General features: G+C 34.6%; 1 pseudogene; it reads left to right on the forward strand.

Annotated features, from left to right (window-relative positions):
• The first annotated feature begins 22220 nt into the window (after positions 1-22220).
• LOC100021786 (myelin-associated neurite-outgrowth inhibitor-like) lies at positions 22221-44460 on the forward strand (annotated as a pseudogene).
• Positions 44461-72089: the final 27629 nt, after the last annotated feature.

Below are 72089 nucleotides of genomic sequence, written 5' to 3' on the forward strand. Positions count from 1 at the left end.
AGCACCACTGCCAACAATAGTAACAAGAAAAACATTTAACTAAACCAATGCATAAGGGAGATTATGTTCAATCTCAAAATCTTCGTATGGTTTATAATTTATTTAGAATATATATATTATATATGAATGTTAATATAAACATTCTCTGCTTTTTAGTTTTCTCAATTTGTTTTACTTGGATTTTTTCTCTTGATTTTGTTTCTGTTATTTTGTTAGTGTAATCATAGTATACATTATTCTTATTTTCTTTTATTTTTATCTCTTCATATAGTTCCCTTTTTATATTTCCAATATGTCATTTCTAATAATATAATACAATCCATTTCATTCAAATGTAAGTCTATTCAGCCATTTCTCCCATCCATTGTATTTGTGTTATTTCCAGTTACTTTGTCATAACAAAGCTTCCATGAATATTTTCATAGATACACAGCTTTTTATCTTCACAATAATTCCTTCATGACTGAACCCTAGTAATGTAATCTCCAAGTCAATGAACATGAACAGCTTTAAAGGTCTTAATGCACATTTTTTCTCTTGTTTTCTAAAAAAAAAGGAAAAAGAAAGAAAAGATTCATATCTGTTCTATCTATGTAATATTATGTTTGTTTCTCTGTGTTCCTATTAGCTTTTTATTTGATCACTTTACCTGATTTGGTTCCCAGTTAGTCTACATTATCAGGGCCATATTTTCTAGATTTGTGCTTAGGCATCAGACACAATCTTTTGCCATGACCATACTCTTTCCAAAATAAGTCTTTTCTAGCTTCCACATACAGTGTAAATTTTTTTTTCACTAATACAATCCCTCAAGTGTGCAGAATTACCTTCATAATGTTATGAGAATTAAAGCAAGATTTTTGCAGAATATTTATACTCTCTAAACCATTGTCCCACCAGAAATTATGCTTGGATTATGTGCATGCTCAGCCTTAGATCAGATTACTTATTCCTAGTTCAGATAAAATTCTAATATGCCTACATATTTGAATTCCCATATTGCAGCATATTAGAAGCAACACAGTTAAAAGCTAGGGGTGGGTAGATAGGTAATGGTAGAGAGATTGAATGTTACAAGAAATATGAGCTGACAGCAAGAGAAAAAAGAAAATATATCTTGAGAAATAGAAAAATGAATGTAAAAAGCAAGGCATTGTATGAAGCAAAGAGCCTCATTTGTTTCATTGAGTCCAAGAAAAATATAACATTGAATATATTTTGAAAATCAATGTTCAATGTGTTAATGAGAGAGAGGAGTGCATACTGGACTTGTGACTGAAATAATACATGGAACTTTCCAGTGAGGAAACTCCCTCTATCAGTGTTGGTTGTCACCTTCTCTGAGAGAGGATTTATTTTATTACTTTGAATTATTTCTTTTCCTGAGTCCTGAATTGGAGTTCACATTAGTCCCTCATTCCTTTGTTCCTAGGAAAAGTAAAGAATAACTCAACTTACAAAAAACTGGAAAATGAGGGGATGTCCATCAACTGGGGAATAGCTAAATAAATTTTGGTATCTGATGTTGATAGAATATTATTGTGTTGAAAGGAATAATGAACTGGAGGAATTCCATGTGAACTAGAATGACCTACAGGAAATGGATGCAGAGCAAAAGGAGCAGAACCAGGTGTAAAAGTTAAAATTAAATCTCAATAATAAAATATTATACTTTAGAGGTTTATTAAATGATCATTATAAATTAAGGAATAAAGAGGGTACAAAATAAGACAACGTGCCCATGGCTGATAGTCAGTTCAAACACCTGCCTTACCACCAAGCTTGGGACAGGAAGTAAAGATGTGGGACCCTTTACGTCCTTGCCTAATATCCCCTGACTACAGGAAGTACGTAAGGACAGGAAGTCAGTGGGCTCCTGGGAAATGTAGTTCTTTTTTTAGGGTAACAGATTTTCAATTATACATGAGAACACTGTACACAGAGACTGATACCTTATGGCATAATCAAATGTAATAGAGTTTTCTACTAGCAGAAATGCAATCAACCAGGATAATCCAGAGGATCTTGTGAGTAAGAACACCATCCAAATCCAGAGAAATGACTATAGGAACAGAAATGCAAAAGAAAAACATATGATCGATCACATAGTTTGATGGGGATACGACTAGGGTTTTGATGTTAATAGATCACCCTAATGCAAATATAAATAACATGAAACTAGGTTCTGAACAATAATACATGTATAACCCAGTGGAACTGCTTGTCAGCTTTGAGAGTGGGGAGTAAAGTGTGTGTTTGTGTGTGTGTTGGGGGGATCATGAATCATGTAACCATGGAAAAAATTCTAAATAAATACATTAAAAAAAGAATAACCTACCTTGGAAAATTTCCTATTGTAGGCATATAAGCAAGAAATCTCAATCTCTGAAGCATTGAAAGCCCAAGTCCACTCTGTCCTTGCTAAGTGTAACATCTAGATTTGGTGAGCAGGTCCCAAAATAAAGGAAAATCACTGAAAATCTGCTTGAGTCAACTTACATATTTTAGGCAAAAGTTGCTAAAGGAAGCTGAGCTTCATAAGCTCCCTGAAATTCAATTTAAAAGTAAGGTGGGTAAACCATGTTTCCCTGATTGGTGAAGGCAGGGTATGCTGTCATTTTCCTTATTTGGGAAAAGATCCACCTCCTCTGTGATGAAGTAATGAGGAAGGAGCTAAAGTCTCTATGTCTACCTTCTCTTTCTAAATATTTACCAATGTGGACTTTCAAGGGAGGTTCAAAGGTTATACAATCAGAAAGAGGACATAGTTTCCTATAAAGGCAAGAGGTGAGACACAACAAATGATCTTTTGAAACAGAGGCTGGTGAAAGATGCCATTCTTTGTTAATGGACTTGCATGCTCCTTTTGATAAACAATATTTTTCTCTGGGAAATGACCTCATAATTCTATTGGGCAAAAGTCCTGTCACTACATCTGTAATTCATAATCTTTGAAAATCCTCTAGTTCACTTGGAGTTTAAAGGACTTGTCCAGGGCCTCAGAATCAGTGCAAGTTAGAGGTGAGAGTTTAACTCATATTTTCTTGTTTCAAGACCAGCACTCAATCCATGATACAACATGGCCTTTCATGGTGATTGTAACTCAGGAAAAAAAAAACAAAAAAGTTGAATTATATTCATTTAGAACATTTAAAGAATAAAGCATGGAAATATATTGCACAAAGATTTATACATACTGTTTTAAAATAAGCTGTACTTAAATAGATGTATAGGAGAGCTCATTTTATGCTGAAGAAATCTGTCCCTATAATGGCATATCAATTAGGTAATCCAATAGAAAAAATCTTACATGAAAGAGCTATAAGTTATGACCTATATTGGAATACAAACACCAACATCAAAATGCAGGAAACAATTTAAGGTACATGACATAATTTTTGAGGTTGATGTCAGAGATGTATACCCTTCCAGAAATTGTCCATGGATGGTTCTGTCTGTGTGAAAATAATAGTGTCATTCTGACAATATTCCTATTAACAAAAAGTAATCACAAATAATATTTAATAAGCTGCTGTGTGGACCTATTTGGCTTTCATAATTGGAATTATTTTTGAGGTTATAGACCCTAAATGATCACTGTAGCACACATATCAATTATATGGAAATAGGTCTTCATCAATGACACATGTAAAACCCAGTGGAATTGTTCATTGACTATGAGAAGGGGGTTCGGAAGAGCAGGGAAAGAACATGGCTTTTGTATCCTTGGAAAAATACTCTTAATTAATTAATTAAAATTAAAAAAAAATAATTGGAATCATTTATAATTTATGGATTGTACCATAGTAAAGATCAGAATCTATAACTGAAGTCACTTTAGATATCATTTATTTTTGTTTTGGCATTTTATAGATAGGGAAACAAAGATGGGGACTTTATAGAACCTCAGAATTACAAAGGGTATCTTAGAATATATAGATCAAATATTATTTGACCATAATTTTCATTGATAGTACTCCTTACCTAGTTATTATATTGAGTACATTGAAAGACTTCTGAAGAGGGAGAACTCACCATATCCTGGGACATCACATTCTGCTTCTAAATAGTTTTATTTAGAGAATCATGCAAGCAGAGCTTTAACGGGCCTCAGAGATTTGATAGTCATTTTGGTACCTAAACATAAATTCATTCCACAATATGCCTAGTTAATGGTAAGCTAAACTTTTACCTGAATACTTCCAGTGAGGGAGAAATTCTCACCTCACAGGGGAGTTATTCCACTTCAGGATAGCTCTAATTTTCCAGAAACTATTCCCTATAACAAGTCTAAAACTATCTCTTCTTAAATTATATCTGATTATTTTATTTCTGTCCTTTAGACATGCAATTCCACTGGGTATGACATATGTCCTTCATCAGAATTTATTTCCATGTTTTTGATGTTTGCACTAGGATGTTCATTTAGAGTCTAGATTACCAATAATATCCCCCTTGAACCATGTAATCATACAGCTATTTTTCTTCATCTCCTGGATATGGATGATGTTCCTTCTCATTGAACCCTCTGGGTTGTTAAGGATCACTGCATTTCCACTAATGGAGAAGTTCATTACATTCAATTGTACCACAGTATATCAGTCTCTGTGTACAATGTTTTCCTGGTTCTGCTCCTTTGACTCTGCATCAATTCCTTGGGGTCATAACAGTTCACATGGAATTCTTCCAGTTCATTATTGCTTTGAGCAAAATAGTATTCCATCACCAATGTATACCACAATTTGTTCAGCCATTCCCCAATTGAAGAGCATCCCCTCATTTTCCAATATTTTTGCCACCAAAAAGAGTGCAGCTATAAATATTCTTGTACGAGTCTTTTTCCTTATTATCTCTTTGGGGTACAAACCCAGTAGTGCTATGGCTGAATCAAAGGGCAGACAGTCTTTTAGTGCCCTTTGGGCATAGTTCCAAATTGCCCTCCAGAAGTGTTGGGTCAATTCACAACTCAAACAGCAATGCATTAATGTCCCATCTTTGCCACATTCCCTCCTGCATTCATTATTTTCTGTTGTTGTCATATTAGCCAATCTGTTAGGTGTGAGGTGATACCTCAGAGTTGTGTTGACTTGAATCTCTCTGATTATAAGAGATTTAGAACCCTTTTTCATGTACTGATATTAATAGTTTTGATTTCTTTAACTGAAAATTGCCTATTAATATCCCTTGCCCATTTACCAACTGGAGAATGGCTTGATTTTTTTGTACAATTGATTTAGCGCTTTATAAATTTGAGTAATTAGACCTTTGCCAGAGGTTTTTGCTATAAAGATTGTTTCCCAATTGGTTGCTTCACCTCTAATTTTGGTTGCATTGTTTTTGTTTATACAAAAAACTTTTTTAATGTGATGTAATAAAAATTATTTTACATTTTGTGATTTTTTTCTAACTCTTACTTGGTTTTAAAATATTTCATTTCATAAAGATCTGACATATATACTATTCTGTGTTCATCTAATTTACTTACAGTTTCCTTCTTTATATACAAGTCATTCACCCATTCTGGGTTTATCTTGGTGTAGGGTGTAAGATGTTGATCCAAATCTAATCTCTCCCCTACTGTCTTCCAATTTTCCCAGCAGTTTTTATCAAATTGTGGATTTTGGTCCCCAAAGCAGGGATCTTTGGGCTTATCAAAGAATGATTTACTGAGGTCACTTACCCCAAGTTTATTCCACTGATCCTCTTTTCTGTCTCTTAACTATTACCATATTGTTTTGATGACCACTGCTTTATAGTATAGTTTGAGATCTGGGACTGCAAGGTCATCTTCCTTCACATTTTTTTTCATGATTTCTTTGGATATCCTTGATCGTTTGTTCTTCCAAATGAACTTTGTAATTGTTTTTTTTTTTTAATTCAGTAAAAAAAAGTTTTTTGGTAGTTCAATGGGTATGGCACTAAATAATTCAATTAATTTTGGTAGGATTGTCATTTTTATTATGTTAGCTCATCCCACCCATGAGCAATCAATGTTTTTCCAATTGTTTAGATCTAGTTTTAATTGTGTGGAGAGTGTTTTGTAGTTGTTTTCATATATTTCCTGTGTTTCTCTTGGCAGATAGATTCCTCATTATTTTATATTGTCTACGGTGATTTTAAATGGAATTTCTCTTTCTAATTCTTACTGATGAAATGTGTTGGAAATACATAGAAATGCTGATGACTTATGTGGGGTTTTTTTTATCCTGCAACTTGCCTTGACTCAGGCACTTACTACTTGTATAAGTGTGGGCAAGTCACTTAACCTCATAGTCCTCTAAGCATGCTCATTCTACAAGAGCAAACACCAATCTACTTGGGTAAAATAAGATCCTCACACAAGTTATCCTTACACTGATGAAATGAGAACTTACCTTCCATTTGGAAGGAGACAATAAATACAATTTGCATACCACTGAGCAACTGGGAGAAAAAACCCCTAACAGCTGATAGACTGAAGAAAGACCTGGTTTGGGAGGTATCATTTGAGCTGTGATTTCAACAAAGGATTTTTTCTATAAGGCTGAGGTGAGGAAGTTTGCACTCCAGAGGAAGGGGATCACGTGCTCTCAAAAATCTCTCTCAAAAGAAGAGATTATTTGTTTAACTCAACCTCCTTTTTAACTCATCATTAACTAAAGACTTTTAAATCTCTCAGTCCTTTTTCCTGCAATGCCTCTTATATGAAATTCTTACTGGAGATAATAAAATAGAAGTTGGATTACCATTGGTCAGGAATGAAACTACAGAATTACAGTGTAATTTAATCAATCTAGGTATTATTTAAGCTATATATTAAGGAATTTTCTAGTAATCTCATCAAAATGAGTGGACAAACTCTTAATTCATATAAAATGGATATTAGGTTTGGGGATACTGACAAAAAAGCAAATGAGGTCACAAAACAAACATCTTGAAACTGGTTGAGGTGATAATACACTGCCTGATATGCTCTTATTATGCTGTTTCATTGTTGTCCAGTTGTGTCTGCCTTTTTGTGACTCCATTTGGAGTTTTCTGGCAAATATACTTCAGTGACTGACCATTTCTTTCTCCAGCTCATTTTATAGATGAGAAATAGTGCCAAACAAGATTAAGGGACTTGCCCAGGATCCTACAGTTAATAAACAAACAATGTCAGATTAGAACTCAGAAAGAAGAGTCTCTCCATTGAGAGAGAGAGAGAGACAGAGAGAGAGACAGAGAGAGAGAGACAGAGAGAGAGAGAGAGAGAGACAGAGAGAGACAGAGAGAGACAGAGAGAGACAGAGACAAGGACAGAGACAAGGACAGAGAAAGACAGATAGAGACAGACAGAGAGACAGAGAGTGGGAGACAGAGAGAGAGTAAAAGCAAGTTAAATAAGTTTGATGTTCAAGGAAGTAGTCAGTCAAATACTGTGGTAGTTGGAATGAAAGGAACTAAGAATTTGAAACTACTATATTTATCTTTTTTCTACTTTCTTCTCTTCCTCACTGACATGCTATCGTAGGCCAGTTGGAGATAATGCATCCAACTGCAAAGAGACATGAACCTAGGGCCCGCAGGACTAACAGAAACAAAAATGCTCATAATATGATATGCAGACATATAACTATTGAGAGAAGACTCATGATAAGGTGAGTGAGACCCCACTTGGCAGACAGAGTGCAGACTCTAGATTCTAATAGAGTTTTAGACCCTTGCAACACAGCTGGATTTGCCTATTCCACTGGATACGTACCACTAAAAGGAACTTCATGAGGACTCAACTATGAATAAGTATGAGTTTGCCACATATATCTTCTACACATTTGTCTCTCAACACTCTTACTTTATTTTGACCTGCTCTTCTCAGAAAGCTTGTGGTTGTAAGAGAATACGCCACCTGGTTCTTAGCAAATACCTTTTCTGAAAATGAATTGAAACTACTTGTTAATTAAGGAGAAATACATCAGTGGGAGCTCATCAGTGACAGTAGTAGAAATTCAGTCCTTTAGGGTTAACTGTTAGGAACCCAAGAGATTAAGTATTAGCCTTCTCTAGACCCAGCCCTATAAACAAGTGGGATTTTCAGAAGTGGTCCCAGAGCAATGTTACAAAGATGATTATTGTTCAAGAGTACTTTGTATGAGATGTTCTTTGTCCTCCATTGAAGACGCTAGTTTACAAGTTTAGATTTTTCAGTTTACATTATTTATGTTATTTATATATGCCATTGGCATTTGAAACTTTGAAGGTTCTATGTCTGTCTTCCATTCTGATATACTCATTTGCCCTAGTTTCACTGAGGAATAGAGGAAACTGTTTCTTATATCAAAGCCTTGAGATACCGTCACCTCATCATACATTTGTTGAGTTTTCAGATTCTGTGTCCTGATGATGGATGATTCAGAACAGACCTGAAAATGAAGGATTGGAATATTACAATCTAAGGTCTCCGGGTTCATATAAACTACTTTCTTGCTCCTAGGAGGATATTGAATGGATTTAAACTAATGTTAGCATCAGAATCTTTGAAACATCATTCATCCCATAGATCAGGAATCAATATAAGCAACATCTTCTCATTTTACTTCTGTCTCGGAACTGACTGGTATAAACATTGTTTTTATACATTGCTGTAAGCAATAAAACGGTTTTCAACATTATGCCTGTAAGTTTCATATAGTAAAAAGTTTTTTCATTTCTTTGCCATTTTCCACAGTAATAATCACTGGCTTAGGTGCTTGAAATGTGCTCAACAAATAAAATTATACAAACCAACAATCTTGAACCCCTTTTGGCACCCCCAAACCACCTTTTGATTTAAAAACATCATCCTTCTGAACTGTAACTCTCTGAGGGGAAGGGTGAAGTCCTCCTTTCTCTTGCCTACCATGTAGCCAGTAAACAGGTGTGGTTACTCCTGGTATCTAGAAGACCTACCTCTTTTTTGAACTGAAGAATGAGAAAGGCTATCAAAGAGATTTGGGAAAGGAACATCACCCAGAACAGAAATTGTCAGACAGGACAGGAAGTTGCTCTCTTCCCTTGGAACCACAGTCTGCAGAGGTACATAACCTGTCTCTGGACTGGTGCAATCTGCTGAAGGAGGAAGCAACTACTTATAACAGCTGGCTACATGTGGCTAGTGTTTTTTCTTTGTCTGGCCCACTAATTATTATTTAATTAATAATTATAAAATTAAATGCTCTTAACAGAGTTGTATTCATAATATATTCCTTTAGCCTTTAGCAAAATCAATAAAAAATTATTAAATGCCTACTATATGCCAAGAGCTGTGCTAAGTCCTAAAATACAAAATGAGGCAACATACAGTCCCCTGCCCTCAAGGAACTTAATAGAAAAAAAAAGATGCCTAATTCTAATAAGATTGACTTTCACTTCTTACAGATATAATAAATCCTTAGGCCTGAATATTTAGCAACGTTGGGAAAGTAGGTGATCCACTACACCTTCACCTTATTTATTTTCATGGATGGGTTATTATGGCTCACTCTGGAAGTGTTCATGTTGTATCACAGGACTCAATGGATGAGAACTGTTTTCAGCCTACACCAATCACTCTGTTGCTGGTGGTACAGCTTATGTTCCTGACTCAAGGCTCCTACACTGCCCTTTTGTGGTGGCTTTAGGCCTCCTCTAGGTGTGAGGTCAGGCCTGCCAGGCTTGGATTAGGCAAGACCCCAGTGTGTCTTGCCACTGGACCCTGCTTGGATTAAGTATAGCCCCAGATGCACTTGGGAGTGGAGAACACAGAGACCATACTCAAAAAGAGATATTGAGGTCCCCCAGGAGGAGTCAGTGATCCAAATGAGGCATGCAAGCTGGCAGAGCCCTGGGATGGGGGTGGCAGATTGAGTGGAGAAAGAGCCCAGGGCCTGGGTGGCCCCCATGGGTCAGAGGCTGCTGCCCAGAGAGAGGACCAGTTTCTTTAGCTCTGGTCACAGCAGCTTGATGTGCCTGTTGCTGTACTAGTTAGTACATGGGTCAGAGGTGGCTGAATAAAAGGCTGAGAGTGGGTCTGGACTGAGCCTGGCCCTATTGGCCCTGAATTCTAGCTCAGGCCCATGTCCAACAGTGGTGAATAGAATCCGTGACTTAGGCCACTGCCTTGTCCACCTTGCCTTCCACTCTTGCAACTCTGAAACCAATCGCTTGAAATGTCAGTGATAAACAGGCAGGCAAGGCACAATCAGAGAAGTGGCTTGGAAACATGGAGGACACCTTGCCCATCACAAAAGGGCTAGGAGTACTTGCCTCCATCCTTTTATTCTTGCATTAGCTATTTTTCATGTCCAATATTCTCTCCCTTTCTACTTATAATAGGTTGCTTCCTCAAAGACTCATATCAAAATCTGGTTTTTATATTAGACCTTCCAAGTCTCTCAAGTTGTTATTGTGTTCTTCACTCTCAAAATTACTTTCTATGTGTTCTGTATGTATCCTACTTGTATCTATTTATTTACATGTTGCCTCAAAGAATGAAAGCTTTTGAAGAAAGGGATCTTCCTGCTTTTTCTTTGAATCCTCATCTCTTAGCCCAGATCCTGTCACATATTAAGCTCTTTGTAAACATTTATTTGCAGACTCACCCTTGAAAATTAATTTCCCCAAGGCACTTACAGTTTCCTGGAGCTTTCATAGGTATTGTCTGAGAACCATTCCTAGCTGTAGCAAAAGATGGCCAAGCCAGGCACATCATGTTCTTTTTCACATTAATTATATAAAGAGATTTAAATCTCTGTGTGCCCAAGAATTGAATTAGAATTCAACTCATCATGTAAAACATGTTTCTGTTAAATTCTTGAGGCACTATTAAGGTTAATTTTACTGGTTCTTTCCTGCCATATTTCCCCATGTGTTTACTTGAATCACAACACAGATGTCAAAGTGCTATTACTTCACCCTTTAATTGCATTGTCATTAAATATCATGTAAAATCTTTAAAAAACTGGTTTTGTAAGAAAAAGGTTAAAATGAGATCCCAAAGGATTTTCCCCATATTAAATGTTCCCTTTTCAAATCAGCAGCTAATTAATATGCCTCATGGATAAAATGTAAAACCTGCTTCATTACTCATTTAAAGACCAAGGGAATTAAAATGATCCTTTGCTTCTCCAATGTTTAAAACATAAATATAAATTTTAAAATTCATTTTTTTCTCATTATTAATTGGCAGCACATGCATCAGCCAATTATCTTATAAAATATATTCAGGAAAACAAGGTAGTCAATTTTGATGAATAGCAGGTAAAAATAGCCACTTGGTATTCTGGGAATGAACCAGCACCCTAAAGAAGCTATAGATCAATTCATGGATTCTAGTAAACTAATATTTAACCCCAATTTGTTATGCTTCACCAAACCTGTTCTCTTAATTGTATATATTTTATTTTTAAAATTTTTAGCAATTCCATATTAAAGCAATTTTTAAATATTCTTAAATTTTGAGGTCCAAGTTCTTTCCTTCCCTCTATCACCCCCTCCTTGAGAATGTAAATAATTTTATAAAGATTAGATTTGTGTTGTTGTGCAAAACATTTCCATACTAGCCATGTTACAATAGAGGACACAGATGAAACAGGGAAAAAAAAGTAAAATAAAAAGTATGCCTCGATTTACATTCAGATTCTATCAGTACTTTCTCTGAGGGTAGATGGCAATTTTCATTTTTCAGAATTGTCCTACATCATTTTATTTATTAGAATGTCCAAGTCATTCCAAATTGATAAGAGTACAGTATTGTTGTTACCATGTACAATGTACTCCTGGTTCTGCTCTCTTCATTTTGCATCAGTTCATATAGGTCTTCTAAGGCAAAAGTATCTTGCTGAACATTTCTTTGAGCAAAAAGTATTCCATCACAATAATATATCACAATTTTTTCATCCATTAACCAATTGATGGGGACCCCTTCAGTTTCCAATTCTTTGCCACGACAGAAAGAGTCAGTATAACTATATATACAAATGTGTGTGTCTGTCTAATTATATATGTCTTTTTCATTTTTCTTGAATCTCTTTGGGATATAGATTTGGTAGTGGTATTTGGATATTATTACAAATTATTCTCCAAAACTATTAGATCAGTTCACAATTTCATTTACACTTCATTAGTGTACCAATTTTTCTACCCCTGTCCAACATTTGTTTTCTTTTTATTTCACATTAGTCAATCTGATAGATATAAAATGTTACCTTAAAGATATTTTAATTTTTAGTTTTCTACTTTATAGTGACTTAGAGTACTTTTATATTTCTATATAGCATTGTTTTATTTCTCTGAAAACTTCCTATTCATATATTTTGACCATGTAGCAATTGATAATTTCTTTGGTTTCCATACTTAAAAAAAACTAATGTAATCAAAATTGTCTTTTATTTTCACTGATCCTCTATATCTCCTATTATGTATTCATTTTTCATTTATAGTTCTGGTAGGTAAAGTGTTTGATGCTGCTATAATTTGCTTAATAACACTTTTTATATTTAAATCATGCACTCATTCTACTTTTATCTTGGTATATTATATGACCTGTTGTAGGCAAGTCTATCACATTTGATTGTTCCACAATATTTCACTTACTATTTATAATGATGTCATGGTTCTGCTTATTTTACTCTGCATCAGTTTATGTAAGTCTTTCTGAAATCATCTTATTCATCATTATTAAAACACAATAGTATCCCATCATCATTATGTACCATATTTTGTTCAGCTATTTCCCAGTGTAGGGGTATCTCCTTGGTTTCCAATTCTTCAACACCATAAAATTGCAACTATAAATATTTTTGTGCAAACAAGTCCTTTCTCATTTTTATTTTTATCTCTTTGGGATACAGACATAGTAATGGTATTGCTGGATGAAAAGGCATTCTTTTATAGTCTATTGGGCATAATTTGAAATTGCCCTCCAGAATGTTGTAATTAATTCACCACTCCATCAGCAATGAATCAGTGTCCCAATTTTGCCACATCACCTCCAACATTTATTATTTTCATTTACTGTCATATTGGCCAATCTGTTAGGTGTAAGGTGGTACCTCAGAGTTGTTTTAATTTGCAATTCACAAATAAAGAGGGATTTAGAACAATTTTTCATATGATTATTGATAGCTTTGATTTCTTCATCTGAAAGCTGAGTATCCGTATCCTTTGACTATATATAAATTGGGGAATGGCTTTGTTTCCTATATATTTCATTTATTTTTTTATATATTTGAGAAATTAGACCTTTATCAGAGAAATTTGTCATAAATTATTCCCCATTTTGTTGCTTCCCTTCTAATCTTAGTTACATTATTTTTGTTTGCTTACCAATTCTGTCGTCTCTGCTGGCTTGCAGCATTTTGTCCTACAGCTAGGTCTTTACTAATGCCATGGAGACTTGAAAGGATCCAGTGCTATGGACATCCTAACCTCACTGCTGGATTGTGACAGGATTTGGGATTTTAAGGGGTGGGTCTGAAGTGATTTGGCCTATGCATAGGTTCTGAGTATGGTGTAGTAAGTGGAAGACTGATCAGCCAGCACTGCTCTGGGTGCACTTTTGCTTCCAATTTCCCCTTATCCCATGAAAATCAACACTTTCTGCCTAACTCTTAAATTGTGTTCAGTGGAAGAGCCCCCTTACTCATCCTGCTTTGGCTCCTATCTTTTTGAGGCACTTTCTAAAGATTGGTTTGGAAGAATAGTTAGAGTGGTTTCAGGCTTTCACTTGTACTAACCTACCAGCTTGACTCCCAGAACTGTTCTTTTATTTTTATTTATTTATTTATTTATTTATTTATTTATTTATTTATTTATTTATTTATTTATTCATTCATTCATTCATTCATTCATTCATTCATTCATTTATTTATTTATTTATTTATTTATTTTTTAATAAACCCTTAATTTCTGTCTTGGAGTCAATACTGTATATTAGCTCCAAGGCAGAAGAATGGTAAGGGCTAGGCAATGGGGGTTAAATGACTTGCCCAGGGACACATAGCTGAGAAGTGTCTGAGGCCAGATTTGATCCTAGGGCCTCCCATCTCTAGGCCTGGCTCTCAATCCACTGAGCCACCCAGCTGCCCCCAGAAATGTTCTTTTAAAAATGATTGACCTTACCATTCTGATCTGTAAAATAGGGATAATAACACCTACCACATACAGTTTTATGAGGATCAGATTAGAAAATAATTGATTTTAAATTAAAGTCATATATAAAAACTAAATAATAACAATATAAGCAACCATTATCAGTCTTTCATTATCAGTCTTCATCAGTCTTTCAGTGACTCCATGAGGGATATAGGGCACTATACTTTACTGTGCTGATCATGAATTGGGAAGAATGTTTTCTACTCTGACTTCTCAAAATTGATATAAACCTATCTATGCATATATGTAATTATAAGCCTCATACATTTCATTTGTTTTAATTATTATTATCTTACATTCACAGATAAAAGTTCTGAGAGGTAAACATTCATTTGTATCTTGATAAAATATCATTCATAGATACATATATACTATAACAGTTAAATTAGTTTCTCTACTAAAAGTATTATATTTTATGAGGTTTATTAAAGATTATTAGAAGAAATAAAGAAATACAAAATAAGAAAGGCATGTGTAACCTACTCACTACATTTTGCCTGACTGGTAGAGAGACACGTGAGCCTAGAAGCAGAAGCAGAGAGACCTGAGGTAGGTGGAGAGTCAGTTGAAATACAAATTGTGTTCCCGGCCCAGGTGAGGACTCTCATGATATTATAGGGCATTCTGGGAAGTGCCAAGGACTTCTGGGGACTGAAGTCTGGGGTTCAAATCTCATTTTTCAATACATATGTATCTATAACCACCCACCAAAATAGGACACATGAATCCAAAGTACCTATGAGGTGCTTTAAAGTTTTATTCTGTTGAAGGGTAAGGACAAGTCATAACATGACAGGAAACATTTTTACCCAAGTCTAACCCCAAATGCCTGGGAATAGCCTTGATTCATATACCTGTGACAAGACAAAAAGGATATAGTTATAAAAATGGTAAACTTCACTCAATTACAAGAAAGAGTTCATCTAGCGTCCAAGAGTATTTTTAGGGTTCTTCCAGAGTGAAAGAAGGAGACAGTTTTGTTTGATGGTTGAAGGTGTATTCATAATAAGGCCATGTTGACTTTTGTGGTTACTCCAGGTGTTTTCTATTATTCAGAACTGACATTGTTGGTCTTAACTGACCCATAATTCTGGTCTGTGGTTTGAGAGTAATAGACTGACAGCAGGAGAATTCACCATGAATATATGCGTGCAAAAGACTGCTCTTATGTGATGTGAAGCTCTTAACACATCTTGATTGGGTGAGATATACTCAGCAGTCATGTTTGGATGTGGAACTGCTAGGTTTTGGTTTAGGAAACATGATAACTCTGGAAAATGAGAAGCATTAGCAAGGGCTCAATTCTGGGGTCCTGACTACACACACATAAATACACACACACACACACACACACTTGCTCACTCACACATACTTGATCCTGTGGAACACTCCTATGGAATGACAACCATTATAACTGATGTTTCCATTGCATTTTGAGATGTTGCACACATATGTGATTTCTCTGCCATATTCATACTACAGGTTTTATATGGGTAATTCCAAAAGAATTATTCTTCCCATTTTATGGAAGAGGGGTTACAGAAGTTGAATGACACAAGAGAGATAGAATCCTAGTTTTTTTCTTAACCTCAAATACATCACTTTTTCTACTATATTGTTTTTCATGAAACAATTACAAATCACAATTCAAACCCCCATCATAAGCACATCTAACTATTTCAAGGTTACATCATTAAGCAAAAAAAAATATGGTTATGTAATTGCCTTGGAGACTTATTAATTGTTCTCCCTACCTCAGATCTCTTTCCAATTCAATTCAACCTTCACAAAGATGTTTAAGTGATTTTTGTAAATCATGTTTGTCCATGAATATATCCTCCCAGGGCTCCTTATTCAAGGATCAAATGAGATTCTTAGTTTGACTTACAAAATCCTTTGTAGTCTGGTACTTCTTCCCTTTATATGTGTTGATTAAATGTTTCTTCCACCCTTGAACTCCAGAATTCAGAAAACCTAAATTAAAAAAAAAAGTGCAACACATCTGGAAATAATGAAAAGGAAACATTTTTTAAAAAAGAAAGTCTAAATTATTTGCTTTTCTTAAAGCATTTATTTTGTGTTTCCATGTTGATATTAACTCATGCATGGAATATTTTTCCTTTTACACTGAATCTTTGGTTTCATTAAAGACTTATTTCTAAAGGCCTATCTACCTTCTGCAAACATTTCCTGGTCTTTTTGACTTTGGCTCTTGCTGGAAATATATGAACCAAATTAATTCCTTTTGAGTATTTCATTTTCTTCTCTGCCCCTCCCAAATGTTCAAATTGAGTGACGACCTATTCTATGTCTAAGCAATTCTTGAAACTTGCCCTCCAGCTCCCAATTCATAAAGTACCTATTCTTTCTTCCAATTGGATATCACATTAACTAATATTTTACCTGGGTTTATATCCTGTTCATTATTTTAATATAATATATAAAATATTTCCAGAATTTATTCCAGTCCTGTCCCTGCTGAGAAGGCCTGGTCTCAATTTTATTCAGTAAAATACCTGGCATGTAGTAAGAGTTTAATAAATGCTTCTTGACTGATCCATTTTTGACAGGTAGCACTTGAGAGCATGTGTAGAAACATTCATGTATAGGTGATCCTTGGTGATGTATCATTCTCAAAAATGCAAAATCATGACAGTAAACATTACCTTATAATAAAATTATGTGCTATTATACTTATTCAAAAACCTGTGCTGCCAAAAAAGGATAAATTGGTGGACCATTTTGTGCGAGCTCACTGGATTGTAAGAGAATAGTTACTGATTTAAGAGTCAAAGAAACCAAATTAAAATTCCATTCCATTAGTATGACATATAATGTTAGAAAATTCATTTAATTTTCTTTTACTCTGTTTCTGTCTAAAAATGAAGGAGTTGGATTTTTCATTCTCTTCTGAATTTACTCCATCAGTGTAGATGGACACCCATCAATGGATTTTAGGTACATAAATCTTTGCCAGTTACCTGAGATACTTAGAAATTAAGTGAATTTCACAGGGTGAAAGAAATAGGAAATATCAGTATATGTATATTAGAAGAGAAGAAAAATTATAATTACTATAGACTTTTACATCTTCTTACCAGCCATTTTAATATATTCCTCATTATCCTGCCAAAGGAGACTTGGGTATTTTCTTAGAATCCATAGCTCTACTTGGTAAACTTTTGCCTTATCTTGACTAGAATGAAGATAATCATATTATCCTAGCCATAGCCATTTCTAAATAATTCACAATATGTATACCATGCTCACCTCCAGATCTATTTTATGTGTTCCTCAGTCAATTACAATGAAAGTTCTTTGATGACAGGACCTGTAGTTATATATTTTTTTATTTCTAATTTTTATGAAAAATCTTGGCACAAAAAGAAACTTAACAAATGTTTCATTATTCATTCAGGAAAGTGAATGTACATTTTTTGAAATGTTCTATTACATGGGGATGCCCTAATAGATGTATAATTATATAGGAAGCTTGATTAGGAGAAATATTTAACTGGAAAACATTTCATTAAGAAAGTAAGACTTTCTGGAATGATATAAAATGTGGGTTTGAAATCATTGCTGTAATATTTCTGCATCTCAGGCACACAATCTGGCATGGTCAGGATAGGTTCTCACTCAGTGGGTGATGGAAATATGCATACCATCATCTTGTCTGGGCTGCCTCCAAATTTAAAGCTAGATGTTACTCTGAACCCTTGAAAGAAACAGACAACTGAGAAAAAAAAATTTCCAAGTAAATCTATGTGAAGACCATGGAAGGGGCAACCCCTGGCAACATTAAAGTTTCAGGAAAGCTTTGATTTTTCCCATCAGAAGGTTCTGATTTATTCATCTCTTTGTTAGCTGGGCATCTTTTCCTTAGTTTCAGTTACTACCTTTACCAATTGAATCCCAGAAACAAAGATAAAAATTCATCCTAGATTCTGTTAAAAATCCTTCTATTTAGAGAATCTGAGCAAAGAAACTCAGTTTGGGGGAAAGTGAAAGTATAGGAATTGACTCTACTTTGGGCTCTTTTGTGGAGGGTATTTATGAGTAATTGGACTTCTCCTAAGTGCCCTGGACTGTGGGGGATCGACCCCCTCTGATGTTGAACAACTTGGAGCTGGATGGCTGACTGGCAAATGTGAAATGAGGCAATTTTGCTAGAAGCTAAATATATACAGCTAAGTGTGCAGTCCTATTACCCAGCTGCAGTGCAGCCCACATTAAGGTAGATTTGCTTATGGTATTTTAGAAAAAGGAACCCTGTAGAGAGAGGGAATACAGAAACTTTCACCTCCATTGATTTTAATTAAACTGGCCATAGGCTGAGAAATTTGGCAAAAAGATGAATCTTAGAAGACAAAGTATTTCTCGATGAGGTTCTGGCCAAAGTCTAGCCTAATATTATCAAAATCATTATTATCGTCTAGTAAGGCAATGACATTAATAAAATCAACCTAATATTCCATAAAGCCTGCATGGTAGGTTCATTTAGAGAAGGAAAATGAACATCCCACCAAAATATCCTCACATTTGGAGATGAAATGCTTTTTGAACATGCCTACCTCATCATGCTTTTGCTATTTTATTGTTTAAAATAGAATAATATTTATATTACTTTTATGCATCTACATTTCTCATCTATATTCTTTTTCTTCTTCATAAATTTATCTCTTATATGAAATGATACAAAGAAAAAGTTCAACAAACTTACATTGAAAAGGTACATTGATTTTCTAAGCCTAAATGTAGCAGTTTTCATGTATCCCTGTCTTATTATATTCCCTTCTATTAGATTACATATCTTGTTTAAAAATGACATACTTTTATTTGAAATGTTTTTTAAGTTGTTATAATACATACTTTTTGTCATTGTGAGCTTACCTCCAGGAAGCGATGCAGAGTGAGAGGAGCAGAACCAGGAAAACATTGTATACAGAGACTGATACACTGTGGTACAATCAAACGCAATGGACTTTTCCATTAGTGGCAATTCAATGTCCCTGAACAATCTGCAGGGATCATGGAGGAAAAAAAAAACCCACTACCCTCAAGCAGAGGACAGATAGAGGGAGAAAAAAACACTGAGGAAAGCCAACAGCTTGACTACAAGGGTGGAGGGGATATAATTGAGGAAAGACTCTAAATGAACACCTTAATGCAAAAACCAATAACATGGAAATGAGTTCGGATTGAGGACACATGTGATACCCAGAGGAATCACACATTGCCAATGGGAGGGAGGGGAGGAAAAGAAAATGATCTTTGTTTCTAATGAATAATGTTTGAAAATGACCAAATAAAATAATACTTAAAAGGGAAAAAACAAAAACATAAACAAAACAAAAAAAGAGTAACATTATTCTTTGTACTTTGAGCTTCACAATATACTCATGAAAAAGATACTACGGGGTAATGGAGATAGTGATGGTGGTTCCTCCAGACCTTAACACCCCTACAACTGAGTTGAGGAATACTAAATAAATAAAGGACAAGTTATTAAAGTTGGAAACCTTCAAAGGCTGCCCACAACCCTCAAAACAAGCACAAAAGAACAAAAATGCCTCAAAAATGAATACTGTAACAACAGGACCAACAGAAAGCAGGGAGAATCAGTAGTCTAGTCTACAACAATATGGAAAGAAAAGAAGGAATACTCATATCACTGGTATATAAGGAAAGAGCACTGAGCAAGCCTCAGCCGCATTCAGACTTAAAACAGTGCAAGCTTCAGAGAGTAGAGTACAGCGAGGTTGGTCCACTCTTAGTATCATAAAAGCAGAAACCAATGCAATACCAAACTGGTAGCAGTGGCAGAAAAACAGTCCTGCATAGTCCAGCCAGCACAAAGAATAGGTACAGCCAAGTATAGGCAGCAAAAGGTCCAGTCTGTGCCACATTAGGCAGAATCCATCTCTAACCAGCTAAACTAAACAACTGCATACATCCACATAGCATACCAAAGAAGCCACCTCTTCAGAGGTTTAAATTTGAGATCAAGATAGTTGAATCAATCCAAAGCACAGTACAGATGTAGGACAGTACAACTTCTACACCAGGAGCAAAGCAAAGCAATAGACAAAATCTAATAAGCCCTCAAATGAGAAAGCTTCAGAAAAGGACAGCATTATAAAAATGAAAATGTATGAAAACTCTAAGGAAAATGAAATCCTTAAAGAGCTCATAGAAAAGTAAAGAAACACAAATAAGAAGCTTAGAAGAAAAATTAGAAGAGAAAATGATGGAAAAAAATCATCACTTTAGGACAAAATCTTTACTAAAGAAAACATTTCTCTAAAAAAGGAAATATAATACCTTAAGCAAGAAAATAAATCCCTAAGGAAGTACAAAGCCTCAAAGAAGAAAATGTCTCCCTAAAAATTTGAATTGGAAAAATGTAAACTAACAAAGTCATGAGATTGAAAGAAATCACAAAACAATTTCAAAAGAATGAAAAAAGTGGGAAAATTTGATATCTCTCAGAGGAAAAATAACTGACCTGGAAAAGAGATCTTAAAGTGATCATCTAAGAATCACTGGATTGTCCAAAAGCCATCATCTAAAAAAGAACCTGGAAACTATATCAAAAGAAAATATGAGGGAAAATTGCTCTGATGTTCCTGAACAAGAGGGGAAAATAGAAATTGAAAAAACTCACCAAATACACCATGAAAGAAATCCAAAATTTAAAAATGCCAAGACTATTATAGCCAAATTTCAGGACTTTTAAGCCAAAGAGAAAATACTACAAATAGCCAGAAAAATTCAAATATTGTATAACTACAATTGGGATTACACAGGATTTAGCAGCTTTATGATATTCCACAAGGCAAAGAATGTAGGCCTACAACCAGAAATCACCAACCCAATAAAACTGAGTATATTACTGCAGGAGAAGAAAGGGACATTTAATGAAATAGAAGAATTCCAGGCATTCCTGATGAAATTGTCAGATTTAGCAAGAAAATTTAGTGATTAAATTTGACACACAAAATCAGCACAAAAATGTAAATATAAAAAGCTCAAGGCAATAAGCGGGGTTAAAGTAATAACATTCCTTCAAGGGAAAGTGTTAACTATGATATTTAATATTTCTATACTACTAAAGATTCATAAAATGCTTAAATACTTAAAGTATTCAAGGGAAGCAATGGAGTTAATAAAGATATTTATGATCCTAGAGATATTTAAGATACTTTATGGTAATGAAGGGAAATGAGATTAAACTGATTATATTACTAGTAAGGTGATAAGTAATATGCTTAAGCCACATATGATACTTGAAGCTCCTAGGACACCTAAGGTACCTAGATTTTTAAAATTATTCAGGAAATGAGTAGTCATATATAGACACTGAAAATAGGGAGTAAGTTAACTAAGAAGGGAGGGTTTCCAAAAATAAAAGATAAGAAAGAATATACTAGGAAAAGAGAAAAGGAGGTTAAGTGGGAGCTAAATTATCTTACCTGAGGAGGCCAAAATGGCAGAGTAGAACCAGAGAAAGCTTAAACCAATAAAAGAATCCTCTTCAAAAAAACCTAAAAGCAATGCTTCAAAATGAATAATGGAGTGAAATAACTAACAAGGTGATGGAGTGAAGCAACTTTCATGTAGAGAACACCTTAAAAAGTAGACAAAGCAGAAGTGGTTCAGTGCATTGAAGGGAGCACAGATCACTAGAGGCCACACCAAGGAATACTTGTAGAAATCAACATCAACCCTTTTTCCTCCACCACATCTACTGTTCTAGATTCTGAACCTAGGTCCAAGTCAATGTCTAGTCTCTGAGACCCTGCCTAAGACAAAAATATTGTAACCCCAGGCATACCCCTTAAAATTCCAAGAACCACCCAAATCTGCAGTCCCAAGTCTTAGCAAAGGGCATTCTCTGGTATGTCTGACTGGTGTAGAACAAGAGGGAGGCACTGAGACCCAGTCTAAGTCCAACCAAGGCCCCAATCCCCAGAACAAGGCAGTCATAAGGCATATACTTTGTGTGAGCTTAAGTTGAGGCCCAGAGCCTTTGCCCAAGCCTATAGTTAGATCCTGAATCCTAATGAAACAAAGTCCACATGGTCAACATGGTCTGTGTAAGCCAAAAGCAAGGCCCAGGAACCCCAAGCCAAGGCTGTAATGAAGACTTGAACCCTATCACAAGGCAGTCTATAGCAGCTTCAGGGATGTGTAAGTCCAGAGCTAACCCCTATCTAAGCTCAAACCTAAGTGACAAGGCCCAGGGCAAGATAATCCACAGTATATATGACATGATCAAGCACAGTGTGAGAGTAAAAGCTCTTCTTCAAGCTTGAGACTAGAATCTAATCCCTAGCATAGAGTAGCTCATAGTGCTGTGAGCTCTTCAAGTCTTCAGTAATCCTAGGAGGTAATTGAATCATCAGTGGGAGATGGTTTTCAGAGCTCCAAGTCCACAGACCATCATGACAACTTAAAGCAACTGAAACTTACAGAAACCCACAAACAGATCTAAGGGTGGCAGCAAGGAAAAACTGAAGGTTGAGTATCTCCTCTCTCCTGAGAATAGATCTCACCTTTAAAATAAAAAAAGATATGAAAAAGGCTGGGAAATGAACAAAAATGAAAACCAAAAAAAAAAACCCTAAACTTAGAAAAGTTTTATGGAGACAAAGAAGAATAAGACATAGATGAGGACAGTTAAATAAAAGCAAACATATTCAAAACCTCAAAGAAAAATGTAAATTGTTCTCAGAATCTAGAATAGAACAAAAGGGATTTAAAATCAATAAAGACAGCAGAGAGAAAATAGGGAAGAGAAATGAAAGTCATACAAAAAGAAAATAACAACTTTAAAAGTAAAATTAGCCAAATGGGAAAGGAGGGTCAAAAACTCAAAGAATAACTCATTTTTTAAATCAGAATTAGGAATATAGAAGACAATGACTTCTTGAGATATCAAAAAAACAATAAAAAAGAATGAAACATGAAATATCTCATTGTTAAAACAGCTGATCTGGGAAATAGTTTCAGGAGAGACAATTTAAGAATTATTAGGCTATCTGAAAAAGATGATTAAAAAATAAAAAATGCTTTTGCATTATAATCAAAGAAATTATAAAAAAAAATCTTCCCTTATATCCTTGAAAAAAGAGGGTAGAGTAGAAATCAAAAGAACCCATAAGTCACTTCTGTAAATACATGCCCAAATGACAACACCCATGCATATTACAGTTGAATTTAAGAGCCTCTGAGTCAAGGAGAAAATAATTGAAGCAGCCAGAAAACAAACAAAAAAACAAACAAACAAAAACAAAAATACAACATTCAAATACCATGGAGCTAGAATTGCATAGAACTATTCAGCCTCCACGTTAAGGGATCAGAAGGTTTGGAATATGATGTTCCAGAAGACAAAAGAGATAGATTTACAACCCAGAACAACCTATCCAGCACAGTGAGTATATTCTTTCATGTTGGGGTGGGGGAATTGTCATTTAAAAAACTGAATATTTACCAAGCATTCTTGATGAAAAGACCTGACCTAAACAGAGAATTTGATGGCCAAAAACAAGAATCAAGAGAAACAAAAAATGTAAATAAGAAAGAGAAAATTTAAAGAATTTAATAAGGTCAAAATGCATATATTTCCACATGGAAAGGTTATATTTTTAATTACTAATATTTTATGAGTATTAAAGAAGTTAGAAGGAATATATATATATGCATACATATGTATGTATATATATAATATATATATATATATATATATATATATATAGAGAGAGAGAGAGAGAGGGGGGGGTAAGCTGAGTAGGATGATATGATATGATATGGAAAAAATTATGGGCTGAAAAAGAGAATAGCACTGAGATAAAAGGGAAGGGAAAAGTGTAATGGGATAAATTATCTCACTCAAAGATTAACTAAAACTATTATAATTGAGTGAAAGATGGGTTGGTGATGGGCAGTGCTAAACCTTACTCTCATCATAATTTTCTCAAAGGAGGAATAACCACCATATTTATTTTGGTATAGAATTCTACTTTACTTTTTAAGTAAGAGAAGTAGGAAGGGGAAAAACAAGGGTGGGTAATAGAAGAGAGAGTAAAGTAGCAGGTGATTATTAAAATCAAATCACTAGTGAGGAGGGATAGAGTAAAAGGAGAAAGAAAAGTATCAAAAGGGGAAAATAAGATGGAGTTGCAGACAAAGATAGTAGTCATAACTAGAAATGTGAATAGGATGAATTCACTCATAAAATAGAAGTGCATAGCAGAATGAATGGATTAAAAACTAGAATCCTATAAGAATTTGCTTATAAGAAATGCATTTCATGCAAAGAGACACAAAATGAAAGTTAAGGGGCTGGAATAGAATTTATTGTGTATCATCTAAAGTGAAAAAATCAGGAGTAGCAATCATGATCTCAGACAAAAGTGAAGAAAATATAAATCTAATTTTAAAAGATAAGGAAGGAAATTAGATCTTCCTAAAAAGAAGTATGGACAATGAAGTAATATCAAATACTTAGTATATATACACCAAATGGTATAGTCTCCAGAATTTTAAGGAAGAAATTAAATGAGCTTCAGGATAATATAGACAGTAAAACTATAATAGGTTGAGGCCTCAACTTTCTCCTTTTAAATCTAGTTAAATCAAACCAAAGAAGGAAAAAAAAGTGAAGGAAGTGAATGAAATAAAAAAAAATTGAACTAGTACATTTGTGGAGAAAAGTGAATGGTGATAGAAAAGAATGTGTCTTCTTTTCCACATAACTTGGCACATACAGAAAAATGACCAGGTTTTATGTCATAAAAACTTCACATCTAAATGCAGAAGAGGAGAAATTTTAAATGTACCTTTTTCAATCATAATGCAATAAAAATTGTTACTAGTAAGGGTCTCTAATGACAAATCAAACATTAATAGGAAACTGAATGATATAATGCTAAAAAAGGGATAGGTCAAAGAACAAATTATGGAAACATTCAATAATTTCATTAAGGACAATGATAAGGAGGAGACAATATATCAAAATTTATGAAATATAGACAATACAATACTTAGGGGAAAATTTATCTTTCTAAATGTTTATATCAATAAAAAACAGATAAATAAAAAGCATGCAACTAAAAAATATAAAAGGCCAAATTAAAAACTAATTTATGACTAAAATAGAAATCCTTAAAATTAAAAACATTTACATACATTTATTTATGATTTTATTCTGAAATTTTGTTTTCTATGAGTACAGTCTTACAAAAATGACCAGTATGGAAATGAATCTTACATGAGTATACATGTATGGCCCATATCAAATTGGTTACCCTTTCTTAATTGGGAAAGTAACTCTAGATAATATCCTGGGACAAAAACCTGGGAATCTAATTGCCAAGACAACCCCAGGAATTATATGAAATAATTACTGAATATTTTGTACATGAATAAAGTCTAACCTAAACAATTGAAAAATATTAATTGTTCATGGGTAGGCTAAGCTAATATATAATGGCAATTAAAATTCTTTTTAAATTAATTTACTTATTCAGTGTCATACCAATCAAACTACCAAATAATTACCTTTAGAGCCAGAATAACAATAACAAAATTCATCTTGAAGGACAGAAGATCAACAATATCAAAGGAATTAATAAAAAAATGTGAAGTATGAAGGCCTAGCAGTACCAGATTTTAAACTGTACTATAAAGCAGGAATAATGAAAACAGTCTGGTACTGGCTAATAAATAGAATGATAAAAATAGACTAGATTAGATTCACAATATACAGGTATAGATGGCATTAGCAACATGGTATTGAATATACCCCAAGACCCCATATTTGGGAATGAGAACTCACTATTTAACAGAAACTACTGGGAAAACTCTAAAACTATGGCAGACACCACGTATAGACCAATTTTTCAAACCCTATATCAAGATAAGATAAAATGCGTATATGCTTTAGATATAAAAATGACACCATAAGTAAATTTGGTAAACAGAATAGTTTAACAGGCTGTGAAGAGTGAATCAAACTTTCTTTGTCTACCAATCAGCAATTTTTAAATTAATCAGTCAAAAATTTAAACACCTCCACTTAAAACTAAATCTGAAAGTCACTTGCTAAAGTTAGTGACAACTCTAGAGGCCACTGGCATGCCCTTTGTTAGGGCTAGGCAAATTAAAAGACTGTAATTGGTTACTGTAAGGTAAAAGAATAGACAGGAAGTGATATGGGAAAAGGACTATGAAAAGTCCTGAACTTTCTGTCCAAAGGGCTGTCACCTTGACTTGGGACCTTGGATCTTGGACTGATTCTTGGGGGACTACACCTGGATCTTTTCCTTTGGATTTTGGTGTTGGAGGACTTCTTGGGATATGGCTTTCAATCTTCTCCTTGGGAGTTCATCTTGGGTGGTTGAGTATCTAGCCTTCCTTTCCTGGATTTTGGAGAGAGATCAGTTCTGGAAATTCCTGCCTTGGTTTTGGAGAAGACTGCATTGGTGAAACTCTTGCTGAAGTTACCACCAGATGTGGTGGGGAAGCCCCTCTGGGGCTGAGTCTCACTTCACTGGATAAGGGCTAGTAGCCATGTTAAAATCTGTGTCTTTAGCTACTTTTTCCATTTTCACTTTTTCTACCACTTTGAAAATAAAGCTACTGAAGTCATTTTTGACTTAAGTTATAATACCTTTAAATGATCTACCACAATATTACTTTAGAATTCTCATATTTAGTTGAAACCCCAAATTTATATTCTTACAAGGCAAATTTATAGAAAAGGGAAGAATTTATGACCAAAGAAGCCATAGAGAGCATTATAAGCTACTAAATGAATAATTTTGATTAGAGTAAATTTAAAAACTTTTGTACCAGCAAAACAAATGCAATCAAGATTAGAAGGGAAACTACAAATTGGCAAAACTTTTGTAAAATGTTTCTCTGATAAAGGTCTAAATTTTCAAATCTATAGAATATGGAAGTTAAATTTGTACAAATACAACCTATAGTCATATGAAAAATGCTCTAACTCATTCCTAATTTTAAAAAATGCAAATTAAAACAAAGCTGCCATACCCATTTTCTACTCTCAGATTCAAATGTAAGACAATGAAATGATAAATATTGAAGGGGATATGGCAAAATGTGAACATTAATGCAGGGATAAAGGACAACCCCAAGAGACTTATGACAAAAAAGAGATACCCAATGCCATAGAAGAAACAGATGAAATCTGAATGCAAATTGAAACATTCCATTCTTTATTTTACTTCCTCTATGGATTTTTCTCTAGCATAGGCACCGTGTGTCTTCTTTACCAACATGATGAACAAGAAAACGTGTATTGTAAAATAATATCTGTATGATCTTTATTTTATTGTCTGTATTCTTGGGGAGGAGTGAAGGGAGAAAGAATGAGAATGGATTATAATATGTCAGAAAGCAAATACTTTTAAATTGTATTGATACGTAATCAAGAAAAAATTAAAAAAAATTATAAAAATAGTAAAAAGAAGATAGGAATTTTTTTGTATTTTACAAATGAGGGAACCGAGATTCAGAGGTATTTAATGACTTGCTCATGAACCAATAGTTAATAAAAGAGCAAGGTGTTCCTGACTCTAGGTTCAACAACATATACCCTCTCTGTTCAACTAAAAAGTAGCATGTATTAAAAGTACTACTCAGTTCAGAAAGATTATTTGAAATGAGATTAAGAAGGATTCTAAATAACAAGGGGATGAGATTATGTGGTATTTGATTTTAGAAGAAATAGTGTACCAATAAATTTCCATGAGCAGGAAAGTGGAAGAATTATACCTTTGGTTTGGGAATATCAGTTTAGGAGCTATAGTGAGAATAGAATGAAAAGGAGATGAAAGAAGAAAATGGAAGACCAAGTAGTAGACAACTGAAAGAGTACAAGAAGATCTTCATAAGATTATTGACTCTGTGGGTAGAGAAAAGAATTATACAAGAGATAGGGCTATAATATTTATAAGATTTGATAAGTGATTAGATATAGAGAGTGGATGAGAATGAGAAATTGAGATTGATTCTGAAATTGTGAACTCATTTTAGTGGATGAATAGATCTTTCTGGAAAGAAGATTTCGTCTAGGAAGTAAAAAAAAATGGTGAGAGGAATAATAATGTAGCACCCTGCCGCTCAGTTTCCAAAAATAATTTTGGTTTTGATTTAATTTCATTTTTTTCAAAGAAAGAAGGAGAGAAAAAGGGTGTGGGGTGACAGAACATCCAGAACATATTGATGGAGATTAGAGCACACAAACTGAGGGAGTAGAAAAGCAATTGATGTAATTTTATACAAGCATATTCTATAGTGGACACTACCAGAGGATGGAGCAGCTATTTAGAACTGCAGAAATGGTCAAGGTAAAGATTTGGATTCATGGTCACAGCGTGGGCAAAGTCTACAAGTTTAGCTACAAGGCATGAGGAAGTACAAAGATATATTTGTATGTTTCCAGTGAGAGCAATCAGGTGGTTGGGAGGTCTCAATTTCACTCTATAAATGAATGGGTTGGCAGAACAAGGAATACACAACTGGAAGAAGTGAATTGGGGGTAACAGAACAAATGTGTCCAGATGTGCTTTCCCATGCAAGAGGAACTTAATTTGCTCTATTTGTCCTCAGAAGATGGAATTAAGCAGCAATGTGTGGAAAATTGCCAAGAAATGAATTTTGGCTGTAGAGAAGGAAAACTATCCTATGAGAGCTGTCCAAAAGTAAATTAGCAGTCTAGGAAGTAGTGAGCTCTTACTCACCTGGAGTCTTCATGAAACATCGGGATGAATCCTTGTTTATTATGTTGTAGAGATATATGTACTTAGGTTATAAAGGCAGATTTTGTCATCTTTTGACCTCTGCAATTCTGTGAAAATTCCATAAGAAAATTTCTTTTTTAGGTGTTGTCTTAGTTCATCTAATCAAGGCTGCAGGACAATTTGGAATACAAAGAAACAAACAAGCTAAGAAAAAAGCTAAATAACAAGGAATATCTGGATATTTCTGGAGGATACACCCTAATTTTCAATTTGCAGTAAAAACATCACCACAAATTGTGTATTTCATCATTATATCCAAAATATTAAACACATTATTATACCCAAATTTATCTCATCTTTTGGAATTCATTCTAAAATGTTCTTTTCTTCCTAATATTCATTCTGTACTTAATTCTTCATAGACACTGTCCAAGTAAGGAGATATTTTGCAAAGGCATCATCTGCTTGCAGGTACAAAAGTAATTCAAAATCTGCCATTATTTTTCTCCTTCAGGGGAGAAAGAAAATCTAGGACACTTTGGATGACATTTTATTTTTTAAGCCTCAATCCTCTGTTTATTTGCTGAAAGGATTGTGTCAGATCTTCTGCATGTAACCTGTGGCTTAGGTATCGCTTCTGAACTGGAGGGGAAGAAACGACAACAATCCACCCAATCTAGTAAAAATGCTAAACTTGATATTTTCTTTGGGCAGGTTTATTGTGGCATTTTAACAAATTAAACTACCTTCCATTCAGCTTCCTTTGTAGCTATTTCATGGATTGTTTATGGATGCCTGCAAAGCCATCATTTGTGTGCCGAGATAAGCAAATTGTTGAATCATAATTACACATAACTGTGTTTTGTGTTTTCTAGAATTTTAAATAGTCTAAAAGTACCAGGGAAATCAAGCAAGAGAAAATATTGCATTATTAATCGTATATTAAAAAGTAAATAAGATCTTGAATGTCTTTATAAATCATTTTCCGTCAACCTAATCCTTCAGGCATAATCCTTCAAGCATCAATTTGCTGTTTTAAAATGCACATTCATTATCTCTGTACATCATTTTTCACTTGTCTCTTTATTCTTTGAAATGCCTCTTTGAGTGAGAATATGGAAAGTTGAGGTGAACTCAGGTGAAGTCAGGAATATTTTCACTTAAGTTAAAAACTTTGGAACCTTTCTTGACTTTGAGTCCTGCTTTGCTCGCTTTCTTTATTCATCTACAGTTTCTGTGGATTTTAGAATATATTGTCCCCACCAAAATGTAATACTACGTCACTCTGGGGATCATCTCTTAAGCACCAAATTCACCTCCTCCACTTTTCTATCTGTTGAAGTTATTGTAGTCCTTAAAGTACTTAGAGGTCATTCAGTTGGGGGAACTAGTACCACTTAATATGGTGGCTTGCCTATAGTTTAATATGTATGCACAGAAGTGATTTGTGCTTAAGATAAGTTCAGACCTCTGTTAGATTTCATTTGGCTGTATTAGCACCAGACTCAGAAAGACACTGATTCAACTCTCTTGATTACTTTATGACACAGAGCAGTATCCTCATCTGAAAAATGGTAGCGATGATATCTATGATTCTTACTTCACAGACCTATAGTAACATGTTTTATAACCAGTAACATGTATTTATTTTTCATATAAATGCTCTGTTCTAGTAAAAGAAATTATTTGCAGTAATGCATAATTTTCTAAATTACAAAGGTCTTTATCTTAAGGATTTGGAAAAATAAAGTCATGGATCATAACAAAATACAAAAGTTTAGAAATAACTATGCCTTAGAAAAAGGTTCGCACTACTAAAACATTTTTTTTAAATTTGGATAGAAAACTTATATTCCATATAGTTTGGAAAATTTTTTGAATACAGAGTAATATAGCACAAAAAAAGTGGGGGAAATTGGTTTATAAATTGGGCCTAGAGGTATTTTCCTGAATTTAACCTCAGATACATATTATCTAAGTGTTCCTGGGCAAATCACTTAACTCTTTTTGCCTTAGTTTCCTCATGTGTAAAATGAGCCTGCAAAAATGGAGATTTGAACCCCCAACTTCAATTCCCAGAAGTCCTTGGTAGTTCCCAGAATTCCCTAAAATCTCACCAGAGATACCCACAAAATGGGTATTTAAACTGACTGTACCACCTACTCGGTCTCTGCTTCCGCTTCTAAGCACACACATCTCTCAAGATGTAGTAAGTGAAATTGAAAGGGCTTACCAGCCCTAGGATTTTCTTATTTTGTATTTCTTTATCCTTGATTTCTAACAATCTTTAATAAACCTCTAAAATATAATACTTTTAGTAGAGAAACTAATTTTAATTTTAACAAACCAGAGAAGGAATTGGCAATTTATTACAGTATTTCTGTCATAAAAACCCCAAATGGGGTAATAGAGTCAGACATGACCGAAAAACAAGGACAAAAATAAAACACATCTGACCCTTTCAAATTAACACCACTACACAATTGCATATAACATGATTTCATTTTTCCCAAGCCATGATTGAGTTAGATTCTGGCTGCTGATTTTTTCATGTAGTTGACTGTTTTATTTGACCAAATGCCATGTGAATCTTTAACTAATTATTCCATGTAGCTAAAGATTAAAGAGAGTGATCTGAAGACTAGAAGTTTGAATCCCCAATGAATAATTTAGCTTACTGTGTTGCAAAACCACAGATGGTATTACGTCTGTAGCAACTAACCAGCCATTATCAAACTTCATTTCACTGATATTGCAAAGATTGTGCATGACTCAAAGAAAGACATCATTGCGATTTCCTATATATGGAATGGGGCAGGAGCTCAAACTTATGTCCCAACAGTAGAAAATCAGAAACATCATTTTTTATGAATATGAAACACATCTATCTTAAAATATTTTTATTTTCTCAGCTAGAACTCCAATTTTAGGGAACTTTTAGATATGTGATTATGTTATGCTAACATATTTCTTCAAATGTTTTTCAATTACTATTTTCTGTCATAAATCACTTAAACTTGAAGGAAGAAAAACATATAAAGGGAAATTTCATACCCTATGTGATTCAGGGCTTCCCGATACACTCTTTTTGTTTCAATTTTTATAAAATGGAATAATAGTAGCACTTAATTCCCAGGAAATATGTGAGAAAAAATTAGATATTTTAAAACCTGGTTAAATACTGTTAAAATGTAATATCTATATATGTACATGCATATAAACACATATGTATATATTGAAAAATTTTAAATCATATCTCAAATAAAATATTATATTTTATGAGGTTTATTAAATTTAGATCATTAGAAATCAAGGAATAAAAAGGATACAAAATAAAAACCATGTGACCATGGCTGGTTAACCATTTTCAACCATCCCCACTCACCACTATTACTGTTGATTGTTGTCCAAAAAAGAAGAGATGTGGGAGGAGTTACCGCCAGTTAAATACCAAAAATGTGGTCCTACCAATGTGGAGATGCAGGAGAGACTTTAGGGAATTTTGGGAAATACTAAGGACTTCTGGGTAATGAAGTCAAAGGTTCAAAATCTCCATTTATACAGTATACATATATGTATAATAATTTAAATTTATAAAATGATTTATACTTTAATAATAAACATAATAATAAATATATGACTATGTATATGTAATTTTTACTATCATTATTTAATTCTCACAAATTACCTGAGAGTTAAGTATTATTATTATCCTCATTTTATAAAAATGTAGGCTAGCTGAGGTTAAGGGCTTTAAAGGCCAAATCACACAACTAATATATGAAACTTTCTGTTGTGTATTTTTCTTCCATTGAGTTTAAATGATTTGTGATGGTGAGTACTTATTGAAAACACTTATGGAAAATCATGTCTATCTATCTGTAGCCAAGGTTCAAATTCAGTTATTGATTCAATTGCCAGTGTGACTATGAGCACATTATTTAATCTTATTAATAGTAATTATCTTCATCTTTAAAAAGATGAAAATAATACATTAAGGATCAATCTCATCAGGCTGCTATCAGGCTCCAATGTGCATATGGGAAAAGTTTTGCAAATCTTAGAGTTCTGTATAAGGGTTTGTTGTTTTTGTTGTTGTTTTCCTAATCAACAAATGTTTGTTGAATGAAGACAGGAATGAGTTAGTACAGGGTCATTACAGAGTTCACTTTTAAATGTGCAAAGAGCAGCAAAAAGGAAACCTAAAAAATGGCAAATCCCAATATTTTCCATCAGAAAAGGGCATTCCATGGCTTTTGGCTGTCCTTCCCAGCCCAGATAGGAAGGATCTGAGGTCATATTTGAACTCAAGTACTCCTGACTCCAGATTGGATTCTCTATCTACTGTGCTAGCTACCGGCCCCTATCATTTCCTTTTGACCAGCTATCAATTTAATAAAAGTTTCCAAACTGAAATGTTTTGCTGAACAAGATGTCTGGCTTCAAAACATTGTTTTCAACAACAGTAATTCTGACAAAAAAAAATGAACTGCAAAGGCAGATCAAGAATGAGTAGAAATACTTCTCAGGACAGATAGAATAATTACAAAGGAAAAATGGTAAAAGTTACTGCACTCTTTTTTTTTCTCTCCTTTAGAGAGTAGAGTGATGGGATAGTCAAAAAAGAAAACTAGGAGGCAACTGGGTGGCTCAATGAATTGAGAGCCTGGCCTAGAGATGGGAGGTCCTAGGTTCAAATCTGGCCTCAGACACTTCCTAGCTGTGTGATCCTGGGCAAGTCACTTAACCCTCTTTGCCTAGCCCTTACCAGTCTTCTGCTTTAGAACTACTACACAGTACTGATTCTAAGGCAAATGGTAAGGGCTTAAAAAAAACAACTAATGTATGGTGTCCTTTATGAGAGGCATAGCTTCTGTAAATAAGGTGATATTCATATGAAAACCACACTTTTGGAAGGAAATGCATAAGACAGAGATTATCCAGAAGAGAGAAAATTCATGTCAATGAGAGAAACAAGATATAGACTTTAAGGGAAAAAAAAAAACATTAGTTTCAAAGTATATCGGAATGCTTTTGTAGATAGCATTTAATTAGACAGATTCAAAAACCATGTGTTGAAGGGACTTCTGGGTTACTCAGTGGTACAGGAGATCCTGGGTTCAAATTTGGCCTGAGACATATCCCAGTTGTATGATCCTGGGCAAGTCCCTTAACCCCAATTTCTTTACCTTGCTGCTTTTGTGCCTTGGTAATAATACTTCATACTAATTCTAATGCAGAAGGTAAGGACTTAAAAAAGCAACATTTTTTTTGAATTATGCTTCTCCAGATGTAAATGGGACTGGCTGCCCTCTGATATGGCTGACCTCTCTCACCCCAACATTATGGACAGATTTCACTATGGTCTCAATCAGATCAATTGATCACCACAGAGCCTTTACAGGCTTTGTTTCCATGTGGAACTGATTTTCTTGAATTTTCTCTATTCCTCACCACATTTCCTTTGCTCATAGGACTTTGCCATATTGATGCTGATGCTGGATGCAGTAAGGACAGTTGTTAGTTTTAGTCCTTCTGCACTTCAGAATTCTTCATCTCAATCACTTTACCATCATGGGACTCCATAGTGGTAGGGGATATAGATTTGTACCACCATGTTCAGTCACTGAACTTATATGTAAAGAGAAGACGTCAATATTTTCTTTAACTATATGAAGAGTTGAACAGTGAGAAGATGTTCATCAGTTACGTTTCAGTCTCTAGAGTCCATATCAAGAGTAAGTGGAATGAAGTTCAAATAAAATAAATTATGTTTGGAAACCAGAAAGGAAAAAGAACATAAAAAATTGAGCGTATGGATTATAAAATATATGAATGAACTCTTAAGGGAAACATGAATTTTTTGTGCCTGGGTGATGTGGAAAGGAAAAGGAATACACATACAAATGCAAAAACACACATACATTCCCTTATAATGAGGGCAAAAGTAGACTAATTAATCTGAGGGCAGACTGGAAGATTCTCAGTGCCTAATTTATCTGACTTTTTGGCAAATTAATTCCACCCGGTAGATACTGTCTATTCTTCATGAGACTGTACTTCCACAAACTCATGCAGGAATGCACTAAGAACCTTCTTTAATCTTGACAGAGAATTGTTGTTTTCAAAAATATAATTGTTATAAGGGAAATTAAATGTATACGTTGATCAATTATCCTTTCCAAAGAAGGGACATAGAGGGTTTGAAGAAGACACAGAGAGCATGACATGAGAACTATGATTTCTAGAAAGTGAAAGATCATGGTCAATGGCCACGTTTCCTGCTGTGGTCAGATCACCTTCATATAGATACTTTATTGGAATTAGAAATTGTGAATGTGAAGTTGAGCCAAAGCACCACAAGTTTAAATGTTATATTCAGTTTGAGTCTCTAGAGAGTGATTAGGAGAAGAGACAATCAATGAAGAGAAGAGAGGTGATCAATCAGCAATGGCAAGTATTGTGACCAATCACTATAATGATAACTAAAGTATTCAGAAGGAAGAGTTGAGACCACAGCATCCATCAGGTGTAGACAATTTTCAGGAATATTTCCTCTTACCAAGAATTAATTTACACAATGAAGTGACTTCTTCATTCCTCTGTTACTTTCTGTCTAAGAGGAAATATATCTAGATCAAAGTTGTGGGGTTTCTGTTTGTTTGTTTGTTTCCTGGCATTTGAAGACAAACGATCTTAAACAGAAGACAAACTTTTAAAAAGGATTCCAAGATGTCCAATTTGAGATAATGAATATTGTTTTGAGTGGAAGACAAGGAGAAATAGGGCATAGAATAACCAGAGGTATACATAGAAGAGCAATAGAGTATCAGAACTGCAAAATCCACAGGCCTCTATTCTGATTAAAGTCTTAATCCAAATGAGACTCATTTATATAGATTATTTTTGTATCTTAACATCTCAAAAGGATTACATACCATATGAATTTATACTTTTAACTCAAGACAGTGCTGAAGTTCTGAATAAGGAGACACAAGCGTTGGAAAGAGATTGGACCAATAAAGAACAGTGTGAAAATTTAACACAGCTATGCACTCCTTTTTCTTGATAGCCAAAGAGCAATCTTGGGGTTTTAAAAAGAAAGCTTCATATTGAATTTGAAAACTCATTTTTTATTGAACTGAGTTTTTGTTCAGCCCTCACCCCTTAGTTGGATTAAGACCAAGGTCTGAGGTTTATCTGTATAATAGGGACATGTGCACTCTGGGAGAATGTCACAAGGTTTGTGGCTCCCTGTCACCCAGAAGAAGCATGTCTCTTGTCCCATGTGACTTCAGACTTCTGGAAGCCTGGCTTATGACCCAGATTGAGATCAATTTTGGCTAATCAAATAGACCCAGAAAAGAGGTGCCATGGAGGTTATACATTTTGAGTCCAGAGAAAGGAAAATCTATTGTGGTATGGAAAGGATGGTGGTATGACACAGCTAGGAGAATGGGAGCTTAAGTAAGTGCTGGCGACTTTAAAAAAGTCTTGGAAAGGGAAACAAATCCTCTTTTTAAATTTATTTAATGAATTATTAAAAATTAAGTATAGATTCCAGAGAATATGAATTTTAACATATATGTTTTCCTTTAGATACAATTCCCTCAGGCAATTTCTGCTATTCTCAATCATTATTCACTCCCAATACAAAGCATTGGCTGTACCACCCCTGAGAAGAAGAGTGGAATTATTGACAAAGAGGAAGACATGCCTTCTGATGATCAGCTGAAAGGACATTCAGGGTAAGAATGCCTTGCCTCCATGAATTTAGGGACCATCCAAGAGGAAGAAACATTTTTTCTAACATAACCAAATCCATTACCACATCTAGCCAAATCCATCATCATAGATCACTTCAATCACATGAATTTTGGAATTTTAAGGTTTTCATTTACATACTTATATTAATAGCACAATACTTTATACATATGAGTTATTTAGTTACTACTTGTTAAATAGATGTCTAATGTCTATCAAAGTATGTGGTATCTAATATTTCATGTTTAATAAATATCTACTTAATTGAAATGAATCAAATAGGACAAAAAGGAGATGCAACTAGGATAATAGAAGGAAATGTAACTCCTATCCTCAGTGACCAACCAATTGATATATTTGAATAGGAATAAATTTTAATATGTAAAAAAACAAACAACAACAACAAAAAATAGCTACCTCCATACTCTGTAATCCCTTTAAGTAGTCCCATTCAGGGCCTGCTTCTATTTCCATCATTGATCATGTTGTTAGAGTTATTGACCTTATAGGGGACCATATATTCAACTAGGAGATAATATATGCTATAGTGCCTTGAGTTTTTAACTATAATTTAATTCTTAAATAAAATAATGCCTTTCTTTATGTATAATACATATACATATGTGTATATGCATATTTATTTAATAGGGTCATATGATATATTAATAAAAGATTTGTGCCAAAGATACAGAGCAAGTACTGAGAGATTCTTATAACTAGATGTGTTTTCCTATTGATTGACCTTACAGTACAACACTGAGACCTGCCCTGGAAGTTCTAATTGATGGATATTTTAATGAGGAAGTGGGCTAAGAGATCTTAGCTCCTTTCTCATTACTTCTCAGGTGGGTGGATCTCTATAGCTTTCCTACAGGGAGGGAAAATGGTTGATCCTCCCTTCTCAGGCACTTAAGAAACAGAATACTAGCTGGTTTATAAAACACAGCTTCCTATAGCAATCTTTTTCTAGGAAAACATAAGCTATCTCAAAGAGGTTTTCATAGGCTATTTCCTCTTTTTTAAACCATGTCAACCCAGATCTTATTAAGAGGAATATCAAAGACAAAGAAGGCATGTGCTGGGGAAGGCATTGCTAAGACTGGTTCTTATTTCTAGGATAAACAAAAAGCAAGGGTTCTTGCCCAGTTAGATGCCTCGTGGGCATGAAAGTAATTACTTTATTCAGTTATTCCCTTTAAAAACTTCAGTCTAGAAACACTGGAAAGGAATAATAGAACCCAACTATAATTTTTCCTCAAAATGATGAAAGATAGTCACCAAAGGGAGTAAAAAACTTCAGAGAGTGTTAGCCCTCTAAGCAGAGAGATGTGATGACTATGGACTCAGGAAAAAGGCAAACCCTGAGAGTTGAACTCCAGGGTATTTTCTTGACCATTCTATAAAGAAAGAAAACGTATTAACAAGTGATATGGATATGCCAAACATACCATATACATGCACCTTATGTGATTTTATTTTGTTCGAACCCACACTTGCCTTGGAAGCTTTGGATATTTGTGGTAGATTATGCCTCAAATCTCAGAGATAGATAACAGAATGGTACAATGAATAGAACATTGGCTGGGTAGGAAGTATTGCATTCAAATGTGGACTCATAAATAGATGAGCTGTGGGATTTGGGGCAACTCACAATTTCTCTGTTTCTCAATTTTCCCATCTGTTGTGAGAATAAAATGAAATAATATTTCTAAAGAACACTACTAACTTTAAAACACTATAAACTTTCTATTTGTACCTTTTATTATTGCTATTACCAACCAATCTTATATCACCTTACAAAATGACTTTACTAAAAGTTACTTCTTTCTATTGGGGAGTTAGATGGCCCAGTGTATAGAGTACTAGGCTTAGAGTCAAGAAGACTTAAGTTCAAATATGACTTTAGACAGTTATTAGCTATGTGACCCTAGGCCAATGATGGCAAACCTTTTAGAGATGGAGTACTGTGTGTGCCCTGCCCTGCCCTCCTATCCCCACACAGTAGAGGGAGGAAGCACTCCAATTGGGCTGCTGGGCAGAAGGGTGAGTGATGTCAGAAGTGTCTTCAGGTATGGTAGAGAGGGGCAGGGGAGTAGCTCCATCTGGGAACCTCTGCCTTTCTAGTAATGTGCCCAGGAAGGGCAGCCATGTGCCCTCAAAGAATGTTCTGTGTGCCATCCTTGACACCTGTGCCATAGGTTCTCTATCAGTGCTTTAGGCAAGTCACGTAACTTCTCTTTGCCCTATTCCTCAGGAAAAGATGCAAACTAGTAAGTTTGGCAAACCTCAAGGACAGTATTGGCTTCCTACAGTCCAAAGTCTCACAAAGAATCAGAGAATGAAAAACAGAACAACAATTATGACTATTGGCTGCTTATTAAAAATCAATAAAATAGGCTGTGAGTTATTATTGTAGACTCACCCTCCCATTGAATTAAACTTAGAACCTGCAGTAGATACCATGATTTCAAAGCTGAATCAGGAAGTGTGAGTTGCAACTTAGGGTCAATAATATAGAGGGAGTGTTACACCATAAATAGATTTTAAATTGACTGCCATAAATTGTTAGGCTATCTAAGATACTTTAGTAGTGCCTCTATGCATACCTTTTCTATAAACCAATTCAATTAAAAAAACATTAATAAAGTAACTGCTATGGCTAAATCATAGTATTAAGCAGTGGAAGAAAAGAAGGAAACAAGCTTTTATTAAATGCCTACTATGTGTCAGACAAAAAGATAATCATTTAAAAAATATGATGTCTTTTTATCTACACAAAAGTCCTGGGACATAGGAACTATTATTATGTCACTCTATAATTGAGGAAACTGATTCAGACATGCTCACATACACACATACATAGAGGGCATCAGGATGGTATAGTGGGTCTGGAGTCAGGAAGAATCTCTTCTTGAGTTCAAATCTAGCCTCAGACATTTACTAGTTGTGAGACTCTAGGCAAATCACTTAACCCTATTTACCTTAGTCTAGCCACTTGTAAAATGAGAAGGAAAAGGTAGAAGGCCACTACAGCATTTTTTGCCAAGAAAATCCTAAAAGGGATCATAAAGAGTTACATATGACTGAAAAAATGACTCGACAGCAACAACCACAATGAGGGAGGGAGACAGACAGACAGAGACAGAGAGAATAGAGTCCTGAGAAAGAATGAGGAAACAACATCAAGACCAAGAAGAATTCCTATAGAAACTGATACATGAGCCTTGGAAAATTCTGAGAGTCAGGTACAGTTGATATATAGACATGGCAGTTATATAGGTGGGGATCGGGGTGGGCTTAAGAAGTGTGTAAAGGGGGATAATATCCATAAGCCTGGAAAGGTAGACTGCAGCCAAAGTAGGAAGGACATTCATAATCTCATGTTAAGGAGGTTTTATTTCATCCTAGAGAAAACTATGGAGTCATTGAAGTTAAATAAGTCGATTTTTTTTGTTTGTTTTTTTAAGCCCTTACCTTCCAAATTGGAGTCAATGTTGACTCCAAGGCAGAAGAGTGGTAAGGGCTAGGCAATGGGGGTCAAGTGACTTGTCCAGGGTCACACAGCTGGGAAGTGTCTGAGGTCAGATTTGAACCTAGGACCTCCAGTCTCTAGGCCTGGCTCTCAATCCACTGAGCTACCCAGCTGCCCCCTAAGTCAATATTTTGAAAGAAATGATGGGAAGGATTTCCAAGTAAGGAGTTCTGGGATCATGTAATTCTTCTCACCTAAATGTACTTTATTTCCTTATCTATAAAGATAAAGAGACTGACTAGATCATCTCTTTAAGGCCCTTTCTATCTTTGAAATTCAGATTGCTTGACTCAGAACAGTCATTGGGTAGCAATAGACAGTTTGATGACATTAACCAGCCATTCCATCTAAGCAGTTGAATGGATCACCTTGCTTTGATAGGAATTTTAAAAGCCCACTCACCTCTAATGTGTGAGGAGATCATAGTCCATATTAAACTGTAGAGACTAGGCTAATAATGCCTGACCACTACCTGAAAAAATGGTGACTCATTTCCTTCAAAAGAACCAATTTTTCCTAGATTTCCTTTCTCTATTATATTGAAAACAATATTTGTACCATTACCTGCCCTGGGCCAGATCTAAAATTGCATTGCTCATGTTTCTTAGCTCAACTTCCATTTTACAAGTTATTATCATTTGGCTCATTTTTCTCAGACGTTTATTTTCTACTTCCCCACTGTAATACTTTCCTTCATCTCCTATTCCTATCTCTGGTTTCCTCTAAAGCACAGTATTGCATTAATAAAAGCTGGGCAACATTTCAACTCTATTTAATCTTACGGTTTTAATTATTCCCCACTTTTTAATGTCCTGACACATTTACTGTAATAAAAGGAAATCATTAATTTACTTGGGAAATGCACGTATGTGAAAACTAGCTTTCCTTTTGATTAATTTTAAGATTCATCATAACTTTCCTGCTAATGTTCTATATATGCAAGAAAAATGGTATTGGGTGGGAGTGATAATTTCCCCTCTTGCCTCCTAAATGCACTAATTTAGAAGCCAAATGTTCTGATGGTGTACATACACACACACACACACACACACACACAGAGGCACCTGCGTATGTGTGGATTAACTGGAATGGAAGAGTAGAGGCTACTTCTGAACCTTGCAGAAAGGTTTTCTTTGCCTTCACCCCTTACTATCAGTCCAGTTAAAGCACTGATATATTTATGTACCATACTTATTCTGAATATAACAAAATGTCCTACCTTAATGTCTAGCTTCAACAATATTGATGGGATGGTTTTGCTTTTTAAGACTGGGCCAAGAACCACTACTTTCTCTGATACTAAAGACCTCGAACATTCTGTTAAATGGAAAGGGTTGAAATTACTTTCAATAACTACTATTTTGGAAACTATAAAGCTGGTGAGCTCATTCCTTCCCATAAGACCTACCCGGTTTACAAAATGTAATTTGTTTGGATAATCTAGCCAGGCTGATTGTGAGCTGGTCTCAGAATCACCGCCATTTGGATTCAAGTCTTGTCTTGGATACAATCTGTCATGGTATTGAACAAGTTACTCCCTCAGAGCACTCAGGAAAATCTCAAAGATGGTAAATTGTCAAGTTTCAGTCTGAATCTGTTGAGGAAACTGATACACACGAACCTTGCTATTCTGATGGAATTAGAGTTATAATCCAATATTTCCTTTTTTAACACGAGGAACAACATGCAAGGTTAAGGATATGAGAAATAATGTATATGCATCAAATTAAACACATTTAAACAAATGTAAAGTAATAAGTATTGGAGAGGATTAACAACTGTGAGCCATTAACACCTGGGGATACCAAGAAAATCCTAATGAAACAGAATTGTAATTAAACATATAACGTATGTAGGGATTCAATGCAATGTAGTTGAAACGGGACAGTATTCCAGGGATGAAGGGCACAATATTCAGAGAGACAATCAAGAGATGAAAAGTCTCATGTGGGTAAAAAAAATAGGTCTGCAGCATGTGCGAGGAGGAGTAAAATCACTCTAGAAGCACAGATTAGAGGCAGACTGTGAAAGACTTTAAATGTCAGAAGAGTTTATTTCTTGATCTTAGACACACTATCAGATAAATTGGTGACAAATTCAAAAATATTTTTTCTTTTGAAAAATGACCAATAATAACCGGGTTGGCTATGAGAGGTCATTTGAGTAACTTGTTCCAGAATCATGTATACACAACAGATTTAATTCTCTAATGACAAATTAGAGATTTGGGGCTATATACAGTTTTTTCCCTAACACCTAAAACACAGTTTTATTGATTTATATTGTGTTATATAGTGATAATCACAAGACAAACTGAAGTCATGGTATCATTTTATTGATAAATGAAAGTAAGTAATAGGCATTTGTTCAATCAACTAATTTTCAAGTGCTTTTGGCATCCAGTCTATTAAACATTGTGGGAGTTTTTCTTAAACCTGTGTAAGACGGATTCTTTAGCTCAGGGAGATTAGAGCCTCCTGAAAAGGGTAAATCATGTACATAAATAAGGAAGATTATGTTGGCTTTTTTTGCAATTACAATTCAGAAATTATGGAAGGTCAAGTATGTGAAATTTGGAACAAAACTACTTGAGTAATATCACTGTGGAATTTATGAGCTTTGTTTTCATCATCTTTTTGTGGGGAAAAAATAGCTCCATATGCTGGCTTCTAACAATTATCTATATAGTACTCCATTAAATGCCGACATGAAGAAATGTCTCTCTGGGAGAAGGTATGCAGTAGAGATATAGTGGAGTAACAACAAGATGGAACAATAAAAATACTAAAAGTCAGTAGCATGCCTAATTGTGGATTTTAACACTTATGAGTATTTTAAGAAAATATTTTCAAAAAAACCTGGTACTGGATAAGAAACAGAGTAGTTGACCAATAGAATAATGTGGGTACATAATATAAACATGGAAATGGCCATTGTAATGTAACTTTTGACAAATCCCCCAAATCTAAAATGTGGGAGCAAGAGCTCACCATTTGACAAAATGGCTAGGAAAGTTTGAAATAAATTTGGCAGAAACTAACCAATAAACCAACATTTCATACTCTTTAATAAGATAATATCAAAATGGATATCATTTAAGCACAAAGTATGTTATAGCAAATAAATTACTGGATCATGGGCAATAAATACCTCTCTGATTTATGGAGAAGGGAAGAGATTATTACTAAAAAGAGATAAAGTAGATCACAAGATGCAAGATGGTTAATTTTTATTATATTATAATTTTTAAAAGATTTTTGGGAAGGGGGGTGTGGGGGGGAAGAGGCAGACAGACAGAGAGACAGTGGGAAGGAGGGTTTGCCAGGGCACCCCAGCAGCCTCCAGGAAGGCTCCAGCCATGATGATGAGCACTAGGAGCCCAGCATTGGCACCTCGAACCCTCAACCTCTTTGGTGATGGCCGTGACCCCATCTCTCCTCTGGGGCCTCCTCTCCCCCAGCTTCCAGCCCAGGCTAGAACCCAGGCCCAGCCCCCACCACTGCTATTGTCTGAGCCTGAGCCCCAGTAGCAGAGGCTGCTGCTTGGAGACAAAGGCAGGGAGAATATCTGTAGCTGTCACCAGAACCAGCTATCCCACCCACCCCTCTTGTCGTTGCTCCTTCTTGAAATCTGGAATCCTGTTTATAGTCCTGGATCTTCAAGGGTTCCCTATGCAAATGCCAAAGGAATTGGTTATTCAGCTGGCTTCCCAAGGTGCTATGCAGTGACTGCTCCTGCCTATTGCCCTATTATGTACTCTGGGGCAAATCCTACCTTGTAAACAGCTTATACACCAGGTACACCACACAGTGTCTTATTCACCCACCAGTGGGACAGTGCCACTTTATTCATCATCACCCAACCCTTATCAGGCTGCAGTGTACTCTATTCAAAGAGCCTAGCCACAGCAGAATCTAAAAGCAGAGCAAGGCACTTTCTATTATTCCCAGCCATTGTTTGCAGCACCACCTCAAGGAATTCATCACACCACAGTTGTGCAAACAAATGGCCTGCCAGCAACTATGTACCCAGCTCCCATTGTCCCTCCAAGAAGAAATGGCCTGACTATGGAAATGGTTTCTGGGACCACTATGGAAATGTCAACAGGTGCTTTGTTGACTACTCATTCCCCTAGCCCTGTAATCCAGTTACTGTGCCTACAAATCCAGCCCCAGGAATAACAACCTATACTATGTGCCCCCACAATGGGGATCATCCTGGCAAGCATTTGAAGATGGGAGATGTGCAATCAAGTAATTGAAGTTTAACTGTTGGTGCTGAAACCCCTCATGCCTTCTACCAGGACTGACTTTCTTCTGAAGGCTTTCAACACTTTGCTAAACACTACTAAATTCAGATCACTAAAGATTTCCAGTGTTTCATATGTTATATCTTGGAACTCCAGTAGTTAGCCTTAAAGCAAATCCTGTTTTGTGGACTGTCTTGCAATTTTTTAGCTAGCAATAATGATAAAAAGGGAGTGTACATTTATTCTGGTCCATATCTTGTTGAATGCATGTTTAAAAACAAGCACACACAGAGAGACAGACAGACAGATGAACAAACAGATGGACACATCTACACACACAAACTTGCACAATCTAACTGCAGTGACTGATGCAAAATCATCATATACAAAATCCAAAGGAAATGAAAAGTATTTTACAACTTCTTGTCAATGCACTATTGTAACATATGCAAACTCTTAGAAAGGTAGAGTTATAAAAATGAATTTCTTTATAATAACCATTAGTATGTAAGGGGTAAATTTAGGGTTGATATTGAATATATAATTTAGTGGTCACCAGGGATTTAAATTCTAAATCCCAATGAAATATTCAAGTCACAATGGAATTTTATGGTGGTTTATTTACAATAGAAGGAAGAAATTAAGAAGAAGGAGAAAGAGCGAAAGGGGTAAAAATCTACTCTGGCCTGGCCTGAGCCAGGGGAACTTTAGAGACCTCTAAGCCAAGGGGCCTTCCCAGATGATTAAATCTAGCTTGACTTCCAGCTAGGAGGTCTCTTCCAAAATGAGGGGCCTACTTGAAGGCTGGAACCTTTAGAAGGGTCAATGGAAAGGGAAGTCTGTCTTAACACTTACAAGGGAAGTAGTTTCAGGACCCATGCTTCAAAGCTCCTCCAAGCCAAGATTTTTCACCCAAGTCCTCAAAAACCTCAAAAGTCCCTCTCACCAGAAGTGACGAGAAATAAAAAGGCAGTTCTTTACATCACTTCTTGTGTCTCACATGGACCAATGGTGGTTTAAGGCTGGCTTAGGACAGCCCAGGGGGTCACTCTGATTTATCACTTGCTAGCACATGCTGGTCATAGGCCTTCCTCCCCCACACTCAACCTTTAAGTGGCAGTGTATACATTCCTAGTTGCTAGAATTCTAAAGACTAAGCAGGGTGGAGTAAAAACAAAATTCACAAGTAAGTGCTTCAACTTCTTTGAGGATGGATTGACTGTTAAGAACAGTTTGTTTAAATTTAGGTAATTATATAAATACATATATATATATATATTTCCATTTGAGTTCAGTTGATAGAAGTAAAAGTGACTAGAGGAAAGATCTGGATCTGGCAGGGTCAAAAATTCCTGCACAAAATAAGTTTTCCAAGCATCCCCTTTCAATTATATTATATGGAGTCACTGTTAAATAGACATTCTTAAAAATCAGAACAAAATACCAGATTGTGTGGCCAGGAAGAAGGGGTAACCTGTGAATAAAGCAACTTTATCAGCTTTAAATTTATTACAAATTCTGGAGTAGTAATATTTTCTATATCTTATTGAAAACTCAAAACTGGTACATAAACATGTTTTTTCCATGTGATGGAGAGTAGGTTTAAAAGCGATATTGCTACTGTATTGGAAGGTATCAGATTCTGCTTTTTTACACTTTATTCTATTTGTTTCCTAAAGAATGTTCTATTCAGCTGAAAATATGTACGGTTTGACCTAACTTATTTAAAAAAAAACATGTAGGATACTGCTAAGATTTTACACAAACAAGCAAGACTTCAGCTATGTGTTGTGATTATAATTTGTGTGCTTAAGAATTAAAGGGGAGCAAAATGGAAAAAAAAATAAAAAGCTTTTGGAAAAACAAAACAATACGAGAAATTAGGAATCTGAGGAAAATAGTCTAAATGTCAGAACTATGAAAATTGTATACATATATACATACTCTACATACATATATATATATATATACATGTATTTCAAATGTTATGTCCAGGAAAATTCTAGAAATTTTAGTCATGTAGGTTCCTTATAGATTTGGAAAAAAAATTGTGCCTACATAGCGCCAAAAGGCATAAGAATCTATAAACTCATCATCACTGTGGATATCACATGCAGAAATGTAGATCACTAACCATCCATGCCTTTTGATCCTCTGGGATGTTTGTTGAGATGTTGAATCACTCTTCTATGGGGTTTAGAAAATAGATATTGCTTAGGTTTGATAAGATAAGGAATTTTGGAATCGTCTCTGAAACTGCAGAGTGACCGAGACAAGAGAGCAAGTTCTGTTCATGACCTTGGAACTTTGAAGAGAGCAGAGCAGACAGAGTTCTAACCATTGGTACCTCACTCCTGAGGAGACTGGCCAGCTCAGCTTTTGCTCTCTGGATTAGATCTGCTGTTATAGGAAAGAAAGAGAACTCAGAAACCATTCTGAAGGGTTTTCACTTTCCTTATTGTGGAATTACAGTGAGGAGAAGAATTGGACAGATCTATCTACTATTTGAGTGCTGTTTGTGAGAGGAGAAAGACTGAAGGCCTGCTTGCCTGAGCTCTGAGAGTTGTCTCAGTATGATGCACTGGTCAGTTAGCCTCTGAGACATAGGGCTAACAGGCTCTGTTTACTTAGAGATACTTTTTACTATAAATAAGTTATTTTCTTATATAAGGATTTAGTTAGATTTAGTCAAATAGCATTTTATGGGTTTTTTTTTAAGACAATGGTAAGGAGTTCAGTGTAGCATCAAGACCTGAAGACTTTGTCTTGTGGCAAATATAGAAGAGTGGGTAGATATTTAGTTTCTCTGTAGTGTTAAGGTTTCCTTGTTTATAATCCTTATATTCATATAATTTAAATTACAAATAAATCTATTTTATAGAGAAAATACTCTCCAAGGCAGTTTGGGTACACTGAGCCCAGTGGAGGAGGTCCATAAACTAAACCTCTTTTTAAGGTGAACAACTGAGGTACTTGCAGTTATCAAGCAGAGTAACACACAGTTTATCACCTTAATACTTCATTTATACACTTTATTATTTCAGGGGATTCACTGACCCTGCTAGGAACATTTCTTCAAGTTTGTTAATATTATTTTACTAAAAGTGTGATTCACCATCTCTGTTCTAAAAACAAATGGTTTTCATGCATATAACTAAATCACAAATGATTTCTTGATAAACATAACAGCAAAGATGATTTGGTTTGATTATTCTCTGATAATTAATATGAATTGATATAGAAAATCAGGAGATATAAGCTTTTGCGAGTCAGAGAGGATGTCTGAGGCAGACTCCTAATGGAAGATACATTCCTATATGGTAAGCTGGATAATATTCTTGATATTCTTAATTGTAGATATCATGATTTTGACTGAGTTAAGCCCTAGACCATTGTAGGGTCTCCAAATTGAGATCCATCATCTTTCAGAAGTATTATTCAAATGATATCTAAAAGAAATACCTACTGGATGAAATTAGATGAATATTTGAAGTACAATATGTAGTTGGGTGGGAGAACTCACAATTTCACCTATCAGTGGTGGTATCTTAGAGAAAATTGCCTAGTACTGAATAGGAAGAGAATAACAAGTAAGATTGCTAATTTTGGCAAGTTTGCCTTTACCCTTTTCTTTCAGAAACACTCATAATTTTTAATTATTTAAAATGCTTTTTTTATAGTTTGTCAAACATTTATTTTCTCTCTCTATCCCCAATGATTAAAAAAATAAAAGAAAAGAGAATAACTCTTGTAGTAAAGAAAATTTTTCACATTGGCATGTTTCTCTTTCCAATTCCTTCTGTGGAGAAGCCTAGTCAGAATAGCCTGTATCATTCACCTCCAACATACATTTAAATAGGGGGCTGCTTGAGATCTTATAACATACACTCAGAAGCTGATGACTCTCCTGTCTTACAACATAATCTAAAGAAATGTTCCACGATGTTTTGGGCAAGATGTTTTGAGTCAAAGAAATGTATATAATAAGGCAGTGGGGTAGAGGGGTAGAAGAGTTTTCTCAAAAGGACTAACATTACTTATGTTATGATTAAAATTATCCGAGAGACTGGTTTGGGGTATAAATATCAATTTATTGATTAGGGTTAGTATTATAACCAGTAAAGCAATATTAGGTTTGTATCCAGGAGAGATCATAAAAAAGGAGGAAAGGACCTTTTCATGCAGAAATAATATTTATAGTGACTCTTTTTCTGCTGGCAAAGAGCTAGAAACCAATGGATATCCATCATTGAAGAATGATTCGACAAGTTCTGGTATGTGATTATGATGATGTTATAAGAAATGATAAACAAGAGAGTTTTAGGGAAAAAAAAACTGGGAAGACATGCATTGACGCAAAGTGTAGTAAGCAGAAAAAGGAAAACACTGTATACAGTAAGAACAATATTGTAAGGATGATCAACTGTGAAGACTTACTTATTCTTATCAAGACAATGATCCAAAAGAATTCCAAAAGATGCACAATGAAAAATTCTATCCATATCCGGACAGAGAGAACTGATGATTCCTGAATTAAGATTGAAATATTCTTTTCTTTTTCTTTTTTTTCCCTTCTGAATTTTCTTTTGTAATGGTTTATATGGAAATATATTTTGCATGACTTTATATTATTAGAATAATTTAGGAAAGGGGGAAGGGTTTATACAAAAGGAAAATCACATATAAATAACTGAGTTTATTAACAGTGAAGGGAAAGATAAGTAAGGATAAGGTGAAGCGTTTGCATTTGACTATTTACCCCAACCATTATAGTTAATTTCTAAAACTAATCCTTCTCTAAACTAAACTAAAGATTACTAAGGGTTACTAAAGTTAAATCCTAAGAGGGAGCCCAGATTCTCACTTAGAGTCATTTGATGAGTCAGGGATCAGGAATACAAGTTATGCTGTCTTTAGATGATCCAGGTAAAGTAGAGATTCTTTTCCCCAGTCAATCTGTCCACCAGGATGACTGGAGATTTCCTCTCCACTTCTAGTTGATCCTCACAGGCAGGCTATTTGACAGATGGTTTGTCCAGGGGAGTCTCAGATCAACAGCTTTAGTCTTCACTTCCAGCCCCAGACTGACTGTTTGAAACCTCCTCCTTCAACAGCTTAGAACCTTTACCCAGAAAGCTCTTGGAGAATTCTAGGCTGCCACTCAAACTCTTGCTACAATATGAATAAATGATATCAGATTTCTTGCCTTCTCAAGGAGTGGAGTGATGCAGAAATGAGGGAGAGAATTTGGAACTAAAAATAAATTTGATGGGTTTTTTACATGTAGTTGGGAGATATACAATGGAATCATTTTTAAAAATACATTTTACATTAAGTAAATACTTGTTTTAGTTGTGTTTTACTCTCCTAATTCTTCTTTATTCATTTCTTCTAGTCACACTTCTCTTTGAACTATTATGTGTCAAGCTAGGAAATAATTTCTATCCTTGAAAGATTGAGAGGAAGAAATCTAAAGCAAACAAAAACATGAACCATCACTCTTTAATTCTTATTGTTCTGCTCCAGCATGTGATACATTAAAACTGTGTATACTTAGAGCTATGTCTGAACTCTAAGAAGAGAGGACCTCAATTCTTCCATATTCTCCATGCAGTACCACCATTGTGGCTCAGTGGTTAATGCTAAACTTCTGAGACTCTCAGTTATAATGACTTTTTGAATCTGGCTGCAGTTTCCAAACTAGAATCCAAGAAAGTAATGATGAGAGAAATTTAAAAATTATCAAATTCTAAGAATAATAGGTTAGAGGTTATCAAGTCATCCCTCATTTTTTAGATGAGGAAATTTGTCTTAATTAACTTAATAAACTGAGATGAAGGGATTTGCCTCAGGGTGACACAATTGACAAATAGCCAATATCCAGATGTCCAAATTCAGGTCTTTAACCTTTCTAGACCAGTTGTCTATCAATTTGCCAAATAACTCATAAAATTTCTTTACTATGATGATGGTACAATCTATGCTTCTTTGTCCTTACCACTAAGATTTTCTTATAATCAAAAAAGATGGTTTCAAAGAAACCTAGGAATACTTATATGAAAGGATTCAGAGTAGAATAAACATAACTAAACCAATGCATTCAACAACATTATAAAAACTGCTGAAAGAATTGTCAATCAGACAAATCAATCAATGAGCATTTATCAAGCATTTATCATGTATCAGTCAGTTTACTAAACACTCAGAAAGTAAAAAAAAGTGAGAAAAAACTAGCTTCTCCTCTTAAAGAGCTTATAGTTTAATGACTGGGAATGGGGAACAACAAGCAAACAATAAGGGACAAACAAGATAGGTATAGGTAGGAAAAATTTGGAGTAGTCTCAGAATGAAAGAACTAAGATGAATTAGGAAAGACTTTTTGGAGAATGTGAGACATTAGCTAAGACTTGGAAAAAATGTACAGAGCCCAAGTGACTCATGGCAAAATGGCTATCTACCTCTAAAGAAGGACTGACAAAGTCTGAATGCAAATTGAAGCATGTCATTTTTCATTTTATTTCCTCCATGGATTTTTCTCTAATGGAAATGATATATCTTCTTCTACAATGTGATGAATGTGGAAATATGTATTACATGATAACATATGTAAATCTATATCATCTTATTTGCTGTCTTGGAGGAAGGAGAGAACATGCTTTGCAAAATGTTGGGAAAGGATTATTGAAAATTATATCAATGTATAATTTGGAATTAAAATATAATAAATATCCAAAAAGGAATATTAAAAAGGGTAGAAAAACTTGGAGGTGGGAATAAGAAGAGAGCATTTTGCAGGCATAGATGATTGTCTGTGAAAATGTCTCATATGATGATATTGTATGCTGTTAAAAAGGAAATGCAAAAGGGAAATATAGGAATTAACTGAGTAGGGACATGATATGGTTTTATGTGCTTTAAAAAATCATTTTAAATGGAAGATGGATCAGAATGGAGAAAGACTTGATGCAGAAAGTCAAGCAGATGGATGGTGCAATAGTTCAAACTGGTGATGAAGGCCTGCACTCAGGTAGTGGAAGTGTCAAAAGAAAAAAAGAGAATGTAAATGAAAGATGTTATGACTTAGCATCTTTGATCACTGCAATAGTCAACCATGATTCCAGAAGACTAGTGGCAGAGTGAAACATCTTTCTCCTGATGGAAAAGTAATGGAATCAAGGTGAAAAAAAGGAGACATATTTTTGTACACAACCAAATTGGGAATCTCTCTTTTGATTGACTTTACATATTTGTTACAAGTACCAGCAATGCACTTCAACTGGGAAAATGGAGAGAGGTTCTATAGAAAGAAAATAAATGCCTGTTAATTAAAAATTTTCTTAAATATATGTGTGAGTGTGGCCTCTCAAAAATACAATTTATATGGATGCAATTTCTTCCCATCTTTTGCAGAACTTTGGACAAGTTGTGTCTAAGATTCTTTCCAACTCTTAATCCTATTGATCCTCAAGATGAAACATAGATAACATCTGACAATTATTACTTGTTTCAGATAAAAATTCTTTATAGCATAATATTATAGAATTTGAGAGTTACTGTAATCAACTTCTTTGAATTCAATGAAGAATGAGCTTTCTTAATCTCTAGATTTTCCTTATACAACAGAAAGGTAATTCATCAACAGGCCTGTATTTGTTACTTTTCCACCATAATATAACCAGTTGATTTGGAACTATTCTGCAGTAGCCTTCAAAAATGTTCCTCTCCCCCAAACCCAAATAAGGTAATGTGATAAAACTTTAGAGGAATTATGGAGAAATTTGAGAATAGAGGAAAATAAGCCATAGTTTACTGACATTACCATTGCTACATGTCTTTATCTAAGTTTCCAGAAGTTAAGAGAGATTTTCATTATTCCTTTGAGGCCTCTGTACTTAAATAGATTATGTAGGTAAATAGGTGGATAGATAGATAGAGAGATAGATAGATAGATAGATAGATGGATGGATATCTTTCTGTGCTCTTTCTTAACTCAAAAAAGTTAAATTGGATGTCCAAAAGGGTCTGAAATGTACAAAGGGAATGCCACTGACATCCATATTTCCAAGGCAGGGACATTTCCTTCTTGTGATAATCACTGTCCCATAAACTTATCTTAAATAATAAAATTTTGAAAAATCCCACGGTTCTTTATATGCCAGAGCATAATTTCATTGAGTCCATGGTTCTCAGGGCCCAATTCCAATGACATTTCTCCCTAAGGCCCAACATATCCCCATCTGCTTTTAGTGACAGTCTGTAGTTTCCCAGAGCAACTATACTTGAAGTCACTGTCCCTGATCTCTGTGCCACCCCACACGTCCCTCAAATGTTTATGCCTTAGGTGAAAATATTTATAACTATGACTCTTGGCACAGAAGATAAAATATTAAGCAAGAATTAAATATAGTTAACTATATATATTTAAATCATATCACACATATAATTCTTTATGCTTTTTGCCTTGGGGGAAAAAGAGGCATGTCATCAGTATAGGGAACTTCCAGATAGGAAATCTACTCAAATGATGCAAAAAGACAGCTACTCTGAACTATATAGTTTATAAAGTTTCATGGGAATCAGAGAGCTTAAGTAATTTGACAAAACTCACAAAATCAGGATATGTTAGAGGAGAATTGATTCCTTGCCTTCCCATCCTGGTAGGCAGAATGGTACAGAGGTTTTAAAGTCAGAAGTCAAAAGAAAACATCTTGATCGTTTATTACCTGTATGATGATTTTATTTTCCTAGGCCTCAATTTTGATATTTTTTGTTCTTTTTTCTGATTTTTATTTTTTCCAAATTATTTGTTGATACAGGTTTAAATATTCATTTATTTTTACATTTTGCAACTCATGCTCTCTCCCTACCTCTCTCTCTCTCTCTCTCTGTTTTTTTAATAACCCCTACATTACATCTTATATTCAATACTGTGTTTTGGTTCAAAGACAGAAGAGCAGGAAGAGATAAGCAATGGGGGTTAAGTAACTTGCCCAGAGTCACACAACTAGGAAGTATCTGAGGTCACATTTGTACTCAGTACCTACTGTCTCTAGGCCTGGCTCTCAATCCACTGATCCATCTCTCTGCCCCCTCTCCCTACCTCTCAAACCTTCCCTTTTCTCAAGAAGGCAGGCAATTTGATATATGTAGTACATATAGTATCATATGATAAATATTTCCATGTTTGTCATATTATGAAAGAAGATGCATATTGTTTATACTACAGAAAATTTCACAGGGGAAATAAAATGAAGAATGATATTCTTCAATCTACATTCATACTTTGTCTATTCCTTGTATGGTGGTTGACACCATTTTTCATCATGGGTCACAATAGATCATTATCTCTTCAGTTTCCAGATCTTTTAGACCTCAGTTTCTTCATCTATAAAATGAGATGGTTGGACAAGATGACAAGATAAAGTATCTATGTTCTAGATCCATGGTGGCAAACCTATCGTACACGTGACAAAAGGGGCACTCAGAGCCCTCTCTGTGAGCATGCATGCCCACCATCACCTGCCAGAGTTCCTTACTAAAAAGGCAGAGGTACATGGAGGAGCTGAATCTTCTCCCCCCTTCACCATGTCTGACAATATTTTTTTGCTTCAACCTCCTCTCTTCCCAGCAGCCCAACAGAAGGTTTCCTCCCTTCAGGGTAAGGTAGGTGACTCACATGAAGTAGAGCTAGAGGGAAGCAGAGTGCTCAGGCCACTCCCATCCCCCTCTCCACCTATGCCTGATGACATTTCTCACTTCACCCACCCCTCTGCCCAGTAGATTGAGAGTTCTTCCTTGCTCCCCTGTCTGTGGTAAACTGGCAGGGGATGGGGAGTGTAAGGATGATATTAGAAAATAAGTATTATTTTATTAGTTTAGAGATAATAAGTAAAGTGGCTGGCTTGAGAAAAGAACTGGAGTTTGAAGCAGAGCTGAGAGGGCGTGTTAATTTCAGATGTGACAGTTATAACCATTTTTCTATGTCAATTATTCTCTCTGGCAGTTGGGAGTTGCTCTCTGGCAGTTGACAGAGACATACTCTTGGACACTCTTGGGGCTAGAGGAGGTAACATCTTTGCCTCTCTCTCTCTCTGTCTGAGGGAAAGATCTGAAGGAGTTCAGTGTTTTCCTTTCCCAACTTGGGAAACACTATTGAATATCAATTGTGGTTTTTATAGATTGTTTAACTCTGAGAACAAAGAAAAACTTGATCTTTGGTTTGGACTCTGAGTCCATTAATACTCAAGAGTCCTAACTTCATTCTTGTTGAGACTCAACCAGCTAGACTTTGATATTTTATAATTTGAAGGTGAAGTTAAGATTTATGAAGATGATAGTGGTAGTTTTTATTTAGATCTTACAAATTTGGGTTAGTCAAATCAGAGAGGATTAGTGTGTAGCCTGTGAAACACAGGAGAAACAGTTCCTTGTGGAACCTGGGTGTTTATTTGGGTGGATTAAGAATCCCATAGAATTAGAAATCCGTTTTTTATCCTTATATATTTCAATAAATACTTTATTGTTATAAGTCTCTTTAGTATCCTTGCACCTGGCCGTGAAGGGAAGTTCACATTTGAGCTTCACTTCATCACTGAGGAAACTTTTGATTACCTCTGTCAAAAGTCTTCAAACAGTTTGAACCTGATTGGGGAGTTAGACTGTTTTGAAAATTTTTGGACCTATATTATAACTGTTTTTCCATCTAAATATTTTATTTTATTACTCACCAAATTTATTTTTACAGGAGGGACAGCACTCATTCTAGGTGTAGACATAGCACTTGATCTTTAAAACTCATTAACCATCACTGCTCTAGATTAATGACTATTTCTTCATGATGCCTCTATAGTTTTTTTTTTAACCTATTAAAAAGTATTTTATTTCCCTTAAGAAATTCGATGTAATAATACTACTGGTGAGGCCATTTTACATAGGAAGGAATTAAGATTCAGAAAGGAAAAATAATTTTTCATTTTCATACAGCTAGTTACTTCCAAACACATAACAAAAATCCAGATTCTCTGACTTCTACAATGCCATACTCCCCAGATATTTAAAATCACACACACATGTACATACACATACAAAAACCTTTTAAAAATGAATGAATTATTAAATTATGCTGAGATTTTAAAATAAATCTAAAATTTTCTGATTAGCAAATCAATGTGTTACTTCCCTGAAGGGCTGAACATTCCTTGACAAACTCATTTATATTTAAAGATCTGAATAAATCTAAAATGATTTCAGTCTTCTTCCTTAGGAGTGAAAGGAATTTTTTATATTGTTTTTCTATTATTAAAAATAAACCAAGTGATCACAGATAATCCTTTAGATAAGCAACTGCAAGTATGGTTTTTAGAAAAAGTTTGGAGTTCCAGCTCAGGGCTGTCTGTGTTTAGTCTAAAACATTCTCCTGGTTCTTCTCACTTCTCACTTCATTTGTATCACTTCTTATAAACCTTTCCATATTGGTTTGGGTTTTTGTGTGATCATCTTTTCATTTATTATGGCGTAGTAGTGTTCCATTACAATCATTTACCATAACTTGTTCAAACATTACTCAGCTGATGAACATACTTTTAGTTTCCAGATATTTGCCACCACAAAAAGAGCTACTATATACATAGTAATAAATTATTAATTAAATTAAATATATTAAATAAACATTAAATATACATATATATTAAAAGCAGGTTCTTTTCTCCTATTAACTAATGGTATTACCAGAACAAAGGGTATGTACAATATTATTACTCTTTTGGTATGATTCTACATTGTTATCCAGGTTGCTTGTTTTGGTTCACATTTCCATGCACAGTTAATTAGTGTACCAATTTTTCCATAATCTTCAAACATTTATCATTTTTCTTTCTTTTGTCATATTAACCAATCTTGTATGTATGTAGTATTTCAGAGTTAGTTCAATTGGTGTTTCTCTAATTAATAGTGATTTGAAGTATTTTTTCATGACTAATTTTTAATTTGTTTTAATTTCTTTATCTTAGAATTACCTGTTTATTTCCTTTGACCATTTGTCAGTTGAGGAATGTTTTATATTCTCAAAAATTTGACTACATTTCCTAAATATTTGAGAAATGAGACCTTTTTCAGAGAAACTTGCTATAAAGACTTCACCCAGTTGATTGTTTGACTTTAAAACTTGGTTTTCTTAATTTTGCTTGTGCAAAAACATTTTTAACTTAATGTACTCAGAATTATGTTCCACTTTATATTTCATAATGGTCTTGATATCTTGTTTGGGAATACATTTTTTTCTTTATTCATATCTCTGACAGACAAACAACTTTGTACCTCAATAATTAGTTTGTGGTATAATCCTTTATTTCTAAATCATAAGTCTGTTTTTACTTTACTTTGTTATATGGTGTGAAGTGCTGTTCTATTACTTATTTCTGTCATACTGTTTTCTAGTTTTTCTAGCATTTAAAAAAAATAATGAGTCATTCTTCCAAAAGATAGGATCTTTTGGATGTTCAAACATGAGGCAACTATGATCATTTGCCACTGCTGTTGAATATCTAATCTATTCCACTGGTTCACCATTCTATTTCTTAGACAGTATCAGATTGTTTTGATAATTGATTTTTTATAATACAGTTTACATTCCAAAACTTCACTGCAAATATTAAATTTTACTTTTTTCATTAATTATCTTGTTATTCATAACCTTTTGCTCTTCAGGTGAATCTTATCTTTATTTTTTTCTATCTCTATGTAATAATTTTTGTGTATTTATATTGGCATATCACTGAATAAGCAAGTTAAATTGATTACAATTATCATTTTTATCATATAGACACACTGTTTAGAGCAATCCACAAGTAATTATCTATTGAATGGATTTTCAACATAGAGCAAGGAAAGAATTTGCTTTGGTTCTCGATCATGATATTTACTAGTTGCATGACAAATTTTCTGAACCTGATTCCTAATCTATAAAATGGAGAAATCAAGACATGCCATAACTTAGCCAAGGAGTTTGAGGAAAGCATCTTAAAATGCTATGGAAACATGACTTGTTTTGAATCCTACCTAACAGAGTCAGTTTGAGGATCAAATGAGAAAACATATGCAAAGCACATTGCATATAAATATTAGTTATCATAATGAGGATGATATTAGGAATCATTTACCATATACATCCTTTATCTCTCACAGCACATAAATTCAATAAATGTTTGTTGAAGTAATGACTATTTTCCTACAATTAATCATGCTAAATGATGTAGAGTAGTTGTGATCTATTGCAGCAATAACTGAACTTTGCAATGGTAAAAACATTGTATTTAGAAGCAGAAGGCCTGAGTTGGAATTTTTGACATTACTTTTGGTGGGACATTAGGAAAAGTATTTGTCAACCCTCTCCTAGATTCATTAACCTTTAATATGAGGGAAGTTGAACTAGAAGATTCTTAAGTAGCCCACTATCATTAAATCAACCATGCTTTAATGGGTTGATTAAATTGAATTGAAGATAATACAATTTGAGATAGCAAAGACATTAAATTCATTCCATTATAGAATGACCAGTATATCATCTTTACTTGAAAAAGTGGTCAGAAAAAAGATGATGTGGAAGTCTGTGCACACTTTTCTACTGGGATTCTGTCATTCAATAGTGTGTGGAGTCTTAGAATTTTTCTGCTTTCTTGTCAATATTGATTTGCTCTCTCTCAGTGTATCAAGACCCATGACTCTTTAGACCTGTGCATTGCCCCAGAGCCAGACTGTACTCAGAGCACTTAGTAGAATGTACTGAAGAAAATTAACTTTTTTATCCCAGATAACTTGATTTTCCCACATCACTTTGTTCAGTGTACATCTGGCAGGAGGGAATAGTGTGGATTATGAAGTTCTGGGTTTCTAAAATACCTTGTAGAGAACTAAATTAGAGCAAGTGGAAGTGAACTTTTTGGTTCCTAAGAGACCAATAAAATCATTTTCTTTACAGTAACTCATTTATGTAATGCTTTATAGTGTATAAGTCCCTTTATGTCTGTTATGTCATTTGAATCTAATGACAGACTCTCCGAAGAAGAAAAGAGAAGAGATTAAAGACAGAAGAAAAGGTCTTCTACATGGAAAGAGTATCATGAAAATTACGAATGGCTGAGGATTTATGAGTATGAGTATGAGCTCCTATCACTCCATTAAGAAACAACATAAATTAATATTCAGACAAAACTGGAAACGTGTATGAACTGATGCAGAGTGAAGCAAAGAGAACAAAGATAAAAAGAAGATATTCTATAAAAGGAAATAACATGAAAAAAATTAAATAATCTAATTAATTAAATGAACAATCATGACTTTAAAAGACTGACAATCAATTCTTATTGCCTTGGATCAGGAGAAAGTCATTAGCATATACATGTAGAGTGAGCCATACATTGTCTGACTTGACCAATATGGTGATTTGTTTTCCCTAAGTGCATTTCTTTGTTGCAAGGGTGAGATCTATTTTTGTGGTGGTGAGAAAATTCAATAAATCTATGAATTAAAAGTGTTTATTAACCACTTACTATATACCAATCACTATAGGCACAAATACAAAAATAAAGACGCCACAATGTGAGCTAAAATTATAATTGGGGAAAAGAATGGGAGAAAGACTTCTCAAACACTTACTCTGTGCCAGGTACCATGCTAAGTGTTTTACTAATATTTCATTTGATTGTTATAACAACCCTGGGAGCTTTCATAGTTGAGGAAATTAATATGGAGAGAAATTATTTGACTGACCCAGAATCAGGCAGCTAGTAAGCATCTGAAGTAAGGTAATAACTTCCTGATTCCAAGGGCAACCCTGGATCCACTCAACTACCTAACTGCCAAGATAACAAAACACAAATAGAGAAAAAAGTGAGAAAACCTCTGCACATTATTCCTAAATGTTAAAGAAAGAGACTAATGGGACCCATTGAGAGGAGAATGATATAGCCCTTCTAGAAGCAATGGTAAAAATCATTGATTATAATTCTCTGGCATGTGAGACACAAGATTTGGATTCAGGAAACCCTAGGTTCAAATCATATCTGTTTAGAGCTGGAAAGGAACTTATAATTACAGCCCCCTTATTTTACATATTTGATGAGTGAAATATCAAAGTTACTTGATATGTCTAGAGATGCATATGTAGGAAACTTATGGAATTTGAGCCGTAATTTTCCTGATCATCTACTGCATGTCTAAATTTCTTTATTTGAAGAGCAAGAGTAAAGTGGGGCAAAATTGGTAACTGCTATTCTAATTTTTTAATTCTAAATCAATGATTCTATTGCTGGAATAATGAAAAAGTGTGGAATAGAGGAGTGAAAAGATACTCATACACTTGCATGATGGTCAGAAATTCTGTTTCTGAGAAGTTTGCAAAAGAAAAAGGAGATTTGGTGATGAAAGAACCAAACCCAAATAAGATATTTATTTTTAACATGGGAAATGATGCAAAGGCCCAAATTCAAAGATCTTTTGCTAAAATATATATTCCCAGGTTATCAATAACACCAAAAAAATTCCATACACATGAAAATATTTATAGTAGCATTTTTTGGAGTAATAGAGAACTGGAAACAAAGTAGATATCCATTGATTAGGGAAATAATGGGAAAGATCAATTTGGGATGCTACTTTATCATATGAAACAATGTATACAAAGAAATGCACAGTATTGCAGGAACACATATATATCTTGCTCCAAATTGACATAAATAGAACCAGGGAAATGTTATGCATGATGACTATTGCAATCTAAATTAAAAAACAAACATGATCAACAAATTCAAACTGAAATGCTATTGAAATATAATAACTGTTTGACCACAACACATAGATGAAAAACAAAACTTTCTTCTCTAAAACTAAAAGTTGTGGATATGGATTCTTTCATACACTGTCAGATTTGGTTGAGATTGTACTTTATCTTTAATTGTTCCCCACTTCTATTCCACTTCTATTGTTTATTCTATGAGTGTGGAAGAAATAGAGCTATGTTAAAAATGAAATAGAATTGGGAAAAATGGTAGAAATATATATATATATATATTATGAATAGAGAAGGGGATTGAACCTATCCTTTTTACTTGTGTAAGAAATTTCTACTTAGAAACTTCCTTTATCAATGCAGGTTGGCATTTTCTCTGTTACTTTTGTTACAAAAACCCCCAAAAGCTTTATGTCCTCAGTATTACAACCATTAACTGTAAGAGGAAGAAATAGAATTCCATTCTCCCTGGGTTAGAAGTCATCTCTCTATAAGTTGAAAAGGGGAAAGAGGGGAATTATTTATTATTGGTATTTGACAAATGGTGAAACTGAGACTCAGGGAGATAGGGAAGTAACTTGATCAAAGTCACACAGTTCTATTAAGTTGTAAAGGTAAATTTAGAATCTACATGTCTTCACTTTCTGTCATTAAAATATTACTTCTTTAATTATGTTAATAATTTATACTAATTTAAAGTAAAATCATGTTAGTCATTCACAATACAATTGGACATAGTTTTATTAATAACGTTACAAATTATATAATATATTATATAATGTATATAATATATTATAACATAATAATATAATATTAATAGCATTATTTCATAATGTCTTTTGTCAAAGTAGAAAGAATCCTACACATTGAAGCATGAGTTCCCTTTAAGTTCCTGCTTTGAAAGTGACTAAAAGATAAATTTAGGAAAGTTATTTATTTCCCCATGTAAAATGTATGTTTCCCCAAATGTATGTAAAATGATGTTTCCCCAAAAAACAGTTGGAGTACATGATATCTAAGACCTTCTCAACACTCTTAACAACATATCTTGACTTTTCTAAAAGCATAATGACTGGCCCCCATCCCCACTTTGAGTTTCAATCCCCATTGTTGAAACAATGGTCAAAATGCTGATCAAAATATCTGGCCATTTAACTGCCCAACTCCAAAATATTTCAGTGGTTCCCTATTCCATTAACACACAGGCTAAGTGCTTGTCTGACATTAAAAGACCTCCTTATTTGACTTCCAACTACATTTCCTGTCATATCAATTTACCCCTTTGTGCTCTCTGTTACTATCATAGTCACCTGTTCTGTCTTTTCAGTAAATGACAATCCTCCTCCCTTCTCTGTACCTTTACACAAATGGCCCTAAATATCCCTGAAATCATTATAGATCTTAATCATATAGCCACTGAGGTGATTAGGAAAGGTGTGGTCAATAATCTATCTTCCAATCAGATGCAAGGTGTGTACTAATTACCGTTTATCATAACTACTACAATACACTTTATAAGCTGTTCTCCTGGCTCCCTGTCATCTTCAGGTTCAAATATAAGGTTCTCTGATTGGCTTTTCAATCAGTTCATATTCTATCCTCTTTCTACCTTTATACTCTTGTAGCTTACTTGGCTCCATATTCCCTCTACAATACATATATCATTCTACATTACACCATTTAGATTTCTTTCTTTCTTAAATACATAGATTAAATTCCCATTTCTCCAGGAAGCTTTCTCAGTACTCCTAGCTGCTAATTTCTATACCTTTCAGATGACTTTTATAAATGTTGTATATAGGTTGTATGTACCTAGACAATTACATGTTGGGTCTCCAATTAGAATAATTGTAACTTTATTGTGAGTACTTTTGCTTGTTAGTTTATTTTTATTTTCCTTTCATTTTATCTTTTAATCATAATACTTGGCACAGTGGATGGTAATTAATAAGTTTTTAATGAAGTATTTTCCCATTGTTACATGATTCATGTACTTTCCTCTCCCTTTCCTCCTACCCCCTGCCAGAGTTGACAAGCAATTGCACTGGGTTACACATGCATTAGCACTCAATACCTACTTCCATATTAATCATTTTTGTAATAATCTTTTAAAAAACAAAACCCCACATCCAATACCCATATAAACAAATGAAAATCATATGTTTTCCTTCAGCATTTCTACTCCCATAGTTCTTGCTCTGGATGTGGATAGCATTCATTCTCATAAATCCCTTTGGATTGTCCTGGATCATTGCATTGGTATTATTAGCAAAGTCAATTATATGTGATTATCCCACAATGTTTCAGTTTTTGTGTACAATGTTCTCTCATTTCTGGTTCTGCTCATTTCACTCTGCATCAATTCCTGGAGGTCTTTGCAGTTCACATGGAACTCAAGCAGTTTATAGTTCTTTATATAACAATAGCATTCCATCACCATCAGATACCACAATTTGTTCTGCCATTCCTCAATTGAGGGACATCCCCTCATTTTCCAAATTTTTGCCACCTCAAAGAGCCTAGCTATAAATATTTTTGTACAAGTATTTTTCCTTATTATCTCTTTGGGGGAACAAACTAGTAGCAGTATTGTTGTACCAAAGGGTAAGCATTCTTTTAAAGCACTTAATTCTAATTAGCTTTCCAGAATGTTTGAATCAATACACAATTCCCCCTGGCAATGCATTAGTGTCCCCATTTTGCCACATTCCCACAAACATTCATTATTTTCCTTTACTTTCATATTGGCCAATCTTCTAGGTGTGAGGTGATACCTTGGAGTTGTTTTGGTTACATTTCTCTAATTAGGAGGGATTTAGAACACTTTTCCATGTGATTATTGATAGTTTTTGTTTCTTCATCTGAAAACTGTCTTTGACCATTTGTCAATTGGGGAATGACTTGATTTCTTGTACATTTGACTTAGTTCCTTATATATTTGGGAAATTAGACCCTTGTCAGAGCATTTTGTTATAAAAAAAGAAATTTCCCCAGTTTGTTGCTTCCCTTCTAATTTTAGTTGCATTTATTTTGTTTGTACACAAATGTTTAATTTAATTTAATCAAAACTTTTCATTTTACATTTTGTAATGTTTTCTATCTCTTATTTAATTGTAAACTCCTTCCTTTCCCAAAAGATCTGACAGGTATACTATTTTATGTTCAACTAATTTATTTATTATTTCAGTAAGTTCATTAAAAAAAGCATACATTCTCCTAAGAATTGATATCAAGTATTGATTCCAAGGCATAAAGGAAGCATGGCTAGGTAACTGAGGTTAACTGACATACCAAGGGTCACACAGCTAGGAAGTGTCTGAGGTCAGGAATCAAAGACCTTCTTTTTCCAGCCCTGACTCTATCCATTCAGACACCTAGCTACCCCCTACATGATAAGCTCTTAATAAATTGTTTTTGACCAACTGATTGACTTAGTTCCTTTAGGTTAATTTGGTTTCTAAGATGAAACAGTGGGAACAGATATAGAAAAAAAAAAAAACTTGACATGTCCTGGGTCTGAAACTAGAGACTCACTGACAAATACTTTTAAGGAATTACCAATCATCTTAGGTCAAAAGTACTTTACATATGAACCTATGTTATTGAGTCTCATTACAGAGGAGATAAAAATATGCCCCATCTCTTCTATCTTGTCAATTCTGCCTCTATCTCAAATTTATTGAAGGTGAGTTATTCTCAATCTCGAGCTCCCCTGCATCAGACAGTAATACCTAGAAACTGACATACCCCTAATTTAAATATTTATCTATCCCAAAACATATTCATATGCTATGTGTGATGTTCCTTGAGAGAAGGAAGAATTTAATGAGGTCCATGGGGCATATGGACTGTAAGGGAAAACACTTAATAATGACTGCATGAACCCAATAGATGATTCTTTTTTTTTAATTTATTTAGAATATTTTTCCTTGGTTACATGATTCATGATTTTTCACTCCTTCTTCACTCCCCCCTCCAGGAGCTGACAAGCAATTCCACTGAGTTATACATGTATCATTGTTCAAAACCTATTTCTATGTTATTCATAATTGCAATAGAATAATCTTTGAATATCAAAACCCTAATCATATCCCCATTGAACTATGTGATCAATCATACCAGTTTCCAATTAATTTTAAATTTGGCTTCCCATGAACATTTACATATATGTATATATAATAAAATTAATATAAAACTATTATTTTGCAAATTTTCACCTATTGCAGGGATCTCTGGAATGTAACTCCCATGACAGGTGAGAGATCACTACATATATATATATATATATATATATATATATATATATATATATATATATATATATACATATGTACATATATATTATGTCTTAAAATCTATAAGGGAAATATCTAAAATACATCTTAGAGTTGAAATATTTAGTCTAGAAATAAGTTTGCCAAATCTTGGCATAATGTTTACACTTTGTGGACTGTCAGAGTGGTCAGGAACCATGGAGGTGAGTTAATTCAACCCATAAAGAACATGAGTCACCCTTATACCATATATCAAAAGTAAGGATAAAGCTTCTGTCTCATCAACTCCAGGGAGAAGTGCATTGATCCCTAAGGCCTCTTAATCTACTTTTTCATAGCTCTAATTATAAAGAAAATTCAACTTAGGTCAAGTATAACTTACCTCATTGCAATATTCACCCATTTCTCCTAATTCTATCTTCTGGGAACAAGCAGAAACAGTTTAATCCTTCTACTATATAACATCCTTATGAAATTAACTCCCATTCTTACTGTAAACCTATATGAATGAATGAAATGGATACCTTGGGGAAAGAGTCATCTATGGAGCTTGATAGGGGACTAAGTAACAATTCATTCATAGCTTTCCCATACAGCAATTTAGTAAAAAGACCAATATCCAATATAGCTCTCTGGATGACATAAGTACATGGTCTCCCAATAAAGAATGTATTTCCTCCTTATTAGTCTCTATCTCTCTTCTCCACCTATTTTTCTGTTCTCCAGATTTCCATATCAATTGAAAATTCCATCTCTTATCATCCCTGTATAGCCACAACAGATAACCTCTGGCTTTAGAAGAAACCTTATTTCTTGTTGGAAGCCTGAATCAGGGGGCTACAAAAGTGACTGAAGGCAATTCAGTACAATAACTGGAACTAGCTATGATTTACCCCGGTTCTTCCCTTCTTTTGATCTCAAATAGTCTTTTTCACCATTCTTAATATCTTCAGTAAATCATTTTAACTTCCTAACTTGACGAAGCCTAGGCTCAAGAAGGTTTAAGTATTTCTCCCATGATCAGAGAATTAGTGAGGAGAAGAAATGGACTTGTAATCCAGTTCTCCTAACTTATAGGACTCCTAATTTAATTGAAATTCCAGCTCTGGAGTCCCCATTAGACTGGTAACTCTTTATTAAGGGGGAGTTCCTCAAGAGGAGCAACTGTCTCTTGTATTTTGTAGATTGCCCAACATAATGCCTATCACGTAATGGGAAATTTTAAAATTCCTCTTCCTCATAGGACCTAGGGCACCATCACTGAAGTTTTATGAATATGATTATATATACATATATCTTATATATTTTGTTCAATATGTACATATCAGATATGTGTGTACATATTATATTTGGGTGCATGTTGTCAATCACAATGTAACAGAAGCTCATTGAAGTTAGTATTCTTTTTTTTTTTAATTTGCATCCAGAGAGTCTAGCATAGTGCTTGACACATAGTAGGCATTAACAAATACATATTGATTATTTGCTTTCCTGTATAGAATCATTGCTCTAAAGATAGAAGGTAACTCAAAGACATCTTGTCTGACAAACTCATTTTTCACATAAGGAAATACTGGCTCATAAAAGTAATTTATCCAGGGTCACACATCTATTCTAGTAGTAAAGCTTAGATTTTAAACCAGGTCTCCTGATATTCAGGCCAGTTTGATTTTTATTCTATCACTATGAACTGACAATCTAAATATGTGGGGAAAAACAGGCTCTGTGAGCATTTAAAGAAATTTTGTATCTCATTTTCCCCCATTTTTCTTTCCTCAGAGGAAAAAGGAGTTGAATCTCATTTGCCGTGTGTGTGTGTGTGTGTGTGTGTGTGTGTGTGTGTGTGTGTATGTGTGTGTGTGTATACACAAAAATAAAAGTATGTTGTGTAATCAACCACTTACAGAGGAAAAATCTAAAATTAAAGAGGTTGGTCAATGGTCATTAGGCTGCCATATGTATCTTTTCAGGAGATCTTGAAATGTTTTCCTGGGTGTATGTTTGAAGACATTAGGAAACAGCTATGTGAAAACTACCAGAGCCATCTTCCTTTTTAAACCTGTAGAGAAGATTGTACTTGGAAGACTAATTGAGTAGACAGGGTTCCAGGTTAGCATCAGAGCTGTCTACATTTACACTTCCCCTTGGCAGTGATACTATCCTTTCCTCTTGCGGATGTGGTATTTCCTTTTGACCTTAACTCCTTCAATGTAACTCATTTTCTAAATGCTTTGTGTCTCATGCTTTTAAAAATGAAGCCCTGCAAATCAGAGTGCTTGTCATACTGTCATTTCAAGAGAACATCCCAATCATAATACATCCCCAGCTCTTCTGTTTCAAGATATCCCCTTACAGAAGCTGAAAGAGCTTCTGAAGTTTCATCTGCTTTTGCATGCATTAAAAGTATATGTTTCCATTACATGTAATGGGGAAAATAATATATCTTTGAACAAAAAGGTATATGTTGATCTTAGAGAGGAAGAGAGTCCTTACAACATGAAATTCCCTTAAAATACCTTATTTTCCACCAACTCTAAAGTAAGCAAAATCTAAGAGAGATGAATTAATGGGACTAATAGACCAAATATTGTATACCCAAAAGGAATGTAGAATTTTCCATCTTTTATTTGTCTCATTTATTTCTGATCTATAGCAAATTGATATTTGTGGAAATTTCCATTTAGTTTCTGTAGATAGATGTTTGGGTTATTAAAATTAATGAGAACAATGTGGAGGGGGATATAATATGGCACTTGGGACAACAGAAAGAACACTTGAATGCGGAATTAGAAATGATTTTAAACCCGATTCTGCTACTTATGATATAGGGCCTTTGGTAAGTAACTAAATCTCTCTAGGTCTCAGTTTCTCATATGTCAAATGAGAGGGTGACCTCAAAAATAAAGTCAAGTTTTTATTTTGTGTTCATATTTAAAATATTTAATAGGAAATTATAGATAAATTGAAAAACCAGGAAAAATTATGACGGAAAAATTCTTTCCTTCACAAATTTTATATAGGAGTAATTCCTCTCTTCCCCATTCCTTAAATTTCAGGATTACATTTGAGACAAGACCTACTCCTTCCTACTTTTCAACAATTACTATTCATCCTTTCTAAAGAATATTCTTTCCATCTTGTTTCTACTACTTGGTTTCCATTTTATATTATCACTTAATGCATGTGATAATTTCCTGGTCTAATCCATTCTACATACCACAAATCATTGTAAGACTATGATTTTATTATATTATTGCTCAATAAAGCAAGATTTCTCATTGGTGAAGACAGGGTTGGGGAATAGCATTTGCTATACACTTTTCACAAATATATTTTGATGGCTAGGAGTTTATTGTACATAAACACAGTTCCCTTACCTACATTTTGTGAAGTTATTAGCTTCTATTTGCCCAGAATAAAGCCTAAACCTTAAGGTCCTTCAGGGTAGAAGCTGTCAAATCCTGTTCAGTTCTGATTGGGGCTCCATGATATTTCAATTGTTTCTTTCTGGCTGTTTGCAGTATTTTCTTCTTTGCCTCCTTTGACTGGGAGCTTTTGAACTATAACATTCCCAGGAGTTGTTTTGGGGGGATTTATTGTATGATATAATATGTGGATTCTTTCCATCTCTATTTTACCCTCTTGTTCAATATCTGGGTAATTTTCATTGATAATTTCTTGTAATATGATGTGTAGGTTGTTTTTTTTAAATAATGACTTTCAGATAGAACAATAATTCTTAAATTGTCTTACCTAGATGTCTTTTCCAGGTGAGTTGCTTTTTCAATGAGATATTTCATATTTCCCATTTTTCATTGTTTTTATTTTATATTATTATTTCTTGATGTCTTATGAAACCATTAGCTTCTTTTTGCTCAATTCTAATTTTTAAAGACCAAATTTCTTCCATGACCTTTTGATCCCCCCTTTCCTTTGGTCCTTTCTACTCATCATAAACTTCTTTTCTTCTTTGAATTTTTTGTCTCTTTTCCCAGTAAGTTAATTCTGTTTAAAAAAATAAACTTTTCTTCATTGTATTTTTAGGCCACTTTTTCTAGTTGACCAATTTTACCTTTTATGTTTTTTTGTTTTTTAGTTTAATTTCATTTTCCCATTTTTGTTCCCATTTTATTCAACCTATATTATTTGACTTTTAAGTCCTTTTTTATGTTCTTCCAGTGCCTAATACCAACTTCTATTTTACTTTGGAGTTTTGCATATGGTCTCTTAGATCTCAGAGTTCCCCTATTGACTCTGTGCCTTGATCTAGGTCACCATAGAAACTTTCTAGAGTAAGGTGTTTCTTTTGCTATTTACTCATTTTCCTAGCCTGTTTTTGTTTGTTTGTTTTGTTTTGTTTTGTTTTTTGCATGTGGATTGAGAATACCAAAAGCTAATATTTTTATCTCCTCTCCTGGTGGTTTTTAGGACTCAGAAGTGCAAGTTATTTTTCCCTGGGGCTAAGGGATTCACTAAAGTGCATGTTTGCAAGGGTCAAGCATTATGGATCTCCCAGTCTGACTGCAGGGTAGTGTCAGGTTCTTGGACTTTAAGGCCTGGGTAGGGGTTGTGGGGTTCTCTTGTGTTGGTATAGGAAGAGTCCTAGAATCCTCAAGTCAGCTTATGCCCAGGCTTGGAATCTGGAGCAGTGGGTGGGTGGGTGGGGGTGGACTAAGCCTACTCTGTGTGTAGTTTTGCTTCCTGTTTTTCCTTATCCTGTGAATATTGACTCTCTTTGTCTACATTTCAAATTGTATTCTGGGGAGGTGAGGTCAAGATGGCCACTTAGAAGCAGTGAAAGTCAAGTCTTCTGTGAAAACCTTTCCACATCAATTAAAAACAAAGTACTTCGAGGGAGACAGAAAAACAAATATAGCAGCAGGTCAGAGCCGGGGGACCCTCCTTCTTGATTCAACTTAAAAGATATACAGAGAAGACTGAATTCTTGGAAAAGAAATAAGGAAGGCCCCAGGACCCTTCCCCTAACTATGGTGGGTGCAGAGACTTGGTGGTTTCTGGTATTTCAGGGTGACTGATCCAGCCTGGAGGGAGTGCCTTGCTACCACACCTACATGAGGTTCAGAGCTTTGAGCATAGCTGGCAGGAAAGTAACTGGAGGAGAGGGGCAATGAGGAGGGCAGTCTAGTCTCAGCCTTGAGCCACCACTATTTATTTTGGGCTTCTGTCTCTGGAGGTTTTGGCCTCAGGGCACATCCAGCTCTGCAGATCAGCTCTGCCCAGCTAAATCCCATCTATCAATAGTGCGGATAAGAAGTCTTCTGAGGGCAGGGAAACTCAATCTTCAACAACCCTCTACCACCTTCTGAGCTGAGACTCAGGATAAGAATCCAGCTGAGTGGGATCCCATGGTGAAGGCTGCAACCATGACAGAGTATCAGTACCACCCTGGGAACCTCAGAGATCTTACCTGGAAGATGACAGGGAGGAGACTGGCAGAAAGGAGTTGAGAGGAGGAGGATAGTAGCTTCCTTCAACCTCCATACCTTCACCTTTACCTATACCTTTACCTTCCATTTCCAGCTGGGGAAGATCTGGTACCAGGGATCATTAAAACTCCATTAGCTCAATCAATAGAGTAGAGAAGAAGCCCCTTCAGGAGAGAATAGTCCAAACTCACAAATTCAGTAAATAAACAGAGGTTCAAGACTATACCCAATTATGGGGGGAGGAGGAAAAAAAGTATGAGGAACAGCAGAAAAAGAAAAAAAACTTACTTGACAGCTTCTATCCAAATTGAACAGAGGAGGACAAAGGAAACCTAAGCAAAAACACAGAAACTCCCCCAAATTGGATGCAGGCTTTGTAAGAACTTAAAACATATTTAAAAAAAAACAATTCAGAGAGACTGAAGACAATTGGGAAAAGAACTTAAAAAGCACAATAGGTCATCTGGAAACAAAGGCACATGAACTAAAACAAGAAAATTGTGTTTTGAAAGCCAGAATTGACCAGCTTGGAAATGAAGCAAAGAAAGTGAAAGATGACCTACAAAGAAAAACAGACCAAAAGGAAAAGGATGACCAAAAAGTCAGGGATGAAATTCAGTCTTTAACAATTATAATCTAACAACTAGAAGCAAATGACTTCACAAAGCAACCACAGTCTAGAAAACAAAATCAAAGGAATGAAAAAAATTGAGGAAAGCATGAGACCTCACTGATAAAACAACAGATCTGGAAAATAGCTCCAGAAGACACAATTTAAGTATTATTGGACTACCTGGAAAATCATGAGGAAAGAAAAATCCTGAACATCATTCTACAGGAAATTATTTAAGAAAACTGCCCTGACATTCTTGAACAAAGAGTAAAGTGGAGATTGAAAGGATCCACAGATCATCCCCTGAAAATAACCCCCAATTGATAATGCCCAGGAATGTTACAGCCATGTATAAGAACTACCAGACCAAGGAAAAGATACTACAAGCTGCAAAAAAGAAACCATTTAGATATCTTGGAGCCACAGTTAGGATAACACAGGACCTGACTGCATCCACACTGAAGTACCAGAAGGCATAGAATATGAAATTCTGGAAAGCAAGGGAACTGATTCTATGACCAAGAATCAATTACCCCACAAAATTGACTATATTCTTGCAGGGGAAAGTATGGTCATTTAATAAAATAGAAGACTTCCAAAAATTCCTAAAGAAAAGACCTGATGTAAATAGAAAATTTGATGCCCAAACACAAACTCAAGAGAATCATCAAAAGGTAATTAAGAAGGGATATAAATTAAGTTACCACTAAGCTCAAATGATTTTCATTCCTATAAGAAAAGATGATATTGGTAACTATTAAAGTTATTTTCATCAGGGTAGCTAGAAGAAATATACCTAGAAGTTAAAGTGACAAACTGTATAGGGTGAAATGTCACATTGTATTTAGAAGGAGAACCCTCTCATTCCATGCTACTGTTGGTTTTTGTCTCCTGTTATTTTGAGAAGGTTTTTAAAGATTGGTTTTCAAGGATTGTCAGAGCAGTTTTAACATTTGCTGCTACTAAGCTTACATGTTGACTGTATCTATTGCACTAAGACTTTTAAAACATCCCATGTAGTAGATTTCCAAAGAGTTTATATATGTTATTTCATTTGATGCTCAAAATAACCCTATAAAAAGATATTATTAATATCATTTTATGAGGAAGAAATTTGTTTCAGAGGAATAAAATTATTTCCCCTCAACTAACAATTATCTAAGATATGATTAGAACTCATGTCGCTCTTCTTCTTGGACCAATCTATGCGATTCTGAATATAATACATTTAATCTCAGCTCATCCTATCCACTCAAAGAATAACCTTCTCCTTTCCCAAGATCTATTCAGATGAAACATAACATTGAGGTCCATTTTGGAAACTTTATTTCTTCTAAAGATCTTTTCTGACTTCTTTAGCATATAGAAATCTCAGTATTTAACCATTTATTTTCTTGCTTATCATTAGAAAAAAATGTAATGGGCACTTAATTACACATGATCACATTTTTTATTTTACTGTCTCATTTTTAGATATCTTGAAATTGTGTTACTATATTTACCCTACAAGATTAATATC

The sequence above is a fragment of the Monodelphis domestica genome, chromosome 7 (genome assembly GCF_027887165.1).
Source record: "Monodelphis domestica isolate mMonDom1 chromosome 7, mMonDom1.pri, whole genome shotgun sequence".
Lineage (NCBI taxonomy): Eukaryota > Metazoa > Chordata > Mammalia > Didelphimorphia > Didelphidae > Monodelphis > Monodelphis domestica.